The sequence below is a fragment of the Chrysoperla carnea genome, chromosome X (genome assembly GCF_905475395.1).
Source record: "Chrysoperla carnea chromosome X, inChrCarn1.1, whole genome shotgun sequence".
Taxonomy (NCBI): Eukaryota; Metazoa; Arthropoda; class Insecta; order Neuroptera; family Chrysopidae; genus Chrysoperla; species Chrysoperla carnea.
This window is the reverse complement of record NC_058342.1, coordinates 15,215,997-15,288,085: the sequence shown is the minus strand read 5'-3', so window position 1 is coordinate 15,288,085 and position 72,089 is coordinate 15,215,997. Positions and strand designations below refer to the sequence as shown.

The following is a 72,089-nucleotide window of genomic DNA, read 5'->3' as shown; positions in this document are numbered from 1 at the left end:
TTTAAGCATTCTTTTATCCCTGACATTTTTTACCTAACCTCACCGTTTTCGAGATAAACATATTTGAAAAAATTGCGGATTTTCGCCGAAATTTTATAGTTCCGATAAAAAAGTTAATTTGAATGCCATTAGATATTATATTTTGGATTATTCTAAGCATATTTTGACTCCAGCACCATTTTAATTAAACCTCATCATTTTCGGTATATCAGCATTTGAAAAAAAAAAAAAACGCGTATTACAGCCTCTTTATGGGCGCAAAATGGAAAAGCACACTCAGACAAACATTTAATTCCACCGACTCCCATAACAATCTACCAGCTTCCCGGGTCAAATGTCTTATTTCCTCGATTATACGCTTCATTCAATCAAAAAACTCGTGTCTCGAAATAATGTGAAGTTTTCGAACAATATGTGAAAATGCAAAAAAATGAAAATTGGAAAAATGTAATGTAAAGTTTAAGAACTTTCTGGATGAAATAAGTTATCGTATTTACAAAATTTAACAGGCCTTGTTGAGGTTCTTTTACTGCTCGTTTCAGAATTTAGCGAACCAAATTCTCAATGTTTTCGGACTATTTTTTAATAAGAAAACTATACTTACCTAATTTTAACAAATTTACACAACCCTGAAATACAAATTGTTTTCTCACATACGAAAATTCAATGTAAAAAAAATTATGTCATACGTCTATCGAGCTAGAGTTCGATAGACGACTATTAAATGAAAATGGACAAAATATTTTGGATAAGTAAAAATAAACAACTTTTCCGTTTTTTTACAAATATTTAAGAACATTTTTAATTAATTTTTTATTAATTATTAATTAATATATATATTATTATATACATAGTTTTCTTTTTAAATACAGTGAATTTTTAGCGCATACTACAACGTACGCATCATTTTCTCGAAAAAATAAAATTAAACACAAAAAAAAAAGAAAATTGATTTTTCTTTTGTATAATTTTTGTTGTTTTTACTTAAAATTTAGTTATTTAACATTATATTACAAAAAGATTTGCAGTAATCAACACGTTTCATAAAATATTCTACCAAAAATAAACAGTTTTTCCACAAAAAAAATCTGTACATACTCGTAAAATTATTTTCCAAATTTTTTTTTAAAAGCTAATAATTTTACCAGTCTTTTTATTAATTTTTTTATCCGTAAGATGGAGTGAGTAGTCATGTGAGGTGGGTCAGATTACAAAAAAGCGAGCGAATTATGAGAGAAAAAAAAATTATAAAGTTATTCAGCCAAATATTTTTATTCAATTTTAACATTACGGTGAAAACAAAAAACATGGCAACGTAATATTAAAATCAAAAAATTGAGTTACATGATTATTAAAAAACAATTTTGAGCATATGAAAGAAGAAAAAAAAGATCATTTTAACCGAAAGATGATGACAATATGAAAAAATAATATAATAAATAGTTCGAGGGATTTTTTTTTAAAGGGAGTAAGTTTTGATATTAATTAGGTAGCGTGTCATATAGAACTTCCCTAACAGTTTTTGATATTTTGTCTGGAAATTTGATATCGAAATTCACGATAAGATCACCTTTGATGCCGGGTTCTTTCGGTAATGGAAGACCGTAACCTTGTAAGCGCTTCACAGTTGTTGGTTTCACTATTTCATTTTGGAAATTGATTGTGACTTGATCACCACTCATTGTGGGAACGACTACGACTGTGCCACAAAGTGCCTGTTTCAGTGATATACTTGCGGTGTATCGTAAATCGCTACCTTCCCGTTTGAATAGTGGATGTGGTTTATCTCGAATTGTGAAAACTATGTCTGCTGGAATCTTATGCCGTGATTGATCTCCTTCCTTTTGGAACGTAATTCTTGTACCGGCCTTCCATCCTGGTTTCACTGTGATCGTTAATACTTTGTCTTCTTTTTTGGTTGAGCCGTCTGGTTGTAAGACACGCCTTGAGATTTTCATTTTTTTCACACAACCTTTTGCGATATCCTCTAAGCTGACGTATAAATCGTGTTCTATTGGTGGATCTTGAGCTTTATCTTTACCACGATTCGCGTTGTTATGGATGTTGAATGAATGGCTACGGAAAGCATTGCCCGGTCGCGCTGGTCCCATATTTAATGTGGCAAATGGATCTATGTCATGATCCATTTGATCCTCGTCGAAACCAAAGATTCGTGTTCCAGGTGTGTTACCAAAATCGAAGAATGTTGAAAATGGTGATGATGAACCGAAGAATTGAGCAAATGTTGCACGAGGATCGCCATGGAACGTATATGAGAAGTTTTGATTTCCTCCTGAAAAAAAAAGAAAACGAAATTTTAGGTATTTCGAAATATAACTAGAACTTATATCAAGCAAGATAGCCAAATCGAGATACTGAGAAATAACTGTGGTTCAGATTTACCCGTTTTGAATTGAGTTACGATAAAATTTCTTTAAAATAAATCGTATATTACGAAATATTTAATTGTGCAAATAAAATGAATGGCCGTACAAAACGTCAGGCAATAGTGGGGCGAATTGGCGAAGGCAGGTATGGAATTAGTCAAATTCTAAGACGTTCTAACCACGATATTTCAACGCTGATATTTTAAATAAGGTTTTCAGGAGCGGAATGGCAGAAAACGGCCCATCGGAAAATCATACACGGTTCGACCCAAATTGCACAAAAAAAAAGGAAACGGATTCATCTAACAAATAATTATATGTAAAGTGTGTCTAAATGTATCCTTCGTAGACAGCCAATATAACCTAACCTTACAAATAACTGATCGGCCACACTTCAATCTTTGGTAAACATATTTGTTAACATTTTCTTTGCCTGGATGAAGTAATGAAAATAAATATCGGGAAAGTAATGAACCCTGTTAAAAAGGAAATATCAACTTAATTGAAGAGGGGTCAATGAGTTTTTAATACATGCTACTGCAATGGACCCGTTCTTAAAAGAGGGTAAGGCGCATGTAGATTATTAATCCTTGGCTTTGAAACCTTCGTCAATTCTGTCAGAATTAAATTTTTAAAATTCAACGTGAAATTGCCACATAGACACAGATCTACAGGAAATTGAACCAAGAAATTTAATCGAATTTGACGCGATAAACAAACTTTCCGAATTTTCTTCACAACTAAAACACTTTTTATCACAGATGGGCACAAAGTTTCTCACAACCTTGAAAAAATAAAACTTGTAAAATACATACCTTGAGAAGTTCCACTTTGAGCACCACCTTTCAAGCCTTCCTCGCCATACGAATCGTAAATATCCCGTTTCTTCTTGTCACTGAGTACTTCATACGCTTCCGCAATCTCCTTAAATCGTTCTTCTGCACCAGGTGCTTTATTTTTATCTGGATGATATTTCAGTGCTAATTTACGATATGCCTTTTTGATGTCATCGTCAGAAGCACCCTTCTGTATCCCCAAAATATTGTAATAATTTTTACCCATCTATAACAAAACAAAAAAACCAAAAAAATTTTAGAATGTCACTTCCTAAATCGGTTACCAAAAGCGTAGGTTGTAATAAAATTGTGGGTTAGTGTGGGGTTAGTCCAATATCAAACACCTTTTAAGGAATATTCCAGTATTAATCAAGCAAAAAAAAAAAGGTGATTGTACCTTAATTAATTCTCCAAGATGAAAGAATTGTGTTAGCAACGAAAAAAAAAACAGTTGAAAAATTCGTGTACCAAGAAAAAATTTATCCACGAATTTTTGAAATTTCTATTTATAAATTATTACAAAATATTCACACAAGATGAAAAATTTCTATATTAGGGCATGTAATGAAATAAACAGATCTTGTCAAGGATAAAAATGATCTAAGCTACGACATAAGGCAACAATTTTCACTAAAACTACTCGATTAATTTAAAAAATTTCGATCAATTTGAATAAAATGAATTGTACTAAATAAAAAAAAATTGGAATTTATTTCAACGCCTACAAAAAATTTTCTCACATCGTGAAAACTTACCTCTCTAAAACGATATATGCAGTGACGTCCTACACACTTATCCCAAAAATAATTTCTTTCTCAATCGTTCACAAACACAAAAAATTTTTTACACTCACTTAAATAAAATCGTCTTCTATATTTTATTAAATTTTATTTCACTTCCAAAAAATATTTACACTTTATTAATATAATAAATTGTAAAATATCGCTGTTCTGTCACTCTTGTTAATAACACTTTACAATACTTATATAATTGCAAATAAGAGGCTAGATGCAGAGGTCACTACAATATATAAAGAATCATATTATTTTCTAGAAATTTCTCGAAAATTCATACGCATGCGCAATCATTGATAAATGTCATCATATTTTGAATCGATATTTACAAACTTTAACTGTATTGACTTCTATTCATAATAAAATAAAATAAATAAATAAATAGAAGATGATGTAATCATTTCAGAGTGGTTTAGTAAAAAATGTACAAAAAGATTTCTGTTCTTCGTATAGTTTACATAAAAAAGTTATCAGAGCTTTTCTAGGAAGCTGAAAATTAGTACACAGCTTCGAATGGTCCATCTATTTGCACCGTGCATGCTTTTTCAAGCGTTTTCATGTAACGAACTATTTTATTAATATAATTTTATGGATGGCCATGCAAGTCTATTTAGAAGTATATATGGGTGACATTGAAAATTTAATACTATTTTCTTACAAAAAATATGTTATTCTGTTAATTTAAAAATTAATAATTTATGCAACTTCGTCGCTTATTTTCAAAATTTCTAATGCTACAAGTTTAATTTATTGTTACTTTTCAATAATTTTAGTTGACATTTACTACACTTTACATGTAAACAATGGAAAATTAGCCATAACAGCCTCCTTTAACCATGTATACAGAGTCAATAATGGCTAATTTCAACCCCTTTTGATAATATTAAGGCAATTAAGAGTGTGGAATTCTATTTCTCAAAAAACCTTCTGCCTTTTATGGTTTCTAAGAAAACATCCGGAAACCTCAGAGTTAAATTTCGTAATTAGAGAGTAATTTTGAACCAATCGATCATAACGCCAGGGGAGTAAAAGGTGGTGATTTTTCAAATTTTTCAGTGTTTTTTTATGAAACTATAAGAGATGGAAGGTCCACTATTACACTTTCATACGAACCTCACTCACTAATAATAAGAATACGAAAAGAGGGGGGGGAGGGAATGTAATAATTTTGTTGAAAAAAAGTTGTCTGTCTTAAAATTCGCTTTAGAATTTGTCGATTAAAAAACAAATTCCCGTAGAAATTATCTAATTGTAAGAGGTACGAAGTGGAGACAACAGTCTGTGTGGAATCGTTTGCAGTGTTTGTATACAAACAATTTTATCATTTTCTATCCTTTATTTACGCACTAACAACGCGATTCAGAAAGAGATACGACGATTTCATTTGTTCCCATTTATTATACAAAATGAAGAGTGTACTGCGTGCAATTTTGTGTGAAAGAAAGTTTTTGTTAATAAATAAATTAGAAAACTCAATTGAAATTTTTCGATTATAAAATAAACTGTATGTTTTTTTTTTTTGGAGAGAGAGATGATCGATCCCCACCTTTTTGGATTATAAACTAAAAATATGTATTTTGCATGCATGTGTAGTACATACAGTTTGAACTCGATTTTAATTTGGCTCCGGGCCAAGAAATTATGAACGAAAGCGTGTATCGGATTTCGTCAAGGTCATTCCATATAGTTTACGAGAGAAAATCACGTGTAGTATGATAAATATTTTAGGTTGGAATTTTTGATAAAAATTCAACTATTACATGAATTCAATTATAATGCCTTTTAGAGATACAACCTATTTTCGATTTTGTAATACTAAATCTAAATTTAAACGAGACGAAATTATCAACGATGCTAGTTTTCTTGTTGAAACACATTCTTTGGATAGCAGCTGTGCTTTCTTTTTACAGGTCCGCATTTGCTTCTTATTCAGGATCCAATTAAGGATAAGGCCTGTCAATGGGATCATAGTCCCAAGATCTCCACCATTTAAAGGAGATGTTTGGTAATTTAGACAGCATGCAGGTAAAGAAAAATGCTACACATGAAAAGGAAAGTGTCTGAGGGATCAAAAAAAAAAGGGCGTTGACTCTCAAAATTCAAAAAATGTTATTCAATTTGATGGAGCTTTGCTTCTTATTTAGGATCCAGTTAAGGACGAGGCCTGTCAGTGGGGACAAGAGACGTTAGCTAATTTGAACAGCATATGATCTGACCAAACAGCACTACAGCCTTGGGTGGGCCTTGGCCTCCTCGAACAAATTGACGTCCATAACATTCTGATTTCGCCTTGGAACACAACCCTATGATCATAATACGGAAATCATCCGTCACATTGTCCATCCATTTCATTTTGGGCCTCCCTCTTCTCGTGGTATAAACTTTGACATTTAGTACTTTTTTAAGCATTCGGAGAGTCACCCAAGCGTTGTACGTGGCCAAACCATTCAATTCTGCGAGCTTTGATGAAACGGAAAAAGTCTTACTTTTGCAAAATGTTACTTCTGTGTTATATTGGATTCTCCATTGGTTGATTTCTTCCACTCCGCCGTATATCTTCCGGATTACCTTCCTTTTGAATTTTCTCAATCTTTACTTATCATCCTCAGTCAACGCCCATGTTTCATATGTCACTACCGGACGAATTAGTGAAGTGTAAATTTGTATCTTTGCTGTGTGATTTAATAATTTGTTTTCACAGCATGTTGGCAAAGAAAAAAGCTACGAGTCTGAGGGATCCAAAATAATATGGGATATTGAGTCTCAAAACTCTTAAACCCTTCTCTTAAACAGTATCTTATGGATACTGTTTTTTCGTTCCAGATTGTTATTTCCAAGAAAATATTAACGCGAAGCCGACATTGTATATCAAGTTCTTCAGGAATAAAAAAATTTAAAAATATTTTTATTATAGAACTTTACCCAATTGATTTTGTCAAATCTGCTTGTAATACATTTACATTTGAGATATCTTGTAATATTGATTAATTTTTGGTGCTTGTCTGTACAATTTCAAGCCATTGTACAGAAAGGCACTAAATTTAATTTAAAATTAGAAACATTATTTAAAATTTTCACATATTTTATTCAAGGTTTTCTGTTTAAAACAATTCCTTCGAGTATTATGGAAGGAGGACAAGTGAGATCAAGAGAGATGGAGACTATAAGGCGGTGGTTTTTACTTTTAAGTCCAGTGAAGCCGGAGGGTAACAAGCTAATAATTTATAAACTGCTCCGTCAACGTTATTCATTGCTACTTTTAACACTCTAATTAATTCCGACAAGCTTCATTTAACTTTGTTTCATATACTTTGACCAAGTGTGTCTTACAAGGGTTGCGTGATGACTGCAAGCAGAGGCAGATTATCCACAAGGCAAAGTAGGCACGTTCCTACAGGTCCGACAATCCGTTGTTATTGACATTTGCACAGTTATTCAAATGCATGTTAGTCTAATTCATATAGAGTATGTTCCGTAATAATGAAAATACTGGCCAGTGCGTGAATATATATTCTCAAATATATATTCTTATGGTATTCGTCAATTACGAGTAAGTCTTTTTCAAACGACATTATTCCTTCTTAATGAACACTCGGTGAACACATGTACACTATCATGGCCGTTTTACCAGTACAATATGTACCTATAATTTCTGCAGAAAGGGAAAATTGCAAGCCGTAGAATTCTCAAAAGTCGAAGAATATGAAAAGGACACAAAGAGGCCGCCTCTGGAGATAATCCTAACATGAATGTCCATTCCAAAAATATAAAAATAATAATAAACTCTAGTGTAATAATTTATACTATTTTTATCATTGAACCTTGAAGCTGTTTGTTCCTATTATCAATAAAATTGCAATGAAAAATAAAAGTTAATTTCATTGAAGTACACCCTTAACACAAACTTTTATTATCTACTAAAAACATGGTTCTACTAGTCCTACTATAAACTTGATTTGCTTTACAAGTGAGCGAGACAAACATATAGTATCATCTGTGTCTGCTTCACTCTACACAAATACAATGCAATTTAATAATAAAATATTTAATATATTAATATAAAAAAAATCCTAACAAAAGTCATGTGTGGCTTAGTACAAAAATTCCACAAAGGTTCTCTAAAAATTATACGCTTCCATAATGTTCCATTTCTTTCCAGCAATTAGCACTTCAATTTATTTTTTTAGACGTATTTGATGCGCGAAGTTTATTTAACTCATTGTACCGTTATGATAAAATCCGGTTTAAAAAAATATGTGAAACCTTGAATTAAAATTCTGAGGCTCTCAAATATAATGTTTAATTAAAAGGACATATTGGAATGCGTTTTATGCGCCCTGATTATGTGATGATAGCTGTACCAAGGGAAATGTTTGTTTTGAGATCAATGAAATGTGCATCGTTATAGTCCAGTTAATATGAAGGTCGAAAATATTTAGACACATTTAAATTAAATTGTTGAAAGGCGACGCAAAAAGTACATTATTTTATAAACTCAATCAAAAGAAGAAGTACTGCGAGTACTGCGGGGATCCAAATAGCTCGGTATTGAAAAGGTTTAGAATATAATAAAAATCCCTAGATTATTTTTCCTTGCTTAGAAAAAAAAAGTGAAATTAAACAATTGACTGAGTTTAGTGCTTGTATTACTTTTATATATAAAATTTTATGTAGGATAAAATGGAAGCCATTTTTCCTCCCGAAAACTTCCAAAATTTTTCTCAGAACTTTTAAACGAATTTTTAAACGAAACAAAATTTTCTCCTAAAATTGACTCCCTTGACCTCGTTGATATTATCGGATTGGTTTAATATGAAATTATAATCAATAGACTCATTTTTGAAGCTACCTATAAATTTTCAACTTTCTATCTTTTCTAGTTTTCTAGAAACTTTAGTTTTGTCCTAATTTGAACCTTCACGGAAAAATAAAGTAATTGACAAAAAAATGTTTCAAACTAAAGCTGTTTATTTATTTTATAAGGAAGTATTTTTATATTTAAATTTTTGTTCTTACGGTTTACAAGATGGGTCCGTAGGACCCACCTGATCTATGTTGCTCATTTACGAACTCAACCCAATTTTTACGTTCTGAGTACGCTATAAAAGTTTCAGCTTGATTAATATATTAATGTGTTTTACGATAATATGCTACTATTATTCGTATACAATATTCTGGACTAGTCTAGAACGTTCTCGATTAATATAAACATTTCTAGAATAATATGACATATCTATAAACTTCGAGAATAATCTGGAAGTCTCTAACCAAATATATTGAGATGTTTTAAATGAAGTAAAGAAATTTTAGAAAAAGAATGATAGAAAGCTCTAAAACATATTTAGATGTTTTAAATAAAGTTTAAATGATTTTAATCATTCCAGAATATTCTAGATTAATTTTAAATGAGTTACAAATGTTTTGATTGAGTCTAGAATATTCTCGAAGGTTTTATAAGTTATATTTGTTTGTTTTAAATAAGTGGAAAATAGAAACTAGAAAAATGATATGAAAAGCTCTAAAATTATAAAAATATTTTAAATAAATTGAAAACGATTTTAATCAAACTAAAATAAAATATCTAGGATTGCTTTAAAAATCAAATATGGAGAGGTTCCAACCCTAAATTATAGATTATATTTTCAAGGCCATCAAATTTATTGATTAGTTATATTAACATATTGGTGATTGAATCAAAATTAAACTGGTATTAAAAAAATTATTGAAATATGCCTTAAAATGACCAATTTAAGAAATAATACGATTTCTGGAGTTTCTTGATCAAATCTGGAATGGTGCTGGCCCTAAATGGAATCACTTTTCAATTTCATTATATACAGGGTGTTCTATAAGTGATTGCAGAACTTTCACTTCCTAAATAAGCTGAGAAAATAAAAAAAGAAAATTTTCTTTACCAACGGATCTGAGGCTTTATTTACGAGATAATTAATCTACTCTTATATTTAAAAAATTGATACAAAATATATTCATCAAAATAAAATTCATCCAATAAAACACTTAAACAGAGGATGTGTTTTATCATAGTGCGAAGGAGTGACATAAATGCGAAATTACGAAATCTTATACATCGTATCAACTTACAACTTCAACACAATATACATAGTGTGGTTTGTCCGTGAGTACACTGCCCGTTTCGAACAAACACATGCTTAGGTATTTGTGATATGCGCACGATAGTTTGCGTACAAAACAAGAATGGGAGTGCAATGAAGTTTGGTTTTTATGGGTTATTTTTTTAAAATAATGGAAGTAGCCAAATAGTTTTTTGAAGTAATTTTGCATTTAGATCACTTCTTCACACTATGATAAAACACATCCTCTAAGTGTTTTATTGGATGAATTTTATTTTGATGAATATATTTTTTATTAATTTATTAATATAAGAGTAGGTTAATTATCTCGCAAATTAGGCCTCAAATTCAAATTTGGTAAAGCACATTTTCAGTTTTTTTTCAGCTTATTCAGGAAGCGATATAGTTCTGCAGATAATTATCGAAGCTATAAAAATATATTGATGATTGAACCAAAATTAAAGCGATATTTTCCAAAAACTCTTGAAATATACCTTAAAATGACCAACTTAAATAATCAAAAAATTTGGAAGTGGGCAAAGCTTTTTGTAAATTTTAAGATCTTTATTTAACTGGTGTATATTTTGATTATGTATCAAAATTATGAAGTCAGCATGCAGTGAAATGCATATTGCATACACGTAACACCGTACGTAACACGTAACACATCACATCATCAGTCTCGTGCTGCACGTTTCACGTTCATAGATATATTTTTGACGCATGCTCAATCTTTTTATCCCGTGTATGTTGTTGCCACATATCAAATACATTCATTTTCATTCATACAAGTTGTGATTTGTTACATAATATTAGAAAACAAGATGGATTCGAAAATTGGCGATATACATAAAACGCACTCAAGGAAATGCAGATTTTAAAATTTCTATTATAATACTAGTTGCAAACACCCGTTTCGCTAAATTTTGTTCTTTTTTTGGTAATGATACAATTATTGATTTGAATTTTTACCGAAACAGCAAAAATGTGAGGCGGCAAATCCTTAAAATATCTCGATAATCGGAACTAAATAAAATCCGAAATTCCGAAAACTGGGATTACATAAAAAATTAATTATATTTTTTTAATAAAATAAAACACTGAAAAAAACACCATTGGAATGTAGGGGTATATTCCGTAATATTCACCAATATACTGGCCAGTGCTAATGACGCCATACTGGTGAATCGTTCCGAAATATACTGGCCAGTGCGTGTATATATTCTTAAATATATATTTTTATTGTATTCGTCAATTACGAGTAAGTCTTTTTCAGACGCCATTATTCCTTCTTAATGAACAATAATAAATTTCTTGCACATACTCGGTGAACACATGTTCACTATTATACCCGTTTTACCAGTACAATATGGCGTCGATTTCTGACGTCATGAGCACTGGCTAATATACTGGTGAATATTACGAAACACACCCTATGTATTTAAGCGAAACTGTACACATAATACAAATACCCTGTAACTTTTATCGATAAAAATACTTCAAGCGGAAAATGCTGGATGTGTAGGCGCACATCTTACGCAGACATTAAACGCGACCTAGGTTTTCAAGCTCTATCTACTCCATAACTGATTATCGCTAGATGAACACTTTAAATTAGGTAGTAACGAAATCTAGACACTCTTTGAAAAAAATACTCCAATAAAGTTGAACTGCAAGTATCTCCTCAAAGAGGATATCTTAAATAGGGCCAATCTTAGATGGAGGGAGGAACGTACTTGTGGTACTACAAGACAGATATGATCTGAGTACAACCGCAGGCGTTCCTAAGATCTTATATCACTTCCAAGGGCCTCTATTCGCAAAGTTGTTGCAGCTATTAGGGGGCGTCCATAAATTACGTGAGATGATTAAGGGGGGGAGGGGGTCGAGTCAAATATCATCTAATCTCACGTTGGGGAGAGGGGGGGTCTCGACAAATATCACGCAATTTTTTTTTCTGATTGAAACAAAAAAATATTATACTATTTTGTTGAATTTAATCCAAATTGTATGTACATGTTTAAAATTTAATCTTAAGCGTTAACGTAATATGATTACGATTATTCACTAATTCGACGATTCCGGACTTTAAAGAGCATGACGGAAAGTCATTTGCTCCATTTCTAATACGAAACTGCCTACCAATTCAACCGCTGAATGATTTCATCAGCACGCCTTATGATCTCTATTGCCCAAGTGTACATGATGATTTAGAGAAAAGGTGCTGTAGTACATGCGGTATTTACTTTGCATCTGTCACAAGAGCTGCAGAGCACAGGCGAGCCGCCTACATTGCACCAGCTAAACAAGCACGTATGCTCCGCAAAATGCGACCATCACGGATTGTCACAAGACGAGCTAATGAGTTACTGTGCGCAAGCGTCAATGGCTTGGAGTGGCTAAATCAGAACGAAGTTGAAGGAGCGGATGATTTTACTGAAAATCATATGGACATGTTGGTTCCAATAGTCTCTCTTGAGACCGCGCATAATTCTCCATGGACTAAATTAGAGTAATTCTTTTTTTTTAATCACAGTAGACATAATTTAAGTATTCTATTATTAACTTTTTATTACATTTATAACTCTCAGCAATATTGATTGGTAGTCTTAACTAGTCGTAAATAAAAGCACAAACCAAATTGTTTTTTTCTTTTTACAATAAACAATTTAACGCGTTTACGTAATAAACCCACATTCTGAAAAATCTCACGTGAGATTGGGGGACGGGGGAGGGGGTTGACTAAAACCTCACGACATCTCACCAAGGGGAGAGGGAGGGACAGAAAATTTAAAAAAACACCTCACGTAATTTATGGACGCCCCCTTAAAGGACACTCGTTGGGCGGCAGGCATGCTGAACGCCTGGGCCTGGCAGTGTATCACGACTACTGCAGGAGCTGTCACAGTGTGGAGGAGGAGGAGACAATGTCTTATCTTCTCTGTCACTGCCCAGCTCTTGTCATGAGGAGATGGACTTACTTGAGCCAGCCTCTCTTTTACGACCTCTCCGACCTAAAGTCCATCGGCGTCAAAGCTCTTCTGCTGTTCTTAAACAGCTCCAAATGGTTCATGGAGTAGTTTCCGGGGATGAGGAAACCCTTTTTCGGTATCACAACGGACCTTATGGTCTAAATGTATCCCACCCCAGGACAGTCACTCTAACCTAACCTAAACTAACATACAATATAAAAATAATTACGATTAGCTAATTCATACTGATTATGATTACATGGGAGCCAAAATACATATCTATATAGAAGAATTGATCTAGGAAATTGGGGTAAATTGAAACTGAATTCGAAATATCCAAGAGTTCCCATTTATTATCTTTGATATTATTTATATTCCTGTGTGTACTGTCACGCAAATTCAAATTATAAGCTTGCTAAATTATTAAAAGGTTTTTATTTTCCTACAAAATATGAAAATCACTACTATATTTGTGAGTTTTCTTTTAAATAATTTATGACAAATGCGGGAGAGAGGGGGCGCCATTATCAACAATTCTTGTCCCAGGATCCGGGGATGTCTTTTTCATAATCGTAAACCGTCCTCATTTCTCAAGAAATTAATATTATTATGTATTTTTATTACTCAAGAAATACCTATCTTGAAATAAAAGATCCAGGTGCAAAAGTTTTGTTTACTTTCAAATAAAATTTCGATTAATTTCGATAAACTTCTGCGTAAAATTTAAAGTATCACTTGAAAAATATAAGAAAGGCAAAGCCCTCGTATCGAACACAGCCACTGTTCGTAGTTATCTATTTTGTAGGGAATAAAAATTGATAGACATATATCATAATATTTTCAATGAAATTCTTTCAACAAATGATTATTAAACTAGGCAAAACTAGCGCAGACCATTTGAACACTTAAGGTCAACACTTAAAGCCAAGATTATAAAATAATGCTGCTATATACGTATAGTATTTGTGACAATAGACGTGTAACTGTACATAATACTTATACATCGTATGTATAAGTATTATGTACAGTTACACAATACATATACACTGCTCCAAAGTATTAAAGACACAAAATTTAAAACAGCTGTATCTATGCGAAAAATCATCGAATTTGGAACCTCAAACGCTCATTTGAAAACTTGTACTTTCTAGTTTTGAAAAATATTGCTCAAAAAATTTTATTACCCTTTGCTGCTTTGTACGTAGGGTTGAAAGGGTGAGAAGTGTTATCCCTAAATTTTATATAAAATTTGTTAAGACCACTCGAAAGCTTGTTCATTTTTCTTGAAAATGAGCTTTAGAAAACCCATATATTCGTTTTCTAAGCAAAATTGGCCCTTCTGCATATAAAATCCTGTATCATCTGAAATAATCATCACACTGAAATATTTTTGTATTATTCGAAATCTAAAACTGTCTTCTTTTAAGCCCTTTTTTAAAAAAATGTTTACCACTCACCCAATCAATATTTCTAAGCGATACAAACTTGGAACTAAATGTAATATTCTTTGATATATTTCACATACATAGGGTATAAAAACTATTTGAAAATATGAACTTTGAGGGCTATATATCTTATTTATTAATAATTCAAAGAGGCCAGTTTATCAAGTATTTTTATACAAAACAAGTGAAAACAAACAATTGACTGAGTTGAAATACCATTTATAGACAGTGTTGATTACTCTGTCACATTACACATACATACATGTCACACATACATAACTGAAACACCCATATAATACATACTATACAATTTGTGCATAATTAGTGCTCTCATGGGTAAACAGTGATGTTTACGAAAAAATGTTTCAAACAAAAGTTGTTTATTTTTTTATAAGAAACATTATTATACCACGTATATGAATTATACCAAGGTATACTAAGTTTAGTCCCAAGTTTGCAACGCTTAAAATTATTGATGCTATGAACAAAATTTTGGTATAGGTGTTCATAAAATCACCTAATTAGTCCATTTTCAGTTGTCTGTCTGTCGTCTGTCTGTCTGTCACCACGATTACTCAAAAACAAAAAGAGATATCAAGCTGAAATTTTTATAGCGTGCTTCGGACGTAAAAGCGAGGTCGAGTTCGTAAATGAGGAACATAGGTCATTTGAGTCTTGGGTTCGTAGGACCCAAGTAAACCGTTAGAGACAAAACAAAATTTTATATGTAAATAATGTTCCTTATAAAGAAATAAACAACTTTTGTTTGAAACATTTTTTCGTAAACATCACTGTTTACCCATGAGAGCACTAATTATGCACAAATTGTATAGTATGTATTATATGGGAATATCAGTTATATATGTGTGACATGTATGTATGTGTAATATGACAGAGTAATCAACACTTTCTATAAATGTTATTTCAATAATTAACTCAGTCAATTGTTTGTTTTCACTTGTTTTTTATATAAAAACAGGCAATAAACTAGCCTCTTTGAATTTCTAATGGAAATGACTAATTTTGACACACAATCAGCCTAATACAAGAAAACTGAATCAACTAATATTATATCATATTGAAATACTTAAAGAACTTTTCGAAAGGGTGGCGCCTTTTTTGTGTTAGTTTATGTTATCAAATTCACAGTAATCATAGCATGTTATACATATGATTTTTGGACATGTGGATTACAATATAATATCGTATAATTACACGTGACTGCATAAAACGTGTTTTTTTTTTTTGTAATTAATATTATTGTTGGACTCATTCGGCTAAAACGAGCTAAATAAAATACCCTATCCTTTGAATAAAATACGTAAATATCATTCTTGACACAAATATTATTTTCTAAGATGTCTCCCTAATAAATTATATTTATTTTGCTAATTTCATATATTGTACATGTATATGTATCATGGAAGGTAGAGCTAAGGAGAATATATCCGTGTATGAAACAGTGACAATCCGAATGTGTCAAATCGGTCGCGCCACTTTAGTAAGTGATATAATAGGCTTTTGTCCACTAAGGGGCCGTCCATAAATTACGTCACACCAATTTTACGGTTTTTAAATCCATCCTCGTCCCCTTTGTCATAGATGGTCACATTTTGCAGATCCTCGTTGGTATGACGTTACATATTTTTGAAATAATAAATAATATAAATTGACTGAGTTAACTGTTGAAATACCATGTACAGACAGTGTTGATTACTCTATCACATTACACATACATACATGTCACACATATATAACTGATATGAATATATAATACATACTATACAATTTGAACTCTCACGGATAAACAGTGATGTTTACGAAAAAATGTTTCAAACAAAAGTTATTCATTTTTTTATAAGGAACATTTTTTATATTTAAACTTTTGTTCTATCTCTAACGGTCTACAAAATGGGTCTTACTTAAGACCTAATTGACCTATGTTGGCCTTTTACGAACTCGGCCTCACTTTTTATGTCTTGAGCACGCCGTAAAAACTTCATCTTGATATCATTTTTCGTTTTTGAGTTATCGTGTTGATAGACAGACAGACAGACAACCGAAAATGGACTAATTAGATGATTTTATGAACACCTATACCAAAATTTTGATTTTAGCATCAATATTTTTAAGCGTTACAAACGTTAAGACGGCCCTGGATCAGACGATACGTCGCTTCATAGGCAGTTCATTCAACAGAAAGTAACCTAGTTTATTTTTGATGGTGAATGAGTCCACATAATAGATATAACTTTTTATATATAAAAAAATTAATTAAGCGTGCTATATTCTAGAACGTTCCATTCATACAATAAGGAAAAATACTTCTTTTCCTTGTTCTAAAAATTTTAATTTTCACATAAAATAACACGGAAATTTTTCGAATATTAACTACTCAAAATTACTAAGCGAAAAATATTAAGCGTATCACCGTTTAGTGTTATTTAATGAAATGTTTTTCAATAAAATTTCACGGTTTGTACATTTTTCTGTTTTCTGAAATCTCCTACGTGTATTTTCTATAAAAAAAGCCTACGATTACAATAATTTTGGTACAATTTATTCCTTCCATTCTAACAAACATCGATATAATAATTCAAATGACTAATTCCGGAGAGAATCGAATAGTCTAAGATATTGACTTCAGGTGATACCTACACATTTCTAAAATTGCTTTTCAAATCTTCAAATATTACTTCAGACTACAGAGAAATTTTTTCTGCATTAAATTGCAGGAGTTGTTTTTTTATGTAAATAGGTTCAGTTTCACGTACTGATCGAATGTAAATGCACAAAATCCTTACAAAAATCGGGGAAGTGCCTCCATTTTTTAAGGAAAACAGTTTTAGGCTATATCTCCATAACCGTGCACTTTAGACCATAAATGGTAATAACTTTTATTGTAGATAATTAAATTACCTACCTTTTTGTAAACTAATTTTTTTTTTTTAGATCATTAACCGTTTATGACTTATACGACTATGACGATTTACCTACGTTTTGACTATTTGACCGCCATATCTTCTAATAATTGTTTAAACAAGAAAATAATAATAACTTAATTTTTAAATCTACAAATTTCCTAAAATATTTATTTGAAACGTCGGTCGAAACTTGAAGAGATATCGGTCAAAAAGTCAATAAGTAAATCGTCATAGTCGTATAAGGCATAAACGGTTAGAGATGCAAAAAAAAAACTTAGCTTACAAAAAATGTAGGCAATTTAATTATCTACATTAAAGAGTACCATTTTTTATCTAAAGTGCGCAGTTATGGAGATAGCCTAAGTCCTGTAATTTAGTGCATTATGTACAAGAGTAACGAGTTTTTATATTACCTGTAGTATATGAATACAATTTGCAGTCAAATGAAATCGAATTTGAATGTCTAGATTTTTATCGGGTTCTTACTCTTCTTAATTAATTTTAACGGTCTCTTAACTATATTGGGGGCCGGGATGTGAATATCAGTCAAAAAAAAAAATTAAAATTTAATTTTTATGTTCAATTTTTCTTATTTAATACTTACTCCGCGGGTGTGAGACACTGTACCGGTTGCCCTATTGTAGTTTCGCCCTTGGTATACAGAATGTTTGTTAAGTTACTTCTCCAAACTAACAGATTGTGCAAAGTGTATAATGCGATGCACACCCGAGTAAGTCAGCCGAGAATTTGGACTGATAAATTCCAAATTATGTCTTTAGCACAAAGAAACTAAATATCTCAAAGGAAAAAATTCAGGGGCGCGCCTAACCGCCTTTTTTGGGGAGTAGTTGGGGATTTTAATCAAATTTTTACAAAATAAAAGATCTAGCTGATTTAATTGAGCACTTTTTTGTTTTTTCTCGACTTTCTAGCTTCAAAATTGACCGAAATATGCCAATTTTAAGATGGAATATTTTTGCTCTTTCAATCAAATGAAAAAGTATCCATCTTGTAAACCGTTAAAGATAGAACAAAAGTTCAAATGTAAAAGTTATTTCTTATAAAAAAATTAACAGCTTTTATTTAAACCATTCTTTCATAAACGTCACTGTTTGCCCGTGAGGGCGCAACTTAGGAAAAAAAGTTTGATGTCCATTTTCTCCAAAGTTATTTAAAATTTGTGTGTTAAAAATTTTCAGGTTAACTTCAACTAGTCGTTTTGTGAAACATTCTAGAAAACAAACAAAAATTCCAGAAAATTTCGAAATTTTCTCGATCAATTTTGAAGCTAGAAAGTCGAAAAAATCCAAAATGTGCACAACTAAATCAGCTAGAACTTTTAAGCGAACTTTTTTTTATTTGATACATAGTTTTTTTGTAATTTGTAAAAAACTGATTAAAACTCAAATATAATAGGGGGTTAGGCGCGTCCCTTAGAGGTCGACTTTTTTTTACGATGTTTTTATATCCTAATAAACAGTTGTGGAAATTTTCAAAGATGCATTAATTTTTTGTTGATTGCCATGATATTTAATTTAATTTTGTTGTGCTACTTTGATTTTTCTATAATTTCCATTTATTTAGCCGCAAATTACACTTTCACTTTTTCATTTTCGAAAAGATTATGCCATTCTCGTCCTTATTTTTACAAAATGTTTGCAATAGATAAAAAGCGATTATCGATCCTCCATTCATTTTATTAAAAAAAAAAAAAAAATTAAATGAGTTTTTTTGTCTTTAAAAACTTTGAAATTTTTGACTCTTCCGACTTAAAAGGTTGCCGACCCCTGTGCTAGATAGTTTAATAAAAAACGAAAATATGCAGCAAATTATATCAGCTATAGCTTTTGTATGCAAATTTTTAATTAATAACTACTTTACGCAACAAGGTTTTTACTTAGTTGGATAAATTTAATAGTGCTTATAACTCCTGAAGTATTTGGTATTGGACACAAGTCGAAAAGGCACTTTCGACTTAAAATTGTTCAGAGAATACACTCTTAAGCTATGATCTATGAGTCATAGGACACCCTGTATAAAAAAGGTTTTCTAACAGTTTTTGACAACAAAAATTTGGTTGAAAAATTATATAAAACATTAAAATAATTATTTTAATTTTAATTGGTTCACTATATCGTTTAAGTATCTTTGTATTTGTAAGCACACACAACTATAAAATTAAAAGTTCAAAATGTAAATAAAAATAAAAAATTATAAAATTTAAGGAGATATGTAAGGATTGAATAATACCACGGATTTCAATAAAATTTTATAAGTTTCAAAAAATTATTGGGTCATCGAGCTTTTTATTATTATTTTATCGTTCAAAGTTGGCTGAAAAAATGATGAATCATATAGGTTATCCTTTTCAATTGAATATTTCTATACAAAAAATCTAGAGAGTGTGATAAAAAACTATCTAAAATATTTAGACAAGCTTGTAGTTTATAATAATACCATAAAAATATAAGGTTGTCTGTCATTGATGTAAAAACAAAATTTTAATTTAATGATGTATTTGTTATTCATTAGAGATGTATAATGAATGAAGAGAGATATCTATATTATCAAATTTATAAGCAGCACTTGCACACAATATATTATATATTTTTGTAGTTGCATGGTATTCTAAAGCTAAAAATAACACATTACTTGACTACAAAGCATGTATTTGGTTTATATGTACCGTGCAATAAACGAAAACTTTTTTGATAATACTGTAGGGAAACTAACACCTTAAGGTCCCTAATGTGTAGCCGCACTATCATCTGCATTGTAACGAAAAATGAGAGTAGTTTTCCCACCACCAAAGCCCTCCAAATAGTAATAATAATAACAAAATTTTAGAAATTCAAAATTTAACTTTGGAAATTATCTTCTAAGGATTTCCGAGGTCACTGATCATGAATTCGAGGTTAAAAAGCTGAAAAACTGAAGATGGTGGCAACCCCATTAAAATCAGCCCGAGAAGTGACAGAGATAAAATATTATTACATTCAAAATTTCACCTCGGAAATCGTCTCTGTGGGGTTTTTAGGGTCGCTGATCACGAATCCGTGGTCAAAAAGTAACTGATAATGTGACAATGAGAAAAAAAATTTAGAAAGTTCTAAATTCCATATTGGAGTCGCTAATCATAAATCCCTGATCAAAAAGCAACTAAAAGTGGTTGCAACTCCATTAAAACCAGACCTAGAAGTTACAGATAAAAAACAAAATTTATAGATTTTTTTATCATTGTCACTTCTAGGGGTGGTTTTAATTGAGTTGCAACTACAATCAGTTCCTTTTTTACCTTAAATTCATGATTAGCCACTCCGAAAACTGCCAAAAGACGATTTCCGAGCTTAAATATCAAATTTTTAAAATTTTTTTTAGCATTCTCACTTCTAAGGGCGGTTTTAATGGGTTGCAATCATTCTTAGTTGCTTTTTGACTTCGGAATCGTGATCTGCAATCCCAAAAGCCTCCGAAAGACGATCTCCGATGTGAAATTTTTAATTAAAACAAATTTTTCTGTCTGTCACTTCTAGGGATAATTTTAATATGGTTACTATCTTTTTCAGTTGCTTTTTGGCGTCGTATTTATGATTAGCGGCCCAAAAAATTCTCGAGAGACCATTTTCGTGGCAATATTTTTAATTTTTTGAATTTTTTTTGCCACTGTTAATATTTAGAGTGCTTACGGGTAGAAAAAACTACCCTCATTTTTCGTAACTGTACATAGGTTAGTGCTTATAGGCTTATAGCGCTTTGATAGGCTGCGAGACAAAGAAGGGTGATGATCCCTTTTTTAACGGACAATAATTCACTTATTGCGTTTCCTATGCTTTTAAGCCTCTATGTTATATATAGCCTCTTTAGAGTTCACTCCGGATTTGGATATGGATTCGGGTAGTTTATTTAATAAATAATTACGATTGAAATAACACAGTCAGTTTGTTTTTTATTGAACACAAAAATCGTACGAAATATTTTTATAAAAAATTAATTTAGTTTAACAAATAACATAAAATGGTAATTACAAAAATGGTACAGTTTTTAAAAATTAAGTCAAAGACCCAACAGACCTAAAAAAATCTACAGTATTTTCAAAATTGATTAAAATAAACACTAATTAAGAATTTCTCGATCTTAAAAACTTAAGAATTGATTAAAATTCATTTCCCTGCTTGACGATACTAGATGCTGCCATGCGGAAATTTTCCACGTTGGAGCAACATCTAACCGAAATCAGTTTCCGATTTAGATTCGTGTCAAGTTCTTTGCATCACCATTTCGGAATAAAACGAAATAATGCGACATAATGAGGTATTAAGGCTCTTTTTACATTCAGCCAGAACCTTAGAACTTTAGTCAGTTCCTTTAATCTCTATTAAGAATTTAATGCAATTCTAAGAACAGAAATGTCTTTGTAACAGTGTTTCTAAACATTTTTGAGCTCTATTAGCACATATGTTGTAAATTCGATCAGAACAACAATTTTCCATATAATTTTCAATTCTTCGAGTCATGCTGGGGGTTTCTAACCCCTTTCCTATCAATATTGTAGGAAATATTCATGAATTAAACGAGCTGGCAAAAACCAAACCAATGTGGTTTTGTAGAATAGCCCAGAACCACACTTTTTCATAAAATTTAGACATCCGCGAGTAGTATCATGGTCTGATCTACAATATATATCAATGCCAGGTTTTTAGTAGATGCAGACAAGTGTTGCAAGCTCACGGTCTTAATATTGGTAGCATCTTCAGATTAAGAAAATATTGTATATTTTAGGTCCGGAAGTTCTTGAACTATAATGTATAATGGCCTCATAAAACAACTAATTATCAAAAAAAGGAACAAATAATTATAAATTAAATAAAATTGAATAATTTTTCCTAATATTATTTCTCATCCAAGAATTTTCTCGTAAAAATTTTGAGTTTTTTTCTAATTAAAAAAAAAAAAATTAATCAAATATGTGCGCGCACATTGGTTAATTAACAATTCTAACTCGTTTGATTCAATAACTCATTATTTTAATTCATTTCAAACTTTTTGTACTAACACTTTCTTTTTACATTTTTTCTGACTTTTCTCCGCCTGTGTATTATTAAAGGAGTTTTTTTCCAATTTTCTATCTCTTTAACATTTTAGCTTTTTCAATGGAAAATAACAAAATGTTGCTATTAATAGCTTTGAATTAAGGTGAAATAGTCTTTTGATATTAACTTTTAAAACTATACAGGGTGCTCTTTAAACTAAACACGTGCTCGACATTCAAAAAATAAATTTTATCGAGAATAAAAAGAAGAGCCTGGACATTCAGGTTCAATGAAAAGCTCACTCAGCATCGTTACTGATAAGAGATAGAAGAAAGCTTTAAATTAGAAAATTATTTCTTATTTAAAAGGTAACACTTTTTTTTATTTTATTTTTTTCCAAAAATTGCATTAAAAAAATTCACACAAGCGTAGATTTTTTTAGGCAGAAATTCAATCTATTTAGTTTCAAAATCTTCAATTCAAATGCTTCAAACAAAAAACTTTAACCTTTTATTGAAGCACAACTTTCTAATTTAAAGTATTCTTCTTCTATCTCTTATCAGTTATGAATCAGAGTGAGCTAGCTTTTCATTGATAATGAAAGTCGAGATCAAATTAATGTTTGCGTAAAATGTACCCCAATGAGCTCAACTTTTTCATTCAAAAAACATATTTTCGAGTTTCAAGCATATGTCAAGTTAAAACACCCCATATATAGTGTGTCCCCGGATAGAGGTAACTATACTTGTAAATTTATTTATTTTTCATTTTAAGCAAAAAAGTCATTCTTTATAAAAAAATTTGCTTATTCTTAAAATTATGTAGGCATATGTAAAACTTCTAAATAATGTAATAATGTACAGGGTAGCCAAAAACTTTTAAATCACTATTTTGCTCTTTTGGTAAACTATCCGTCCTTTTTATAAGTTGACAAAATATTATTCAGAAAAGTTGTTCGCAATTAACAATTATGACTCTATACAAAATATCAAGAAAATCCGTGTACTTTAATTATAGCATCATTTTTTATTTGAACAAAAGTTGTAATTACAAAAAAAAAAACGTAACAAAGAAAATAATAATAAATCAATTAACATGTTCTATTCGAGAGTGTATTTTTTTGTGGAATAACTTAAGAAAATTTATTTTCTCGGATAAACATTAACTAAAAATGGAATTGTCAAAGTTGAAAAGATCTTGAAATTCAACCATGGATTTGAATCTTGAGTCATAATTGTTAATTTTGAGCAACTTTATTTAGTATCATTTAGTCAACTTAAAAAAAGGAGAGGTAGTTTACCAAAGAAAAAAAAAATGCAAAATAAGAAAATTCTCAAGTATCCCTCTATCCGGGGACACACTGTATATCAACTTGATGAAATTACTAACTTTCGAATTCGAAGGAAAGTTACGATTATATTTTGAAACCCTGGTTAAATTTTCAACCAAATTTTCCTTTTGGGTTTTAATTTTCTTAAAATGTAAATTTTAATATCCAAGAAAAAAAAAATTTTTTTTTTGAAATTTTAATAGAAAAAAATCGTAAGAATTGAAAAAATTTTTGTACATCAATGATGTATGGCCCAAAACGTACGTAAATGAACATCAGACATGTTTTTTTGAGCTAGGTACTCTTTTAATCGGTGAAACGGTCTTTGATCGTTGATTGTAAAAATTAATTTCGGTAATTATGACCAGAAAATACGAAAATCAACCTGAAATTGGCATTCTGGTATGTAGTTGTCGAGATATATATATACTTTTTGAGACAACGATTTACGAAATTTTCGAATTCGAAGAGAAAGCAAAATCATACTTTAAAAAACGTCTAATCGATTATATTTCTAATCGAATTTTAAATTGTTTCTGTATTTTAAAATTATCTTTAAACGTTTTTCAAAAATTTATTATGGCTCTTATTAAAAAAGAACTTCCTCTACCCTGCAAAATAATAGTTCTTGTCAGATCTCCTCAAAATATCTTCTTAGATTTTGAACAGCGTTAGTACAAAAAAACAATAATTATAATTCAAATAATCGAAGCTATGATTCATTTTTGGATCTATAAAATGAATCAGACGTATTTAATCAAACACTAATTTAAATTAAATGAACCAGTCGTGTTTTAATTCCAACACTAATAATTTTTTTTTTTCGTCAAAATTTTTTAATTCGTTGTAAAATTTATTAAATTTATGATTATTGCTAAAATTAATTTTGATAAAATGAAATCGACAGTATAATAGTTACACATAACAGTGGCGTGTTTACTCAGGGGATATCAGGGAACTCTATCCCTATACTTCAGTCGAATGTACTTGTTTCCACATTTTAACTATTTTTAGAGGGGCCTACGTCAACAACTTTTAAACTGTTTATGACCTTTCAGAGAACCTAACAAAATTAGCTTATTCGCAATGTTTTTTTAAAATATTTAGCTATAACACCGGTGTAGGTCTTGGTAAGCAAAAAAAATTGGGTATTATCGTTAGTGAAAAATAAATTATGAAATTTGAAAAAAGTTAAAATTTATGTAAAAATATACTTAAATATTCTGATTTCGAGTCATAAAAGCACATTTTACTTTTATAATATTAAAATTAAGAATCGTAATTTTTAAACTATATATCACGTGATCTAAATCGCGGGTAAGCCCTGCTGTGATGTCATATCGGAATGAGCCATAGACCATCAGTTAGTTCAGTGTAGATAGCTGGGTATTACTCGAGATAAATATATATATTCCGAAAGCTCAATGTTTCTAGTTTTCAAAATCGTCAATCAATCGAAAATCTGTTAAAATTGACGGACTGACAATTTTTAAAGTGCGCGGAGTACACGAAAAACTTGAAAATTAGAGGGTGTTAGATAATTTTGAAACACAATCTCATGATATACACTGTGTTAAAGTGAAAAATCACTGTAGTACGGTGTATTCTTAATAATAATCGACTTATAAATAAGAATGCTTCATTTTGTGTAAATATTTTTACAGCTCTTACTTCCAAATTTCTTATGCATGTTAGCAAAACTTAAAAATTGTAAAAGATTTGTCTCGGTTTATAGAATTTCTCAAAGTTAGGAAATTCAATTAAATAAATATTTTCTACGAAATTGCCTGAAATCGATCAGGGAGAAATTATTCTTCCTTCAGGATTTTGGACAATAGCTTAGAAACTAAGAATCGAATTATTTTTGTAGTTTTGGATCAAACTTGTGTTAAAAGTCTGAGTAAACACAGCCAAAATAACAAATTCTTTCCTCATCTTGAATATAAACGATTTTTATAAATAATTGTGTATAAATAGAGAAAAATTTATTAGAAATCATCTTCTGATTTAATTAAAATTAAAAAAATTGAATTCTTTAAGTTACTTAAGAAATCGCAACGCTCAATTTAGCTACAAAATTATTTGAAATATTTTTCGACTAGATCAGAAAATAACGTATCGGATAAAAATAGATGAAGGTGGCGTGGCGATTTCTCAGAGGGAACTTAAATTCTTGTCAAGAAAATTAATACAAAAATACTTATAACTATAGGATATTACTTTACTGAAATTTTGAAAGGTTCACTAATCACTAGAATCATCTGAATCATCCTCTTCTTCAGAGCTACTTGCAGCTTCACCTTCCGATTTAGCTGAATCTTCATCCTGAAAATGAGAAATATATCTTAATTTAAATTACATTCTCAAGCTCAAAAATGGAAGCTTTCAACTACCTTATACACCGAGTTCTCAATTTAATACTGTCAAAAGATTCTCTAGAGAAATTCCTATCCTAATCATTATCATTATATATTATAAATGTGAAACTAAGGATGTTTGTGTGTTTGTTACGCTTTCACGCAGACACTAGCAAATGGTTTTTAATGAAATTGTACAGCAATATAGCTCATACATCAGAATAACACATGAGCTATAAATTAAACAGATACAGATACTAACAAAAAAACATTTTTGTAATAAATTTAATCTGACATTTACTATTTTAAATTTTTACAGAAATCTTTAATTTATGATTCAAAATGATGATCACAAATGGAGCAGAGTTTGATCATCATTTTGAACCATAAATTAAAGATTTCTGTAAAAATTTAAATAGTAAATGTCACAATTCATGGCTACCTTTTCTGATATACTCAATGAATTATGACTACTTTATAATCTAAAACATTGAAAACTGTACATATCTTTTAGCTGCGTAAAACAATCCCTTCAAGTGTTATTTACTAAGCCCAGGAAAACACTTGAAATTTTTGAAAGTTCTTTATTTTTTATAAGAAATAACATTTAAACTTTTCTTCTACCTCTAGCGGTTTACAAGATGAATCATTTTTCATTTGATTGAATGAGCATAAAAATTCAATTTTAAAATTGGCATATCTCGGTCAATTTTGAAGCTAGAAAGTCGAAAAAAAACGAAAATGTGCACAAATACTTCAGCAAGTTTTTTTTTATTTGATGCATACTTTGTTTGTAATTTTTTGTAATATAAAAAGGTAATTTAAATCATCTCCGGGAGCTGATCTAGAAATGACATTCGCATTGCTCAGACGGGCTTTAAAATGATTGTTTTAAAATCTTTGGAAATTTCTAAAAGGTGCAAGTCTTACAATTCTACACTTAATGATCGAACAAATTTATTTTCATCGTTTGTTTTTAACCATTTAAGGAGAAGTTTTAAATAATTTTAATATAATTAATTATCAAAAATTTTAATAATTTTATTAATCAGACAACAAAAAATTTTAATATTGATTGATTTCAGACTTAATGTTTGTTCAAAAATAATATATTTATTTCATATATATCAAGGTATAATAATTTTAGTCCCAAGTTTGTAACGCTTAAAAATATTGATACTACAAACAAAATTTTGGTATACGGGATCATAAAATCATTAAGTAGTCCGTTTCCGTTTGTAAATCTGTCCGCCCGTAAACATGATGATTTAAAAACGAAAAGACATATCAAGCGGAAATTTTTAAGGCGTGCTCAAGACGTAAAAAGTGAATTTGAGTTCGAAAATAAGCAACATAGGCCAATTAGATTTAGGGATCTTGTCAAATGTTAAAATGTAAAAATAATCACGGCAAAATCCGTCATTGAGCATGATTAATTTTCGCATGAAAAATTTTTCCCGGTTAAAACATGCTCCTGAAACTAAAAGTGCAGGTTGCCGGTGGGCTTTCTTTTAACAAGTATTATTGACCGGATCGCTTTGAAAATTGAAGTCAAAATTAACAAAAAATGTTCTTAAACATTTTTCTCTAAATTCTCCAGTTTTCGAGGAAAAAACTTGTAAACATTGAAAACACACGATTTTTACGATTTTCATCCCTCAAAAAGTCTATGAAATAATCACATATTTAATATGTATAAATTTGTATTTGCAGTGTAAAGCTTACTCAACAACATTCCGCAAAAATTTTTGGCTTAACTGCATTTTAAGTGCTACCCAACAGAAACGCTTTTCTGATCTATACATGCTAGAAAGATGGAATTTTCACCAATCGACTCGAAATAAAATCAAATTAACAGAAAATTTAGAAAAATTTCATTTTCCACAAAGCACTCCCCCGGAAAATTGGAAAAACTGTTTTTGCGATGTTCGGAGAGGAGGTTTGCGCGCGTTCTCTTAACAATTAACAATCAAGCACTTAATATGTAATTATTATTCAAGTATTGGTCATGTGAAAGATTCTTGAAAAACTCGCAAAAAATTTGTTATACCATGTATATATGAAATATATCAAGGTATATGTAGTATAAGTTTAGTCCGAAGTTTGTAACGCTTAAAAATATTGATGCTACGAAGAAAATTTTTCTCGTCTTGGTTGCTCGTCTGTCTGTCAACACGATAACTCAAAAACGAAAAATGGTATCAATCTGAAATTTTACAGCATGCTCAGGACGTAAAAAGTGAGATCGAGTTCGTAAATGAGCAACATAGATTAATTGGTCTTGGGTCCGTAGGATTCATTTAGTAAACCGTTATAAATAGAACAAAAGTTTAAATGTAAAAAATGTTCTTTGTAAAAAATTAAACAACTTTTGGTTGAAGCAAATTAGGACAAAACTTTGATATCCATTTTCTCCAAAACTATAAATGATAGAGAGTTGAAAATTTGCAGGTAGCTGCAACTAGAGGTCATGTGAAACATTGTCACAAAACGAAACAAAATTCTAGAAAGTACAGGGTATATCAACAATTAACTCAGTCAATTGTTTGTATTCACTTGTTATACCATGTATATGAAATATACATGGTATACTAAGTTTAGTCCCAAGTTTGTAACGCTTAAAAATATTGATGCTATGAACCAAATTTTGGTACAGGTGTTCATAAAATCATCTAATTAGTCCATTTCCGATTGTCTGTCTGTCGTCTGTCATCACGATAACTCAAAAACGAAGAGATATCAAGCTGAAATAGCCTGCTTAGGACGTAAAAAGTGAGTTCGAGTTCGTAAATGAGCAACATAGGTCAATTGGGCCTTGAGTTTGTAGGATCCACCTTGTAAACCGTTAGAGATAGAATAGCAGTTTAAATGTAAAAAATGTTCCTCATAAAAAAATAAATAACTTTTGTTTCAAACATTTTTTTGTAAACATCACTGCTTACCCACGAGGGCGCAAATTAGGTGCAAATTTTTTAGTATGTGTTAATATGAGAATATCAGTTAAGTACATGTTTGTGGCTATCTAAGAGGGGTTTTCTGTCTTTACTTACATGATGTAAAAAAACCAAAGATTGGATCATCAACACTGTCTATACTTGGTATTTCAACAATTGACTCAGTCAATTGTTTGTATCCACTTGTTAATCAATAATTTTAGTATAAATAAAGGTGTAATTTTGAAATAATTTACATTGTTTTGATAATGGTCATACAGACTACAACGACCGTCACAGACAACAAATTGTAAGAATATTATTTGTTATATTTTTAATAAAAAAGTGGTTTTACAAAGCTGAAAAATGAGTTTTAATAGTGAAAAATATATCGCTGCAAGATATAAAAATGCAGTGAAAACAGTCAAAATGAGCCCAAAATTATGGTATCTCCGATAATCGTTACAAAAGGTATGTACATTTTATTAGTACCATCATTCTAGATTTTTAAATCGCATTTTGGGGGAGGGGGGAAGCCCGACTTTTTGGTTAAGGTTAGGGTGGTCAAAGATAAGTATACATTTGAGAAGGCGGGATGCTACCCCTTATAAAAGGGGCCGCCATTTTGGTTTAAAGTTGTTTTTTTGCAATAACAGCTACACTATTGTTTTTTACGAAAAAGTGTCGGGAGAATTTTTGTAGAGAATAAAATTCTCTACAAACAAGTGACAACAAACAATTGACTGAGTTAATTGTTGAAATAGCATGTATAGAAGACAGTGTTGATTACTCTATCACATACATATATTCGTTGTGTGCGTAGTCATGGTAGGGACAATCAAATTGATGCCAGCGCTTCTAGTGAAAAATTTTAGCGATAAAGGACGCTGTTATGACTAATTTGCAGTTCTTTACATGTTAATGTTATAGAAAACGTTAAATTAAAATTATTGAGAAAAAATCCTAATTACTTAAACTTAATGCATTAAAAATTGTGAAAATAAGAAATCAAATTGCACAAATATTATTTTTCAAATGTAAATTAGCATAATTATTTATTTAAATTTGTGAGACAATAATATTAAATTTTCAATGTATGACATAAATGCAATCCATATAATTATATATGCATCCATACAATTCTATAATTAAAGTAGTGTATCGTTACCATGGGAACGCCTTCAAAAAAACTCACGCACGGTGCGAATATGTATACATGTCACCATACACAACTGAAAATCCCATATTAATATACATACTATAAAATTTACATCTATTGTGTGTCCTCGTGAGTAAACAGTAATGTTTACAAAAAAAAGTTTCAAACAAAAGTTGAACTTTTGAATTTTTTTTATAAAGAACATATTTTACATTTAAACTTTTGTTCTATCTCTAACGGTTTACAAGATGGGTCCAACGAACCCAAGATCCAATTGATCTGTTGCTCATTTACGAACATATATACATGGTATAAAAAGAAGGTTCATATTTTCTACAGAAGGGATTTTCTTGTTGGAATATGTTCAGGGGTATCCCCCGAATATAAACCCAAAATGAGGGGGGCGAGCTAGCTTTAGTCGCTGTCTTGGAAAACACGTTTTATCAAATATCTCGTGAACCGTGCATCATACGACAAAAATAGTAGAAATTATTTTCAAGAAAACTTTTGTTTGAAACTTTTTGTATAATGCATATATTTTTATTTATAGCGCTCCAAACATTTTTCGATATGGTTATCACTAGTTAACGGTTCATGATACATTAAAGTAACATAAGTTTGGAGCTTTCTAAATAAAAACTTTAGCATTATAAAAAAAAAAAAATTCAAATAAAAGTAGAAAATTTTATTATCTACGAAAATGATATCTACTACATATTTGTAGTACGATGCACGGTTCACGAGATATTTGATATAACAAGTTTTCTAAGATGGCGGGTAAAGCTCGCACCTCGCAGTTCAATTCAGGAAATACTGAACATATTCCAAAAAGGAAATCCCTTCTGTAGAAAATTGTAGAAAAGAAGTATCCGAGTATTGGGTATATAGGCCAATAGAATAACGGAAAAAGATATGGCTTACGTGTTGTTGTCGGTTACAGATCAGATGTGGTTTTAATCTATGGAGGGGGGTGGTTTTCACATAATAGACCTGCCGAGCCCGGAACCTGGGGACTGGAATTATTAAGCAAATATATAAAAATTTTTTTGCTTTCTTGTAAGCGATGTAACTCGTAAATGGTGCACTCAAGGATGATGATGCTGTGGAACTTTTTGTTCCTTAGATGTTTTTTTAGGACTTCGCAAGAAAAAAAAAAAACCAAAAACAAATTTATAAAATAAATTTATTTCTTTGCAAATAATTGTTTTAAAAAAAATTTACCCCTATATCTTGTAAACGTCTTGAAATGTTAAGCATCTCGTTAAATTGAAAATTCGATGAGAAAATTACTTTTGCAACTAAGGAATTTTCGCCATTTTTAAACCGCTGTAACTGTAGTTAATATTGAATATGAGTATGGGCAACAAAATTGCTTAATAAAATTGACATTTTCTTCTTTCGATTCCCATCATTGAAATTGCGATCGGATAAAAACTCAGACCTTGCGGCCTGCTCAAAGTCAATTACTTTTTTTCAGACACCTAGTGCAAAATGGAATTGTGCAAAAACTATTAAATCAAATGAAACGTTTCAAAGCTAATTTTGTTCTTTGAGGTATCAGCTACAAGATATAGGGGTAAATTTTTTTAAAAACAATTATTTGCAAACAAATAAATTCATTTGAAAAATAGCGTTTTCTCGGCATTTTTTCAAAGGAACAAAAAGTTCTACAGCATCAGTATCCTCAAGTGCACAAATTACATCGCTTACAAGAAAGCAAAAAATTTTTAGTCCCCAGATTCCGGGCGAGCGGACTCGGCAGGTCCAATATGTGAGTACCCCCCTCCATAGATTAAAACTTCTGACTTGTAACCACCAACAACACGTACAATCCGTAATTCTACTGACCTAATATTGTATAAAAATTAAATAGATTATGATATTCGGGAAAAAAATTTTTGTAGTTTGAAACATACCTCACTCTTAACTTCTTTTTTCACACGCTCTTCCACATTTTCTTCATCTTCATCGTCAGAATCTTCTTCGGACTCGTCTTCATCAGCGGATTCTGATTCACTTTCATTTTCAGCGGCCTTTGATCGTGATGTTTTCATTCTTGAATATAATTTTAACTCATCGGGCGTCAAACCCTTCAAGAATTTCTCATACTTGATAATATACGTATTTTTTAATTTGTCCAATCTCTTTCGATATTTCTCCTGCTCTTGATTTGATAATTCATTCCATAAATCTTGAACAGATTTTTTTGATTTCGTTTTATTTTTCAATTCTTTTGCATATAATTCAATTGGTTTTGCTGGTGGGGATTCAGGTTCATCCGGAAGGAGTGTAGCCAATGGTGTAGCTGGTTCTTCAAGTACATTATTTTCGAGAGTCTCGATAACGTCCGAATTAGTTGATTGCTTTCGTTTTTTTTTATGGTTAGTTACATTTGGTAGTATCTCTGGCATTTTACTAGTAGATGCATAGACAGGGGATGGTGGATCATTGGTACCTTCAGGTGAAGCTCCAGCATCTTCATCTTCCTTTTCTTTGGTGCTTTTCTTTCGTGATTTTGGTTGATTGTTTAGAAGTTCCAATAATCGTTCCTCCTCTGTTAACGATTCGATATATGCCGAATAATCTTTTTTATATTGATCGATTAACTCCATCAGTTTTTGTTTCCACGATTCTTTTTCCTGTTCAGTACATTTTTTCCATTCTTGGGCAATCGCTGCAATACGATCTTTTGGATTAATCCCTTGAATTCGTTCTGTTCCTATAAGATTCTTTGAAAATAAAGCATATGCTGATAATGGTGGTTTATCGGGTTTTCCAGCAATCTTTTCTTTTAGATGTCGTTCTTCCTTGGTTAATAAATTCTGCATTTTCTTTTTATATTCGTCGTTCGCATCTGTATCCGTATCTGCGTTTTTGCCAGTTTGTGATAACGCTAAATCTATCCAGTAGAACTTTTTTTCGTCGCTTAAATTCTTCCATTTTCTCTTGCATTTTTTTAAAAACAGATTTCGATCAATTTTATCGTCGGCATCCTTTAATTTCGAATCGTAATATAATTTAAACGGTTTTTTTGGAACGTTTAACGCAATCATTTTTTGTTTTTGTGATTTAGGCTCCAATTCAGGATGTTTTTTATAAAATTCACGCAATTTTACCAAATATTCGTCTCGTTGTACTTCCGCTAATTTCATATATTTCTCACGTTTGGCAGGTGATAATTTTTTGTACATTTCAGAGATATGCTTTGATAATGTTGGCATATCCATTTTTGGATTCTTTTTTAGCACCTTAGTTTTATTTCGCATGTAATAAATCATGTAACATGATAATGGACGCCGTGGCATATCTGGATGACGCTTTATTTTATTATTTCTGTACGATGTCCATGGATGAGATACCCATGCTTTGGCATCAGTAATTATCTCACCAAGTAGTCGGTAACATCGTACATGTTTTTGTACAAACTCCCACATTTGACGACACTGATCACTTGAATAATCCCCAAATCGTAAACTCTCCCAATCGAGTTTTGCTAAACGTGACTTAAAACGTAAATTATCCTTTTCAGGTAAAATTTCATCAATTTTTCCTAATAATATTTCTAAATCATTTGTGGGCCATGTGGGTAAATCTTGTTCAATTTTAGGTTCTAGCATAACTACATCGTCGCTTGCAACAGTTGTGTCATTATTTTCATACGAGAAATTTTCCTCAATATGATTTTCCTCATCATTCGTGTTATCTGACGTAATCAAACCTGGTTTAATGCCTACATCTGCTTCATCTTTAACAAATATTCCCGCCGATGAATCCTCTTCCTTTACAATTGAATCATTTTTATTTTTTCGGGGACGTTTTTTCTTCGATCCACTTTTCGAAGACTTTGCTTTTGGTATTTCGGTATCAGATTCTTGTTGTACTTGTTGATGTTTGCGTTTAGGCCCCATTATTCTATGATAAAAAAATTACGCGCGTAAATTCATAGGTGACTTGATAAGATAATTTATAAAGATTTTTCAATGAATTTATAAATGAAATTAGGTTTTTTATAGATTGTTCTTGAAATATTTTATAAAATTATGAAAAATTAAGGGTGGTAAACAGGGAAAACATCGAAATAAACTCACCCGAATTTTCATAAAACTGTACTACACAAAAAAAAACACTGGAATAGCTTTTCACTAAAATAATTTTACGATTAACTGAATAATTTGATTTTCACATAGGTTAATTTTAATTTTTAACCTTTTTATTTAAGAAAAAACCTTTTTTAAAAGTTTTTTCTAGACATAAATTTCTGTTATCCGTCAATACAATTCTTTACACTAATCTACTTTTACCATAAGCAAAGCACACTTTATCATAGTAACTTCATTCCTTTATTTATCACCAGTTGTCGCCACATTTGGTTACCTTTTTTGAATTTCTGAATATTACATTCAAAATGAAAGAAACACAAATTATTAGGAATTAAATTCCAATCACACTGTTTTTTGTTTAAATTTAAATATATAAATGGAAATTTGATAATTTTATTTAAAAATAATCTTATAAAAATTAATAGCATGAAGTTATTAGAGACGCGAAATCATTTCAGCAAGTGTAGAAATAGGATTGGAAAAAATAATAAAATTTAAGAAGTAATAAAAAATTGTATTCTCGAAATACAAATGTATAAGAGAGACAAAAGCATTGACATTATAATATATAATGGTTTAAGGATACAAGATATTGAAATTCAAACATTATTTATTCGTTAAAAGTGTGATTTTCGTAAATAAGACTCTCTAGCATTCATCCATATGAACTTTTTCTCATATTGCGATTAATACATACTACCGATGATTATAAGTTTAATGCATTTTTATAACTGCCATGTATATATGTAATATATACCAAGTTTGTAAAGCTTAAAAATATTGTTGCTACGAACAAAAGGTGTTCATAAAATCAGCTAACTAGTCCATTTTCGGTCCGTCTGTGATATCAAGCTGAAATTATAGCCTGCTTAGGGCGTAAAAAGTGAGGCCGAGTTCGTAAATGAGCAACATAAGTTTTCTTATAAAGAAATAACTTTTGTTTGAAACATTTTTTCGTAAACATCACTGTTTACCCGTAGGGAGCGCAAATTATGCGAAAATTGTACATTATGTATTATATGGGAATATCAGTTATATATGTGTGACATGTATGTATGTGTAACGTGATAGAGTAATTACCACTGCCTATAAATGGTATTTCAACAATTAACTCAGTGAATTGTTTATTTTCATTTGTTATTAATGAAATATCAATGTTTACCATTAGATTTTGGGCCTACGTCTCGTAAATAAAGTATTTCATAAGTGTTTAATGTTTTTTTTTACCTTTTTACTCTTGTAAAATCTTATTGGAAAATATTCGTCTATGCTAAACCGCCAAGTCGATCTTCAGACATTGTCGATCTCAAGGCGCAATTCCACTGAGAAAATTTTTAGGCAATATGTATAGCATGCGGCATTGACGCAGCTACACGCAGTCTTTTAATAGAAGGAACACAAAGCGACAAAAATATGTCTCCTTGACGCATGCTACAAGTTGACTCTGAACGGAACAGTGAACGGATCGGTGTGCTAGCGTGGTTCTAGAATTTTTTTTCCGGAGGGGGTCACGACATAAAAAAAAATCAAAAATAACAAAATTAACCAAATAAACAAAGCAAACCGAATTTTTTGAATGAATTAAAAACAAAGCCAGAATAATCTTATGCAAAAACCTCCAGAATAACCTTGTGCAAAAGTCCATTGTTGATTTCAGTGTCGTCAAAATCAGGATAGAACCAGAAAATAACAACAAAAGTAAAAAGATAAAACATTTGGGGGGGGGAGGTCATGACCCTTGTGACCTCGTGCTTACTTTGCAATAGTTTAATAATCAGGGAAGAAAAATACTTTCTGCTTTATATAAGGCCGCCAGCGAAGCGAGTACATAATCTCTATCTCTATACATTATAAATGCGAAAGTAAGCATGTTTATTTGTTTGTTTGTATGCTTGTTTGTTTTTTTTGTTTGTTACGCTTTCAAGCTAAAACTAGCGAATGGATTTTAATGAAACTACACAGCAATTTAGCTCATACTTCAGAATAACACATGAGATATAATTTATAAAGAAATATTAATAAAAAAAAAAAAAATTTAAAAATTAATTTAATTTGACAATACCATAAATTACAGATTTCTGTAAAAATAGTCATTTGACAGTACCATAAATTACAGATTTCTGTAAATAAAGTCAATATAAAATATTTCACGGCCATCTTTTCTGATATACTCAATGAATAATTACGACTATTATACATTTAAAAAAATAGAAAATCATACATATATTTTACCTGTGTAAAACAATCGTTACCATTATTTCGAGTGTTATAGAAAGGGGATAAGCGAGAGCAATCTTTATCAATCTTTACTTTTAAACCCAGCGAAGCGGGTGGGTATCACTCTAGTAGTAATATATTTGCTTGAAACTTTTTTACATAAACTGAAGAGATTTCAATAAATCTAATAGCTCTTATATAATTATAAGTATAAATCGATAATTTGAAATGATTATATAAAACATATGTATAATATAGGAATCAATGTAAATGACAGGTGTAATCTTTTTATAGTATTTTATGTTGATAGCAATGATAGTTATTACAAATTTTAATTATCTTTTCAATTAATTGATTACATTTCATAAACAAAACATTTGTTATGAAACTAGATATACGTTTTTACTATAAAAAGAAATCTTTTTTTTTTTTTTACAATAAAATTTTATTTTAAAAATCCCCCCACGAAGTTGAAGATTATCGTAATTTTATTATTAGTGATGGGTATATGCAATTTGCCTGTTGAAAAATTCATTGTGTTAACATTTAAAATAAACAAAAAATTGTCTATTAAATAGACAAAAAATAAACATAAAATGTTAATTTGACGATTATTCTCCAATTTGAGCATTATTGCTCATGAATACTTCAAATCTAAAAATTCGTTGAGAAAATCGGCTTTTTGATTTTTCTTTAAAATTAATTATTAAAACATCGCTTGTTAGAGCTTATAAGACGTTTAAGCACCCAGGAAGAACACAATTAAAGTGTGAACGTAGCTTAAAATCAAATATTAATTTCAATTGTTAACCAAATAAAATTTATGAATATTTAAATTTGAACAAACATATTAAAGACTAATGAACTTTAAATTTCCCATGTGTTGAATTAATTTCCTGAAATGTGTATGAACTTTATAATTATTAATAATGAATCGTTCATTTAGGAATTTTTTTTAATTAGCGTAAAAATAAAACATTTACAAGTACAGAAGTAGGATAAATGCTTCCTTGGACAGATTAAACCATGGTATTTAAACCATATATATGTAATTAGCCTATTTAGCGTTATGGTTAACCCATTTCTGAGCAAATACATAGGTAGGTAGATTAATTAATACGTGAATTGGACCATTCAACAATATCTGAATCAATATTATAAACAGTTTGATATCGTGAGTGAATCGTGAGAATCGTGAGAAATCTGGCATCTAAGGTAGCTGTGGAAATAATAAAAATGGAACATGTTTCCATGGAAATGCCATATATGGAGAATTGCAATGAGTGTGCTGTGGAAATCACAGTTACTAAATATGGAAATTTGAGTATGGATAGCTCATATACAGTTGTTATTGAATTATTATAAATATAATAGTTATATATACGATTGTAAAAAAATATATCAAAGTTTTTATTGTATTGAACCTACTAGGAAAAACGTTGCAATATTTTATTTCTAAGCGTTACAAAATTTAAACCAACTTTAGAATACCCTTACATATTATATACAGAGAATGTCGTAGTAATAATAATGGTGGTAGTGGAGAGAAAGTCAAAGTCTGATTAGTAGGCCTTTTTAGGATCTATCTTCTAAGCTCATCACTCCTTTCTCCTTCACCCTGTACCATAACTCATTTCCTATAGCCCTATGATAATTGTTTTCTGGCTTTGTGAAAAAATTCTACCTTAAGGCGAAAGAGTCTGTCATCTCGACTTTTAAACTATGGATCCTCCACTGTCCTCCACTCACATTAGAACAGCCCAAACAGAGAACATTCCAATCGAAAGGTTTATATCTTTTTGGTTTGGCTTGTCTTTAAGCAGCTGGGACTTTCTATTTCGTATTTATAAAAGCAGAGATAGTATTTTAGTAATATAGAATTAAAATTTTGATCCCTTTCACGGGAGTACTATACCTTCATTGACAATGATTTAAAGTGCTTAATAAATAACTGAAAAAATCACATCACAATATTTTTTTCTCAATAAAAATGGAAATACACGCTGTAAAACTAAAAATAAACTGAATTAAAAGCTTTAAAATTAAAAATGCGCTGCTCCAATTCACTCTAAGATGCAAATTTGTAAAAGGAAAAAAAATGTAATCTTTTTCTTGACGCACGGCACCTGTTATGGAATTTTGACGTCCATTTATTTGTGATTTTGTAATAGGCTCTGAAATTCAAATATCTCGAAATATTTTGGAAAATATGCAAAATACGAAAAAAATATAGATAATTAGCTTATAGAGTAAAATTTTCTAAAAAAATTACCCTGATAGAATGTGTCGTATTTATGAAAGGAATCGATTAAAATATAATTTAAAAGTTGTATCTTGTATATGTTTCAGAATGTATAAGGTTTGTAAAAATGGTTTAACTAAAACTATGAAGTTTTTGCTTATAAATATGCTCTCATCTCAAGAATGAAGAATCAGGCGGCTATGAAACACATATCAAATTATAGGATATAAATAGGACTCGATTATAACAGTTTTCATAAAAAGAGCGTTACACGTACCGTGGATCAGGACAAACATTGAACATTTTTTTCTTTTATAAATAGCAGTGGCAGATTTGAGAAAGGGTCCAGTGGGCATAATCTATATTAATAGAGATTTTTTTTAGTCTTCATTGATGAACATTTTGCCTCCCTTGTGGTGCCATTTCAAAAAAAATTTGTCTTCTTTCCCCTTTTTTAGTCTTAGTAAATGCAGTTCGAGCTCCCTTGTGGTTCCTTATTTCGAATGCTCAGTGTGCAACTGCTCTTTTGCCCCCTTTTAAGTTCGCTACTGAAAAATAGTCTTAAATTTATGATTTCCATGTTAACACTTCAAGTCCTTGAGTATTTTGTCATTTTTAAGATCACTTATTTACACTTAAAATGAGCCCATGTAAAGCCCAAAAAGATCATGTATAACAAAGTTGTATGCCTACAAATATTGCGTATTATTAAGGAAATTAAAATTGTCATGTTTTAATTTTGCGGAGTATATTTAAGCATGCAAAATTTTTCCTGAAAAGATGTACGTAGATCAGATAATCGATCTTAATTACCCATCTTGAATTAAGATAACTATTTTTTATACAACACACACAATCTCACTTTGGTATATAGAGTACATATGTTCAGTCAAAGTACCATAGATAATAACACATTTCTATTTGGTTAGTACATGAACAACATTGAAAAATATCATAATTTCACATCCAAAATGGATTCTAAAAATCTTTTACCAAATTTCTATTGTGCGTAGTAAATCAACAAATTCTAAAATAAAAATTTAAATATTGTGAACTTTGTGAAACAAAGAATGGTGTTTATAAATCAAAATTAAATTAAATTAAATTAGAGTTTGTTTACTAGTTTTGTTTTGGTCTTTTTTTTCCTTTTCTGTAACTTCCCAACAAAAAGTCAGCAATGGACGGTATGTCATTTGACTCTGATATGGAATATTCGGATAATGATTGTTACGATGATGACGATTATTATAATATGGGAGATGACTGTGATATTGAACAAATTGATCCGAGTAAAACTGATCCCGAATATTTTGCATATGATTGTTTAACTGTCGAAGAAGTTGAACGATTGTTAAATGAGTCTGTTGAAATTCTCAGCAATAATTTACAAATAACACCATCGTTAGCAAAAGTAAGTTGTTAAATATTGATGAATTTTTAAGGAAAATTATAGCTTCGAAAAAATTTAGGACGTAGTAATTTCTAGATAAGTGTAATCGCCTTGACAGATAATTACAAATGTCAAATTTTTCATTATTTTAACATAAATTTTGATTTTTCCCTCAATATTAAATTTTAAAAGTTGATCATGGAAGTAAATTTTTTGCAATTCCCAAAAAGAGAAAAATTGAAAAATTTTCCTCCGCGGCCTCGTTCTCTTGAACTTATTTGTAATTGTCAATTTGTCAGTTACCTTGACCCATTTATATAAATCGGCCATGTGTTATGATTTCCTAGCCAGAAAAATTTGAGACGTATAAGAACAAAAAATTTGCATATGAAAATTTCGCCAGTTTATTTATATTTTAATTTTTGAGATTCTTTGGAAGTTGACATGTCAATTTTGACAGTTAAAATAAACTTTCGTAAATTAACCGCAAAATAGAGGAAAATTATCGAGGAAAAGGAAGCTCTAAAAAGCGATTCAACTGCTTGTTGACATATTGAACAAAATATAGAGTGGCTACAAACCGTGAAAATGGCTACAAACTGGGAATTCTTAAGGAATATGATCGAGGATTATTTTTTAAATTAGGAAAATCGATTAAGTATCAAAAAATCTTAGAAACTATCCAACAATAAGATGATTTTTTATGTTTTTAGGGTTCCGTCATCTAAGATGAAAAAAGAAACCCTTATAATTTCGCCATGCCCGCTTGTGTACAAAAATCAAATTTAAACAAGTGAAAACAAATAACTTTCTGAGTTAATTGTTGAAACACTCTGTGTAGAAAGGTAGAAAGAATATCAGTGCTTGTATAAATTTTTATAAATTAGAAGAGTTTAAAAAACCAATACAATTTGGTTTTTTTAAATTTCGAAAATATTTTCTAGTTTTTTTTTTTTCAAGAATGTTCTACAAGACCTCTAGTTGAAGCTTCCTGTAAATTCTTTCAACAAACTTTTAACTCCGTATCGTTCATAGTACTGGAGAAAATGGACACTAAAATTTTGTCTTAATTTACTCCCTCCGGGTAAACAGTGATGTTTACGAAAAAATTTTTCAATCAAAAGTTGTAAATTTTTTTATAAGGAACATTTTTTTGTTCTATCTCCAACGGTTTACAAGATGGGTCCTATGGACCCAAAATCCAATTGATCTATGTTGTAATTTAGGAACTCAAACTCACGTTTTACGTCTTGAGCATACTATAAAAACGAAAAGAGATCTCAATCTAAAATTTGTATAGCGTGCTCAAGATGTAAACAATGAGTTTGAGTTCGTAAATGAGCAACATAGGTTAATTAGATCTTGGGCCCGTAGGAGGGAAAAGTTTTCTTATAAAGAAATAAACAACTTTTGTTTGAAACATTTTTTCGTAAACATCACTGTTTATTCGTGAGGACATGAATTAGGACAAAATTTTGTGTCATGCAAATCTTCAACCAATGCTCTTGTGAAAGATTCTTGAAAAATGGGAAAAAAATTCTAGAAAACACTCTCGAAATAAATTAAAAATTTTCTAATTTCTATACAGGGTATTTCAATAAATATATATATTAAATTGTTTTTTCTATTTTCATGATTTTTCATCACGATTGGTAATTTAGAACTTTCTGACCAAACTGACTTTTTTCTACATCCTCACATAAACGTTTTTGAGCTTGACCCCGTAATTCTGACGTTTTGGTTATTTTTCGGTTTTATTTTCGATTATTAGGTTTTTAAAGATCGAGTTGGTAGATTACGAGAAAAATTTCGTTCCAGTTTGAAAAATGTAGTTTCGAGAAAACGCGCAGGTATTTCGGATTTAGGAAAAAATAGACTGAAAAAAATTTCTGTACGTGTCCTATTTTTGAACGCAAGGGCGAAAAACTTCAGTGTCTAATCAACTCCTCTATAATCGATAAACTCAACCCAACCAACTAGTAATTGCAACAAAACTCCGGGTCTATAAAATTTTCGATCTATTTTTTTTACAATTACCAGCTATAACTTGGGTTCTACTTCGAATTTCTTCATAAAATTTTAGGAGAGTGTATAATAAAATAAAGTCGCCCTATTAGCTCAGTTGGTTAAGGCGTAACCAATTCCGTCCGTGGTATGCTTCGGGGAGCGGGTTCGATTCCCGCCGTCGCAACAAAATTAATTTAATTAATAATTGTGATAGGCTGGTGTAGTGCATGGTATATGCATGAAGGAGGTGCACTCAGCCTCTGAAATTGAGGAGCTGAGCGAAATTATCAGCGGAAAGGTGGTAAAACACATATATGGTAACACAATGGGCTCTATAGCCTAAGTGTGCCCTTCGTGGACAGCCAATATAGCCTAACCTAACTTAACCTAATTATAAAATAAAACATTTAAAAAATAAAACAAACTTTGAAGAAAACCCAACGAAAAAATTTTGTTCAGAAGTTTTATTTTTGTGGACCGTTATGCCTGGACTATTATAACTAAATGGGAAGTTTCTAGATGGCTCTGATTCAATTTTAAGCCGGAATTCAACGGTGTAGAAATGCTGATAAACAAAAACTTCTATTCATGTTTTTAAAATATTTAATTCTAAGGTTGCAGCGCTGACCTTAAAAATAAAATTTGGCAATTCAGCAAAAAAAAAAAAAAAAATTCAGCGTTATAACGATCTACTGGTGCCTCATGACCTGATTCCCGTGAACTTTGTGTGATATTTGTAATTGTTATGTATTTACCTTGACCGATTTATTTTCAAATCGATCATTTCTTTTGTAACAGATGTTTGAACTTAAATTGTACAAAAGACCCCGCACACAATACATTGATTTTTGGTTTCGGTGAAATTTTTTTTTTAAACATTGGACTAAGGTAGTTTTGATCATGGTAGTTCTGATCGAAAGTTTTTATGGGTTCAACTCTCAAAAACCCCTCCCTTCCGAGCTACGGCCTTTCAAAAGTTATGCCTTCATGAGATATTGTTTTATGATGCGATTTTTTTTTTTTTTAAACTTTAACATCCCTCAAAAACCTTTTCCTTCCGAGCTACGGCCCTTTAAAAGTATATCTACATGTGGCCGTAGTTCGGAAGGGAAGGGTTTTTGAAGGTTGAGTCCATAAGAACTTTTGATCAGCATGATCAAAACTAAATTAATACATAATTTTCAAAAAAATTTAACCGAAATCAAAAATCAATGTATTGTGCGCGGGATCCTTTATAATACACGTGCGTTCATAAGTTTTTATTTTTATGAATCAAAAATTTTTACGGAACTTGGCACAAATGACTAATGTTTTTACATGCCCTTGAAGCTATCAGTCGAAGTAGCTTAGTTGTTCGGAATATTTTTATTTTGGTTTTCTTGGTATGTACTTGTTCCTCGAAGTGTACAAAAGAGACAAGATACCCAGGTGATTGGACAGACACACTCGATTTTTAAAAATGGTCTGGAGTCTCTTGACTTTGAATCAGTCGGTGAAATTCGACTTTTTTGCCTTTCCAGTTAATGGGAATTTTTTCTTCTGGTTTTTTTGGCATGTGTTTGTTTCTTGAAGTGTACGGAAGAGGCCCAGGTGATTGGACAAACGGACTCGACTTTTAAGAAAGGTTAGAGACTCTTGACCTTGAATAAACCGATGCAATTCGACTTTTCTCCTTTACAAGTTAATGGGAATTTTTCTCTTCTGGTTTTCTTGGTATATATTTGTTTCCCGAAGTGTACAAAAGAGAACCAGGTGATTGGCCAGACAGGCTGGATCTTTTAAAAAGGCCTGAAGTCGCTTGGCCTTGAAGAAACTGGTACAAGTCGACTTTTCAGCTTGTGAAGTTGATAGAAATTTTTTTCTGCTTTTCTTGGTATGTTCTTGTTTTTCGAAGTGTACAGAGGAGACCCGGGAGATTAGACAGACGAATTCGGCCTTTACAAAGGTTTGGAATTTTTTATCATTGAATGAACCGGGACAAGTCGATTTTTCTGCCTGTCAAGTTAATGGGAATTTTTCTCTCGATGTTTCAATAGTTAGGACTCTTTCTATAAAGTGTACAAAAATCTCCGAAAATTGGGAATTAAAAAATTTAGAATAATCTAGATTATCAAATTTTTTCTAGTTTACACGAATAAATGAACCGTTTTAAGGATGTACGAGAAAAAAGGCAATTTTAAATAAAAAGCTAGATTTTTAAAAAAATATGAAGTAGGACTAAGTCTAAATCAATTCTGAAAATTTTATTTTAAGGGGGCTACTTGATTACTTAAATAAATAGTTTTCGGGTAGCTTCTTTGAACGCTCAGCGTAAACCGATAAGAGCTGATAACGTTTAAGCTACATTTTCAAAAGTTGAAAGTGCATGCTGTCGAATGAGCTTTATATGGTCAAGATCATTTTCCGCGGAGATACCTACAAGTATTTCTGAATTTACGACAAATTCCGAAATAAAAAAGTGATCGTAAAGCTCTTGATTAAAGAAATTAGGAAAATCACCTCCAGAAACCTAAATCCGCATGGACAATTTCGATATCTAATATTAAGAAATCGTTAATGATACAAAATTTTTAAAATTTATTTATAAATAGTAACCAAACCCGACGTTGCCTGGGTTATAATACACCGCATGTTTAATGGTATAAATAATATTTAAGGACCCATTTTTTAACGTAAATATTATAGATTTCTATCTTAGATATTGAGAGACTTATTCGACCATTCTCAAGAAAGACTGACTCAAGTCGCCGAGAGAGCCTCCTTTTATACCCTGAGGTTGTTCTAGAGGCTTCTGGTTAAAGGAAACTTCGAGAGAAGGGTTTTAATCTATTCTATTATCTTCTATTGTCCTTTTTCTTGTTAGAAAATCGTTTAATTTATTAAAATTTATATCCAGATACAATATTTTCATATAATTAACTTATTTTTAACAATAAAACCCTTGAAAAAACACTAAACTTGGTTGAAATCAAAAGATTTTAATTTCGGAAGAAGGCCCAGAAAGTTCGTCTCCGCTTCTGGTTTGATAGTTCTACTGACCGTCGAGAGATGGCGCTAACAGCTCTCGGCGGTCAGTTTAAAGTTGATCATGATTATAGTTATCGGTTTAAACAAATTTTCTAGATCATTTCTAGAATTTTCTAGAAAATTTCGAATTGATTTTGACCGTTACACACATTTTGGAAATTTCTAGATCATTCCAGAAATTTGTTCTGAAAATTTCCGAAAATTCATATGAATAAGAAAAGTACAGATATATTTTTTTTCATATTTAAGCCAACCACAATCACACACCCCAACCAAATGCCCTTACTTTCACAAGGAGACCAAGGGGTATTTACCGCCTCAACGGAAAGGTGATTGGAGTCATAGAGAAAACCCTGTCTTCACGTAACATTAGCATTTTATATTTATACATTAGATTTAAGTTCTGAAATTCCTGGTACAGAAAAATCCATTTTCCTTAACATAGAAAAAACATTTACTAATATAAATATGAAAGTTTCTTTTTCAATTAGCTTCGTTGTAAAAATAGAAGATTTTTCTTAGAAATTTGTTGTTAATTAAGTGTTTGAAAACAAATAAATGAAGAAGTTTTCTCAGAAAATAAATAAATCAATTTTCGAGGAAATCTATATAACATATAAGCAGATAAAGTTCATTATGACTACATCGTAATCTACAATATAGTCATAGACGAGTCGGCGAGAAGTCGAAATTATCGATTTACGTCAGAAAATTGAAGAGAAAATTGTATTGTGTACTAGCCTGATACCCGCCCACTTCACTGGACTTATAAGTAAAAACCACCCCTTCATAGCCTCCGCCTCTTTTAATCTCACTTATCAGTTTTCAATTTTTTAAATTTTAAAGTAGTCATAATTCATTGAGTATATCAGAAAAGGAAGCCATGACTTGTGACATTTACTATTTTAAATTTTTACAGAAATCTTTAATTTATGGTTCAAAATGATGATCACAGATAGAGCAGAGTTATGATCATCATTTTGAACCATAAATTAAAGATTTCTGTAAAAATTTAAAATACTAAACGTCAGATTAAATATATTAATTTTTTTTTTTTTTAAATCTCTGTATATTTTTAATTTATAGCTCATGTGTTATTCTGATGTATGAGCTATATTGCTGTAAATTTTCATTAAAAACCATTCGCTAGTTTTTGCGTGAAAGCGTAACAAACAAACAACCTTCCTTACTTTCACATTTATAACATATAGGAATTTTTATAGAATACGCTTAATACGATGGTAACAAAAAAATACGACTATCATTTAAAAAAAAATATTTTTCGATTTTTTAAGAAAAGCACTGTGTCGGATAAAATAAGTCATAGGACAAAAATGAAGAATTTAATCAAATACGCCGTTCAAGACCAGTCGCGATTGTTCAATCGTTATAAGCAAATTAAGGGTCAAAGACCGCAAATTTCTTTTTTGCTCAACAAAAGGTCGTATGGATGTTTTATTTCGATCAACATGTTGTGTTTTGCTCAAAGAATTCACGATTTCTTTCTAGATATCTTTGGTATTTTGCTATTGGGATTTTGAACCAAATTTTTTTTTGACAAAAATGGAAAGATCATATATAAATTTTATGATAAAACTGTTTTTATTTTTTCATGATAATTTTAAAGAACAGTTTTAAAAGAACTTTTCATAAGAGAAACGAAAACGCCCGACTAAAAAAATGTTCTTAAAAAATCGTTGTGACGTAATAATGTTAATTGGATAGTATACACTGTATACAGCATACACATTTAAAAATAGACTGAAGAAGTGGGCGTGATCTGCCCAGACTCGATAAAAGAGAACGATGCTCTGACGTACGTTTTGTTTCGTTTTAGTTGGGCATTAACAGTCTTAGACAAGTGCTTACTGTAAGTAAAGAGAAAAAACATACGGTCGAGCATCGTTCTCTTTTTACCGAGTCTGGAATCCCACTTACAAATCGTCCTTTACTTTAGCGTGGTCTATTCTTATATGTTTATGGTATACAATTATTAATTTGTTTATAACTATTTAAAAGTCAAAGATAAAAGGTCGCTAGTCTTGAACGATGCATTTTGTTAAAATCTCAAGTTTTTATCGTTTTTTTTTTTACCGGTTTTCATTACAAAGTCGTAAAACATCAAAAAAATTATAATTGTCGCTTATAAAACATCATTTTAAAAATTCTCAAAGAAATTGCATCCATCAATTTTTTGACGGGAAATGTTAACCCGACTGGCCTATTAACATAATTGAATTAGTTAGCATTTATTTTATTATTAAGGGTTCTTTGGGGAAGGGAGGGTAGGATCTCTTACTAAAATTATCCATCGATGAAAAATAAAAGCCTAGGACGTCAATGATTCCAGTTTAGGCGCTTTAACAAGACCCTTTTCAGTTTATAACGAAGCAATTCTAATAATTGTTTTTGTTTACAGGTTTTGTTACATGCTCATGGCTGGCAAACTCAGGAAGTCTTATTAAAATATCGAGATAATTCAAAACTCCTAAATGGTATACGTCGTGGTTTGGGCGCACAAATGAAACCATCGACAACTGTGCCTAACAGTGCTTCCCCAAGTTGTAGTCTCTCAACTACATCAGCGGCTGTGAAAAATAATGCATCGTCATCATCACAACAAGTTCAGTGTCCCGTTTGTATGGTGGCACATTTGCCTGAAAAATTTTGTGGCCTACCATGTGGTCATGCATTCTGTACGGAGTGTTGGGCAATGCATTTTGAAGTACAAATTATGCAAGTAAGTATACTTTTATTTTCTTCCCCACATATATACGAGTTACTCCATATACGGGTTGTTCCAAAAAGTGTATACACGGATGAAGTTTTAACGAAATTTACTAATATGACTGATATCACCGTGCTATAATGATGCACTTTTCAAAGGACCTAGTGTACGTTGTAGGCCTTGATGTGTACATCACGAAAATATGCTTCAAAATTGTCTAACACCCCCAAATTTTCAAGTTATTGTGGAAAAAGCGTTTTTCGTGCACACTTAAACAATTGCAAATCAATTTTTAACCAATTTTCTGGCATGTTTTTTTTGAGATAGCTACTCTTTTAAATCCTCAATCAAAATCATGCTCCTGATCAAATTTTTAACTAAATTTTCGTTCTTTTTGGGTTCTGATTACTCTAAAATATTCTTTGATTATTGATTGTAAAAATCAATTTCGGTAATTATGACCAGAAAATACGCAAATCAATTTCTTCAAATGGCTACTTTTTTTAAATAGGTTACTTTTGTTGTAAAAAAATAGAAAAAAGGAGTTTTTCAGTTCTGGAACGCTCCGCGCGAAGTTCTGCACGCGGTTTTATTTCAACATTTGTTTTTTTTGATGGCGTTTTCTTGAATATCGCTGCTTCTATTGATTGAATTGAGACGAATATAAAAATGAATTGTTTATTAAGAATTTCTGCATCGACCTTACCTGCTATCGAACCTTGAACATAGTAAAATAACCTCAAAATCTCAAGAAAACGCTGTAACCTCATATTTTCAACTTTCTCTGATAACTTTTCGAAAAATGAAGGAATTCAGTTGAAATTTGAAATTCTGGAAAAAGATGTAACTTATGATCATAAAAAAGTGTGATAAATTTTAGCTCCGTAAATAACCTTAACTTTGAGAAAAACGAATTTTTCTGAAAAATTTCAACAGCTCGTACAGTTCAGGAAAATCATCGTTATGATAAACCATCATTCAAAACTTGATTATGAGCCGAAACGATGCAAAACAAAAATGCAGAAAACTCTTTTAAAACATGAAAAAATTGGAAATTTTCATTTGTAACGATGCAAATGTGGATTTTTTCGAGTTTTTTACATTTTTGTTTTGCAATGTTTCGGCTCATATTCAGGTTTTGTAAAAAATTCGTTCGCACTAATCGAAAAAGCATAAAAAACCTACAATTAAAAAAAAAATTAAGGCTTCACTCTCAATTCAACTCAAAGTTGAGGTTATGTATGGGGCTAAAATTTATCACCTTTTTATGATCATAAGCTACATCTTTTTCCAGAATTTCAACTCAATTCGTTTATTGTTCGAAAAGTTATCATAGAAAGTTGAAAATATGAGGTGACAGCGGTTTTCTTGAGATTTTGAGATTATTTTACTCTGTTTACGGTTCGATGCAGAAAATTTTAATAAACAATTCTTTTTATAAGATAAAAAGTATTAATATTAAAAGATAAAAGGATCGTTCAGGAACCGGAAAATTCCTTTTTTGTATTTTTTACAACAAACGAAATTTATTAAAGAAATATTAGTCATTTGCAAAAATTTATCGAATTCTTTATCAAAATCCGGTAAATTTATTCAACTACTAATTTGATACCCGCCCGCTTCACTGAGCTTAAAAGCAAAAACCACCGCTTTATAGCCCCACCTCTCTTGATCTCTCCTTCCATAACACTTGAAGAGATTGTTTTACGTAGCTAAAAGTAATACACAGTTTTCAATTTTTTAAATTGTAAATTGGTCATAATTCATCGAGTATATCAGAAAAGATATCCATGAATTGTTTGACATTTACTATTTTAAATTTTTACAGAATTCTATAATTTATGGTTTAAAATAATGATCATACATCTGTTCCATCTATAATCATCATTTTAAACCATACATAAAAGATTTCTGTAAAAATTTAAAATAGTAAATGTCAGATTAAATTAAATTTTTTAATTTTTTTAAAAATATATCTTTATAAATTATAGCTTATGTGTTATTCTGATGTATGGGCTATATTACTGTAAAGTTTCATTAAAAACCATTCGCTAGTTTTAGCGTAAAAGCGTAACAAACAAACAAACATCCTTACTTTCACTTTTATAATATACTAGAGTGATACCCACCCGCTTCGCTGGGTTTAAAAGTAAAGATTGATAAAGGTTGCTCCCTCTTATCCCTTTTCTATAACACTCGAAATAATGGTGGGGATTGTTACACAGGTAAAATATATTATTTTTTTAAATGTATAATAGTAATTATTCATTGAGTATATCAGAGAAGATGGCCTTGAAATATTTTTTATTGACTATTTTTACAAAAATCTGTAATTTATGGTAATTTCAAATGTCAAATTAATTTTTTTTTTAAATATATCTTTATAAATTATAGTTCATGTGTTATTCTGATATATCAGCTATATTGCTATACAGTTTCATTAAAAACCATTCGCTAGTTTAAGCGTGAAAGCGTAACAAACAAACAAACAAACATGCTTACTTTGGCATTTATAATATATAGAGTTAGGGATGTGTACTTTGTTAATGAGCTACTATTCTATTTGAACTCATGATTACCAAATAAAAGTATTTTAAATTAAGTAAATAAACAATTTCTGATGTGAGATATTTCATCGTTTTTTATCGAATGGCCCACCTATTTTGTATGAATGGCCTAAGCATCAGCCATTCAGTTCATTCAATGTTGTATTAGACGATACGGCTGAATATCATTTAGAGCGCTAGCTAAACGGCCCCTTTTAGTAGAAAGGCTAGGCTGTTAACTGAATGGCTAATTATTATAAAATGCGACATATACAAAAAATTTGAGTATATGTCGCAGCTCATCAAATGTGACTGGATAACATAACAGGTTTATTTTATTTTTTGCAGGGTATTTCAACTGACATTTGTTGTATGGCCACTGATTGTGATGTATTGGTTCCAGAAGATTTAGTCTTAAGTTTTTTAATGCCTCGACCAGCACTTAGAAATCGTTATCAACAATTTGCATTTCAAGATTATGTAAGGTCTCATCCACAATTACGTTTTTGTCCCGGCCCAAATTGTCCACTGGTATTGCGTGCCAAAGAGCCACGTGCGAAACGTGCCACATGTAGCCAATGTAAAACAACACTTTGTTTCAAGTAAGTGAATTTTCTGGAATTTTTTCTTTCCTCTTCATTCGTCATATTTCCCCTTCATTATACGCTTTTTATTATTAGATGGATTCTTATTTTTATTGAAATGGGATTTTTGTCTTTTCATAATTTTGAAAACGAAAATTCTACATAAAAGGGTGTGAGAGGTGCCTGGGAAGATTTTTCTAACAAAACGCACTTATTATTGAATTAATTAACATAAAATTTTTTAACATCCTATCTCAATTTAGAGAGATTGTAGAGGTGTGCAAAGCCTTAAAATTTTGGAAATAACGTGATAACTTGATATAAAAAAGGACAGAAATGAAGGTTGGGAAGTTAACATCCCCAAAAGACACTTCCTTAACATTAACTCAAATTACACACAAATTTTCAACCCTCTAGGTCAATTTGAAAGGACTGTAAATGCATAAAGCCTTAAAAAACGGAACAAAAAACGTCTGATATTTCGACATACCTAAACAAGAGATAGTGGCTGGAAAGTTAACACCCCCGAAACATACTTCTTTAATACTAACTTAACTTAAACATTTTCAATACTTTAGCTTAATTTGGATGCGCTTTTAAGGTGCGCAAAGCCTTAATAAGCGAAAAAAAATATACATGATATACATCGAAAAGTTGACGCCCCTAAAAGGCACTTCTTTTTTACTAATTCTAGCTACATATAAATTTTCAACTATAGCTCAATTAAGAGGGGCTTTTTAAGTTGAGAAAAGCAATTTTATCCAAATCAGTAAACAACTTGAAATTTAGAATTTCGCAACATTTGGAATTTAGGGAAAAAAATTTCAACTCTAGCTCAATTTAGAGGGTCTGTGTAGGTGTGCAAGCCTTAAATACGTTGATAAAAACAAATTTTCTCCTGGAAAATTCTCTCCAAATCGTTGGATCTACCTCCACATACTTAGTACTGTTTTATCTACTAAACAATCTTAAATCCAAAATTTCACGTCATTTGGAGTTAACGGATCAAATTTTAAACTCTAGAAAAATAAAGTGGGGCTGTATAGATGCGCAAAGCCTTAAAAATGTTTCGGAAAGCAATTTTCTCCAATTGATAAATAAAAAACTAATTCAAACAAATTAAACATTGGATCTTGCGTCAAGTCAGGTATTTTTGTTTTTTTGATATGTTGTTTGAAATGTAAAGCCAATGTTAAACTCAAGTTTTCTACCTCGGGAAACGACCGAATCATGCCGAAAAATAAGAAAATCCTCGAAAACTTTGACATTATTTTAGTTTTTGCCGATTTTGACCTGAAAGGACTAGCTATTCATCAAAAACTTATTTTTAAAGTAGGTTAAATTTGTAACAATTTGACATCAAGTCGGTTTTTATAGGATCGATAGTTTCGGGGATACAGGTGAAAGCGCAAATTAGGGAAAAAATTTTGGTGTCCATTTTCTCCAAAACTATAAAAGATATTAAGTTGACAATTTGCACGTAGCTCTATCTAGTGGTTTTGAGAAAAATTTTGGACAAACGTTAAAAAATTCTAAAAAATAATTTTTCAAAAATTTTCGAAGCTAGTGATGTTTACGAAAAAATGTTCCGAACCAAAGTTGTTTATTTTTTTATAAGAAACATTTTTACGTTTAAACTTTTGTTCTATCTCTAACGGTTTACAAGATGAAATTTTGCGTAAAATCGTGTAACTTGACAAAATACATAAACTTTGAAAAGCCGTATCTCCAAAACTATCGATCCTATAAAAATCGACTTGATCTCAAATTGTTGCAAATTTAACTTTCTCTAAAAACAAATCTGGAAGGACTGGTTTTTGATGAAAAACCAGTCCTTCCGAGTCAAAATCGGCAAAAACTGAAATAAGGACAAAATTTTCGAAGTTTTTCTTATTTTTCACCATGATCCGGTCGTTAATTTAACATTGTCTTTACATTGCAAACAAAAGATTAAAATTACAAAAACATCTGATTTGATGCAAGGTTGAGCCTCTTTTCATGTATAATTTGACTGAATCAAACCTAAAATCTTCACATCATTTGGACTAAAGAGAGCAGCTGAATATTCCCAAATAATGTAGGAAAAAATGTATTATACATCACCAAAACTATAAATCATGTCCTAGTGGGTTATAAAACACAATCACTACCGTTTGACTTTCGATACAGTGTATAAATTCGATACAGCGCTCATCGATCTGCTAATATGTGAATCAAATAATGGCTTAACAGACTAAAGGTCTGTCAAGACCAAATATCTGAAATCTTGCCACCGTAGCATGGCAGGTTAAAAGCGCACTGTTAATAATAATAACAAAACAAAAGAGAGGTATCGCAAGTGGGTCCCTAGCACCTGAGCCAAGAGTCCTCTGTGCCCTTCTTGAGAACGACCTGTCACCGATAATATAAGGCGCTATTATAATCAGATGAAACTAGAGGATTCTGCCGAGGCCAGGCGCCACGTAGAAAGCCCACAGCTTCTCCGTCGGGATTTCTCTCAGGATTGATAGATCTAAGGTTTCGGATCCGAACATTCTGAATCTAACACCTTTGTAGATTGCTGTAGGGGCAAATAACATGTATAAAGGTTTCGTCATCCTTCATACAGGCTCTACAAGTGGGATCATTAGAGATCCCCATGTTATGAAGGTGGTAGTTCAACCGACATTGTCCTGTCAAGAGTCTCACCACCCTTTCAACTGTGCTTTAGTAAGTTTCAGATTTATATTTTCGGGAGAAATATAACTAACAATATCATAATGACGAAGAAAAATAAATTTCTTTGTTACATTGTTATATCTGTGGCGGAAGATATAGTCAAAGAGATACTTTGAACATTCTGTAGAATTTCCGGAACTAACTTGTAATCTATTTGTTTTGCAGATGTGGTACAGATTATCATGCGCCAACCGATTGTGGTATAATTAAAAAGTGGCTTACCAAATGTGCCGACGATAGTGAAACTGCAAATTATATAAGTGCTCATACTAAGGATTGCCCAAAATGTCATATATGTATTGAGAAAAATGGCGGTTGTAATCATATGCAATGTTATAATTGTAAATATGACTTTTGTTGGATGTGTCTTGGTGATTGGAAAGCACATGGTTCTGAATATTACGAGTGTTCACGTTATAAAGAAAATCCAAATATTGCTCATGAATCCGTTCATGCACAGGTATATAAATTTTTACTCAAAATGAATTTTTAAAAATTGCATAGTAGTAGTACAGGAAAAATAGCATTATTTTGGCGGCAAAATATGTACCACAATGAAACTTTAATAAATAAGTTTATCTTGGCACTAGAAATAAACATCTGCCAAGTTCTACCAAAATTTAGGTGTCCTTCCACCTCCCAAGGGGTATGAGTAGTGTGGAAATTTAAGAAAATGCAAATTACAAAAAACTGTACCAAATAAAAAAAAAGGTTCAAATAAAAGTTTGAGTTCATTTAATTGTGCACATTTTCGTTTCTTTTTGGACTTTCTATTTTCAAAGTTGGCCGAGATATGCCAATTTTAAAATGGAATTTTCATGCTCATTCAATCAAATGTAAAACGAGCCATAAAAAAAAGTTATTCCTTATAAAAAAATTAACAACTTTTGTTTGAATCATTTTTTCGTAAACACCACTGAAAATATTCAGATAACTTGTGAACTTGTGAATAACTAGTGGTCTTTTGAAACAATCTCGAAAAACGAAAAAAAAATTCTATTGAATAAATATTTTTGAGACTCCCTTGCGGGTAAACAGTGATGTTTACGAAAAAATATTTCAAACAAAAGTTGTTTATTTTTTTTATAATAAATAACTTTTGTTTGCTCTATTTTTTATTTTTTGGAAAGTTTTTTGGAAATATGAGAATTTTGGTCTTGTATAAAGAATAACGCACGGGATCCTATTGAGTCAATGTAAAAACTACGATTTTTAATTTTCAATATTTCATTAAAAAAGTCGATAAGGCATCCTCAAACTTGAATATAACATTATTTTGATGCTTATCTTTAATATAATAAAAGGCTAACTGTGCTAAGTTAATTTTTATATTTAACCCCAAAAACGGTAGATGGATGATATGTTTTCATAGATTTCTCCAAAACTAGTCAATGGAAATTAAAAAAAACCATTTAAATTAAAGTTTAAACCTTAATAAATTAGTTAAAACAAAAAAAATCCGTTGTGCCCGGCTAATTAAGGATGTATGAAAACGGTAGCGAGGACACAAATTTAAAAAAATATATATTTTCAAATTTGATGGTGAGTTGTTTTATAACTTGACAATATAAGACGAAAAGTACAGAAAAGTACAAATAAAATTGTTCTATTTCTGAAGTAATTTTCAAAATATCGAAAATTTTGTTTAAGGTAGTTCCTCCGCGACCGTCCAGTCAAAAAGTTTTGGACTAATACTATCATTCAGTGCATTATCTGTGCTATGACTATTATACATATACCATATATTATTTTCAAAAGACTGTAGTTACTCACAATTATATATTCTATACGTATACACACACATACTTTGATATCTATCTTTACCATTAGTTTTTATATGCTTTCCACAAAAATCATCGCTAAAACGAGTTATTTATTTAAGTTTTTTATCGAAACTATATGGTAAATAATTTTTATTTTTATTTATATATTTTCTAAATATAGTATTCTACATTATATTAGTTTTTCATAGAGATGGTGGACGTCATTCATTGGTAAATAAATATAATATTTGTAAATTTGTGTATTTTTATACACTTCTCCCATGTACACGTACAAATTGCGTCACTTTTAATTGCTAATATCTCATGTATGGCATGGTAAATCATCTTCTAATTTTAACAGCAAGTGTATTATGAATTAAATATTTTATATTCTGAGTTTTGAGAAATTCTTGGAATATCACTTTCGTGTAGGTACTACCTTAATAACTTAGCTTTCTATCTACCATGGTTATTCATGGAGTTATAACAAAATTTATCATCAAAAACGAAAATAAGGTACAAATAATTTCAAACCTTAATCTAAAATTGCCTTGGTGCTCGTACTACCTGAATTAGCCCGCAACGCTAAATATATCCGTTTTGTCATAACTGATTTCATAATGGCTGAAAATGTGACACCTAAGTCTGAAAATCACAAAAATCATATCGTCCGCAATACTGGTTAAACCACAATATTTTTATGAATCTCTAGAGGGCGGCAACTGCCCCTCCCCTTGGCGACGCTCTTGATATTTCTAAGCGTTACAAACTTGGGACTTAAATTAGTATACCTTGATATATATTTCATTTATACAGGCAATAAAAATTGATTTTTTGAAAGTCCCCTAAAAGTTCGTTGGCAAAATGAACTAATTTTAAAAGTTTTGTTCGCAGGCACGCGAAGCATTAAAAAAATATTTACATTATTACGAACGTTGGGAAAATCATTCAAAATCACTACGCTTAGAAAAACAAACGTTAGATCGTTTAAAAGCACGCATCAATCAAGAAGTAATGGGTAATCGTGGTACATGGATCGATTGGCAATATTTATTCGTCGCTGCATCCCTCTTAGCAAAATGCCGTTACACGTTACAGTATACATATCCATATGCATACTTTATGGAAGCTGGACCTAGAAAAGAGCTATTCGAATATCAACAAGCACAATTAGAGGCTGAAATCGAGAATTTATCATGGAAAATTGAACGGGCTGAATCAACGGATCGTGGTGATTTAGAAAATCAAATGGATATTGCTGAAAAAAGGCGTACAACTTTATTAAAAGACTTTTTAGATGTCTGATAATATTTGAATATTATGTAAGAATTTTTATTTTTTGGGCGTAATTCGTTGTTTTTTTTTAATAATTTTTTTTGGAATCCTGATTTATAAAATAGTGATTTATCAACAAATTTTCTGTTTAATTCACAAAATGGGTTAATCTTTTACAGATCGAAAAATTATGGTGCTTAGCAAAATTTATTTATTATTTTTAGACAGTTTTAAAGTTAGCTTCCATTTATTTTTTTTGTGGATAGTTTTTGGATTTTACAGAAAGTCTTTAGCTTCTTAAATAATTAACATATTGATTTTTGAAACGCAAAAATTTTAAAGTTTAAAACTACTTCTTTCAAGTTACTGTAGAAATAATGCTGAACCAAACAGCTCGGATGCGCGTGTGAGTCTTCAAAATTTGAATTTTGTTACAAATCAGCCATATTATGTTTGAAACAAGCTTTAAGAAGCTGAAATTTGCCCACCACAAAATCCCTACATTGAAATGGCTTTATAAAATGACTTAACCAGTAGGAGTGTTTCGGATCCTAACATTCTGAATCTAACGCCCTGCAGATTTCTGTAGGAGTAAATAACATGTATGAAAGTTTCTTTATCCTCCATACAGGATTTATGCTTTATTAGTGGGATCATTAGAGATCCCCATGTTATGAAGTAATTTAGTAAGTTTCAGATGAACACAGTCGAATGATCTAGCTGTAGTTACATAAAAGCGCACTGTTATTACCTCACTTCAATCGCGAAGAACTTTAAATATTGATTTTGAAAGAAAATAAAGAAATTTCTAAGAGTTTTGCTAGAAATTAGTAATTTTTGTGATAACACTTCCTAAAGCTTGAGTTATTTCAGGCTGAATATAGCTGATTCGGTTAAATTTGGATTTTACGAGGTCTCACGAAGAAAAACGCATGATTTTAAACTGAAATCTACATGAAAGGAATTTATTTATTTATTTGAAATTTTACAGTTCTAAAAAAACCGAAGCCTTAAATTTTCACAACTCGAAAAATAGATTTCCTATTTAGGAGATGTCTTAAAAATGGTTTTAGCTTGAAAAAAAACTACAGAGTTTGTTAAAATGAAAAATAACCACCCAAAAATTGAATTAAATCACGTTTAAAGTTATCTAAAAATTAATTTAAATTTTCTCAGCGGCCCTTTAGAAATTTATCGATTTGAAATGGATTAACCCTGGATCGATCCTTCCAACGGCGAATTTAAAACAAACAAAACACTTGCAACTTTCCACAGTTGCAAATACACCATTATAATACTAGAAAATAATATTTAGAAACTATTTTATAAAGAGCGTAAATTATTAAGTGCGTTACAATTTGAGCGAATTGAGCTTAAATTATCCGTTTTTTGATGTAATTTGAAATTAAGCATACAAATGTTATTATCGAATATTTTTAGTACCCGACAATTTTTTTTTTGTTATTTTAAGTGAAGACTGAAAAAATTATGTTTTGTTTTGATTTTAGAAAAATTATTGTACTTATTTATTTTTGGGACAGCTATGAGTTTTTATTTGTTGATACCATATAAAGGAGCAATCCTTTTGGGGATGAGTTTTTTTGGATCATGTAATTTAAAGGCAGGAGTTTAATTCAGTCTACACGGGTAGACGACAATCACAGATTGGGGCTCTCAAATAGAATACAAGGTAAAGCCCTGTTTATTCTTTCCTGAGGGCTTCTCACCTTAGGCGGCCAATCATTAATCAGCTGAGAATCCTTGACTGCACTTGTTTAAGCTAACCAGTAGTCATTTACTTTCTGAAAAGAGTTTTATCTCCTACAGGTACATCTCTTTTGCCTCAACGATCACGACTGGCTGTCATTTGACTCTGAGGTTCTTAAGCTAGCGTTTTCAATTTTTTAAATTAGAAAATAGGGGGCAGATGTGGTAGAGACCGGAAAAAGAATATTTTCGAAAAATTAATTATAAAACATATAAAATTGTCTGATAATTGGTTGCTTCTAATCATCCTTGCTTCTACTAAGAAGGAGATATTAAGCTTGAGTAATGCATCTTATTTCCACGTATACGGAAGAAAGATAAAAACTACTTGCGAACTAAAAGGATTCCGCATGATTAGATACGAAAATGGTGAAATTTTTTCAAACCGTTTTGATCAAAAGCTCTCACGGCCACAAAATTTTGGAACGGGTAGTTTTCAAGCTGCGATATAACTATTATAGTTATGTTATATGACTATTGTCCATAGAGATAATACTATAGAGCTGTATAGACATAAGAAGCGCAGTAAGTGATTTCTTGGCCACAGTGAGAGTGACAATAAAGACAGAAATTATAGGCGTAAAGGAGAGACGAATATACCTATACGTGTCTACTTTATCTGCCTTCAACACATGCTACACACGGTAGTCATTATATATGTGTAGCTTTGATCTTCTGTACCTCCAAAAATACCCGTTAAAAATTTTATGACCGTAAGAGTTTTTGATCAGAACGATCCGAAGAATATTTTTGGGAGTGGTTTGAAATAGTTTCACAAAAAGCCATTTTCCTTTCTAATTGTGCGGGGTCCTTTCTTGGAAGAGGATTCTCCACTTGAACTATGAATCGACGTTTTGTATATACGAAATCATGTCCTCCTCTAGATATGTCGTGGTCTTACGTTCTAAAAGTGTATAAAATGATCCAAAAAATCTCCCTAATCTCCTTAAAAAAAATTAATGAACGCCAGCCAATATGACGAAATATATTTTAAGTACTTATTTTAATTTAATAAGTAATCAATGTTGACGCGATTGGAACGATTTTTCTGTTTAGCTAAGTGTGTGCATACACAGATTTTATGATAAATGATGACTTTTTATTTTTTTTGTAAAGCGTAATCATCAGAGTGAAATCTAGTGTTACTAGTTTGCACTTAATATTTACATTAATTGCACATGCGTGAAAGAGATATTTATATTTAAACTTGACGAAATTACACTGGTGGATATCGAAAATATACACTCTGTATATTTTTTAAGATGAAATCAATTTTTTAATCTATTTCAATCGTACATTCTGTAATTTTTTATTTTTTAAACGTGGAATGAAAATCTTATACAAAATTAGTTTCCATACTATATACATTTTTGTCTGAAGTGTACGCGGCAACTAATTGTTTTTGGGGTCCGAGAGACGGGTACAAAAGAGGAAGACATCCATTTTTCGCTAAATGTAACTCAGACAAAAATATTATTGAATATTGCGCCTAGTCTTTTTTAATTATTAAGTTAATAACTAAAAATCGATATTTAATGAACAAAATTAGGGAGTTACGCTTGTATAAACCAAAATTTTCTTTCAATTCAATTAACTTTGATGAATTGGTGAGAGATGCACGGGATAAATGGGACAAGATAACGGCATGCACATTTTAATAACAGTGTAAGATGTCGTCCGTTCCAGTGAAATCTGTCATTTTGTACACAAATTCGTAGGTCCCAAGAATTGAAATTTCGAGAAGGCTTTGTCTACATGCCTGCATTACAAACTTAGATTGTTAGTTAGAGATGGACCTATCTACCACTTTGCATCAAATTTGATGAAGGTAGTTAGAGGCTTAGCCTAAAGTGACTGATTGGTCCATCGCTACTTATCTGTCCGTGTTTTAAGATGCAACCATGTCGAAAAAGTGTCCCCGCCGTTATTTCAATTTGAGGGTTTATATCTTTACCCTAATTAGGGCAGTATACAGACAGTATGTGTTTTTGATATAAGATCCAAAATTCTTCAATTTAAGTGGGCATGAGTCATAGACAAAATGGAAATGAATAACTTCCCTCGAAAGCCTCGAAAAAGTATTTTAGCCGTTCTTAACAATTTAAGCCGTTAAACTTGTAGATTAACGGCGATTTAACTCTTTATGTAGAATATGAATGATCAAATTTGCAATATAGTTTAATCGATTCCGAAATAGAAGAAACACGTGGAACTCGAAATTGTTAAGAAATTTTAGCTTAATAAAAAACCGTTGCATAATATTTTTTGCCAAAACCAAAATGAAGCTTTGAAAATGTATTAAACCTTACTTAACACTTTTAACTTCTTCTATGTCCATTCTGGGATAGTAAGGAGGTACTACCAGAAACGCGGTAAATCCAGAATAGCTGTTAACTTACGAAAAATACGTGGAACTCGTGTTAAGGAATTTTAGCTTAATAAGAACCGTTGCATAATATTTTTTGCCAAAAACCGAAATGAAGCTTTGAAAATGTATTAAACCTTGCTTAACACTTTAAAATTCTTCTACGTCTATTCTGGGATAATATGAATGTACTACCAGAAACGCCGTAAATTCAGAATAGCTGTTAACTAACGAAAAATACGTAGAACTCGTGTTAAGAAATTTTAGCATAATGGAAACCTTTGCATAATATTTTTTGCCAAAAACCAAAATGATGCTTTGAAAATGCATTAAACCTTAGTTAAAATTTTAAACCTCGTGTAAGTCCATTATATTCTGTGGTGGTATGGAAATACTACCAGAAGCGTCCTGAATCCAGAATAGTTGTTAACTTACGATAAATACGTGGAACTCGTGTTAAGAAATTTTAGCTTAATAAGAACCGTTGCATAATATTTTTCACCAAAAACCAAAAAGAAGCTTTGAAAATATATTAAACCTTGCTTAACACTTTAAACCTTGACCATTATGTTCTGGGATGGTATGGATGTACTACCAGAAACGTCGTAAATCCAGAATAGTTGTTAACTTACGAAAATTACGTGGAACTCATGTTCACAAATTTTAGCTTAATAAAACCTGTTGCATAATATTTTTTGCCAAAAACCAAAATGAAGCTTTCAAAATGCATTAAACCTTGCTTAAGACTTTAAACCTCGTGTAAGTCCATTATATTCTGTGGTGGTATGGAAGTACTACCAGACGCGTCGTGAATACAGAATAGTTGTTTACTTACGAAAAATACGTGAAATTCGTGTTAAGAAATTTTAGCTTAATAAGAACCGTTGCATAATATTTTTTGCCAAAAACCGTAATGAAGCTTTGAAAATGTATTAAACCTTGCTTAACACTTTAAAATTCTTCTACGTCCATTCTGGGATGATATGAATGTACTACCAGAACCGTCGTAAACCCAGAATAACTGTTAATTTACGAAAAATACGTGGACCTCGTGTTAAGAAATTTTAGCTTAATAAAAACCGTTGCATAATATTTTTTCGCATAATTTTTTTAATAAAGATATAAACATTATTTATTTCTAGAAGCTTTCTAGAATTTATGTATAATTTCTAGATTAGTTTTTATAGAAATTACGATAAAATATGAATTGTTCTTTGAATAATCTGCAAACTTCCCTTTCCTTCTAGAATATCCACTAAAACATTCCTTGAGGGTGTAATGCCATATGGTAATCCTGTTTGGAATTCCTAAATAGGCGCTTCTAATTATGAATGGAACTCGTAATTATGCTCCTCAGTCAGAGCCAGATTAACCATGTTGTGACCCCTACGCAATAAAATTTACGGGACCCCTGTGAATAAAAAAAGACGCTGCTATTATATGAAAAACAGTGGACCTCAAAAATCCAGCCCATGGCTAACCGGCACCCCTTGTAATCCGAAATTTTTTTATTTTTATTAAAAGATGCAAAACGGGGGTCGAATTATCGAGGGTGTACTGTACTTCATACTTACAGAACGTAAAGTAACGCATCTATATTATTAGTACTATTACTCGATACTAGATGGGTCTGTTTGTAAATATGAAGTATTTCATCAACTGACATGTATGCGTCGAAAAAAAGCAATAATATGTGTTCTCATTGAGAATTTCCAAATAAATTTTCTTTGTATGAAACATTTTCATTTCCTTTGGGCGCGCGCGGGAACCCTAGGTTAATGGCAAATCTGGCCCTGGCCTCAGTATATGTATTAATTTTGTTTTCCTTGTATACAGTGAAAAATAAATAAAAATATCAGTGATTTCTTATTTAAGAAAATATAATCGTGATTCGGGATGTGATAACTCACCCCTTAGTCCTCAATGCGAATAATATGTTATTAATATCGATTTTTTACATAGATACCACAGCAATTTATTATGAGGTAGTTACCACAAAAAGTTGCTATCAAGTTTAATTTCATTCAAATATGGAAGAATAGTATATTAAAGGTCTCCGCACACAATACATTAATTTTTGGTTTCGGTTAAAATTTTTAAAAAACTATGGATTAAGGTAGCTTCGATCATGTTGATCACAAATTCTTGTAGACTTTACCCTCAAAAACCCTTCCCTTCTGATCTACGGCTCTTCAAAGGTTAAGCCTTCATGAAGGGCTCAGAACGGAAGGGTTTTTGAGAGTTGAGTTCATAAAAACTCAGCATGATCAAAACTACCTTCATCAATAATTTTCACAAAATTTTAACCGAAACCAAAAATCAACGTATTAGGTCCGGGGTCCTTTACTTGCTTAATGTTCTGGAAGATAATATAAAACTTTATTATCATTGAAAAAAAAGTTTATCTACGAAGTATGACGAATTCACCCGAATTGTGTTTTTTTTAACTTATTTTACTGAAGTTATAGACTAATCATTTTAGATCAAAAAAGGGTAAAATGAAGAATTTTTATGTATGATCACTATTCTGAAGTCAGAATTGCGATATACTCACTCACTCCTGCGGTAATTCACCCCGTTGGTCCAAATTGAATATTTACAGAATATTGCAGTGTTAGGCCAACGAAGGGAGGAAAACCTGAAGAAGGGGGCAGTATATCCCCATTCTAACTTCGGAATCGTGATCAGTGACCCCAAAAACTAACCAGTATACTTTTTTGGCCCATTTTGTCGAACATTTACAGAATCCTGCTGTTTTGTACCAACAGAGGCGAATAACTCCAGAAGAGGGGAGTACATCTTCATTCTAACTTCATATTATATCTAAATTCTGATTTCGGAATAGTCATCGGAGACCCAGAAAACCCCCGATTATACGTTTCTGGCCATATTTTCAAGGTTTTAAAATTTTCAAAAATCACCTTATAAATGGATTCTAATGATTAGCCTATTGGGCCCAAAACAAAAACCAAAACTTTCTAGCGGCAAAAAGTTAGATGTAGATTTCGATATATGGACCTTCCTGATCATTTAAAAAAAAAACTGGTTCGATAGGTTGAGGTACAAAAAAATTATCTATGAAATGCTAAAATGACACGACTATTAAGAGAAAACTCACATCTGTTAATAAAATTTTTTTTGCTTTATATTTTGGGTTCTTTAAAAAAATTTTATCTACTTTTCTGTAAAGCATGAAATTTTGTGACGGTAAAAAAATTTTCAAGTGGCCATTCTATTTGAAATTTTGATAACATCGAAAATGGCACATTTTTTATAATAAAAATGCATAATTCTGTAGATAAGCTTCGTAAAACTCGAATACTCGAAACAAAGATAATATATGTTGTGATCAAACGATCTCAGTTGAAAATTTTTAATAAAAAATTAACCTTGAATGTTTGAGCTTTTTGTGTCCCCTACTTCCAACCTTGATTTTAGACATTTTATTAAAATGGGACTAAACAAATTTTAGTTCATTAATATTTATGCATAATAAGAGAAATAATTGTAGCATTTTAGTGAAAACAAATAATTTTTTAGAAATTGTTTACACAAATTTATTAATAAATTATCTTAATAAGTTTAAACACCAAAAAAAAACTTTATGTCGTTTATAATAACGAAAATAAGAGTTTTTTTTTCTAGTCACACATGTAAGAATAAGTCTTAAGGTCGAATATAATGTGTATTAAATTTATGTTCCATTTGTAACTCTAGAATTGGTTCATGCAAATTGAAGCAAAAAAAAAAAAAAAAGGAAACAAACAAAAGAAAACAAACAATTGACTGAGTTAATTGTTGAAATACAATGTATAGACAGTTGATTACGCAATCGTTTGTTTTTTCACGTAATACAAGTAACGAAATATAGCCGAACAAACATGTCACACACATTTAAATGATATTCCCATATAATACATACTTTATAATTTGTGCCTAATTTGCGCTCTCACGGGTAAATAGTGATGCTTACGAAAAAATGTTATAAACAAAAGTTGTTTATTTTTTTTTAAGGAACATTTTTTACATTTAAACTTTTATTCTACCTCTAACGGTTTACAAGATGGGTGCTTCGGACCTAAGACCCAATTGACCTATGTTGCTTATTTACGAACTTGGCCTCACTTTTTATGTCCAGAGCACGCTATAAAAATTGCAGCTTGATATTTTTTTTCGTTTTTAAACTATCGTGTTTGTCTGTAAACGGACAGACAACCGGAAATGGACTAATAAGGTGATTTGACTAAACTTAATATACTATGATATATTTCCGTTATTTCCGTAGACCGTTGTCTATTTTAAGTCATTGCACGAAAAGCTTTAAAAGGAGGGGTAAATCATAGTAAAATCTCGCGCGAAAAAGGAAAAAACAAGCTAGATAAATAATATATAAGATCGGGGAAAAATTTATATGTCCGATTTGGATAAAACTTATTTTCTGAAGTTATTTTAGATCAAAAAAATTCAAAAATTGGGTTCTTGACGATTGGAAGTGTAGTTTTTTAGATGTCGCTTAAAATCATATACAAAGAGGGGATATATTAGAACAATTTCATTCATCAAAAATTTCTAAAAATTTTGTAAATCCATGCTTGTTAAAATTAAACAAAATTTAGGTGAGTCCAATTGGGCTGTAGAATAAAAAATAATAATCAATTTTATATTATTTATTTTAAATTAATTAAGTATAAGTTAATTAAGATGAATAAAATAAAAAAAAAGAATTCACAGATTACAAACGTTATTTAGGCATAGTGTGCTTTGTTCGTGACGACAGTAATGTTAAAATAAAAAAGTTTATGTATAAATGTATGAACTCATAATTAAAATTATTACGTCGCACAATATTTTCATCAGGCATTTTCGTTTCTTTTTTTAAAAAGGCTTTTTATATGTAGCTTTCAAAGTATGAAAAGATAAAAAATAAAAACAGTTTTGTTATAAAACTTAAATGTGAACTCAATTCTAGAATTACAAATGAAATGTATCCAATTGAATAATTTTTTTTAATAAAATTTTTTTGTTAAAATTATGTTTAATTTTTGAGATTTGATCCATCTGGAGCAAAAAAAGAAGTACAATTTATTATAAAACGTTTTTGTAAAACTCATGAATTATGTATTTGGGAAAACTTTTTTTCTTTTAGGTTAAATGATTTTCAAGTTAATACTCAATTAATGGAGCAATTTTTATGAATAAGAATTACTCATTATCAAATTTCTCAAATTTCTTTTGAGAGATTTTATCAAATTTCTAAACAAAGAAATTGTTTGTGAAATTGTAATAAATCGAGATAAATTTTATCTACATAAAGATATCGACGAAGAGCGTCTTTTCATATCGGTAAATATTTGTCAAAATATTTGTCTAATAGTTAATTGAGTAATCTCTTGAAAAATAGCAGAAAAAAAATGTGACAAAATTTTATTTGTAAAAAAAAAAAAACAAATTTTTGTTTTAAACCATTTATTTTAGTTCCGAAATCCACCAATAGAGTGCATTTAACATAAAACACCAAACAAAATCCACCATTGAATATAATGAATGAGTCCGCTTTTTTAGATGCGCTAACAGAACAATTTGAGTTGAATTTATATACGCTAAGATTACATGAACGTCAATTTTAACGTACGTTTATTAAAATTATATGATGTTAAATGAACGTACGTTTGATGGATCGTGTGACCTTAGCCATAGCAATGTAAAAACATAAAAAAATCGATGGATTTTATTATAAAAAATAAATACAAAGTGTTCCAAAAAAATGAATACACTCTTTTATATAGATATTTATATAGGTAGAATTTCAAAATCCAAAATAATGTAATATATGTTAAAACCAGTAATTTATCGGAAGGGTTCAGATTGTTAGCTATTGTGATCTGGCTTTACAGCGCTGGCCAATGAAATCCAAAACTTTCAAAATCGTTACTGGTTAAACTGGTCTTGTATTGTAAAAATTGTGAATTTGACTTGGTAAACCCTTTCGATGATTTCTTGTTCTCTTTGAAGGGTCGTTAGGTGATCATTGTCATCCAAATACACTCCACAAAAATAAAAACACGAAACATTTAGTTTCAATAAAAACACAACATGTTTGCAGACATGTTACTTTATTCTTTTTGGGCTCTACTTGGGCTCATTTTAAGGACAAAGTAGTGAACTTGAAAATGTAGTACTCGAAATTTTCTATTAATTTAACCCCGGACTCCGGACACAATACATTGATTTTTGGTTTCGGTTAAAATTTTTTGAAAACTGTGACTTAAGGTAGTTTTTATCATGCTGATAAAAGTTTTTATGGACTCAACCCTCAAAAACCGTTCCCTTCCGAGCTACGACCCTTCAAAGGCTATGCCAACATGAGATATTGGTTTTTGGTTTCGGTTAAAATTTTTGACCATGGATTAAGGTAGTTACGCTGATTATGCTGATCAAAAGTTTTTATGGACTCAACCATCAAAAACCCTGCGCTTTCTAGCTACGGCCCATTATAGGTATAATTTTTGAAGGGTAGTAGCGTGGAAGGGAAGGAGTTTGTGAGGGTTGAATCCATAAGAACTTTTTATCATCATGATCAAAACTACCTTAATCCATAGTTTGAAAATTATGAATATATGAAAATTATTCGGTTGAATTAATTCAACCGAAATAAAAAATTAATATCTCATGTAGGCATAACCTTTGAAGGATCGTGACTGGGAAGGGTTTCTGAGGGTTGAGTCCGTAAGAACTGTGGATCAGCATGATCAAGACTACCTTAATCCATAGTTTAAAAAAAATTTTAACCGAAACCAAAAATCAGTCTATTGTGTCCGGGGTCCTATACATACTAAATTAACATAGAACAAGTGAAAACAAACAATTGACTGAATTGTTGAAATACCATGTATAGACAGTATTGATTACTCTATAACATAACACATACATGTCACACATACATAACTAATATTCCCATATAATACATACTATAAAATGTATGCCTAATTTATGCCCTCACGGGTAAACAGTGATAAAAAAATATATAAAAAAAAAGTTTTTTTTTTTTTTTATAAGGAATATTTTTTACATTTAAACTTTTGTTCTATCTCTAACGGTTTACAAGATGGGTCCTACGGATGCAGGACCCAATTGACCTATGTCCCTTATATCTCTTTTCGTTTTTGAGTTATCGTGTTGGCAGACAGACGTACAGACGGCCAGACAACCGGAAATGGACTAATTAGGTGATTCTATGAATTATTAAATTTTTTTCGTAGCATCAATATTTTTAAACGTTACAAACTTGGGACTAAACTTAGTATACCTTGCATATTACATATATGCAGGGTATAAAAATAGGGTGGTAAATGATCGTCCTTTCGTTTGCAATTTTATGCTCGCAAGATAACATCTTGTTGAAACTTCACCAATGCATACATTTTTTTGGAACACTCTGAATTATTCCATACTTAGAAATAATAAGAAAATAATTCTAAATTTTTACATAATTCTAAAATAATATACTTCCTAATCAAAAAACATAATATTTAAAATAATTGTATTTATAAAAAAGAAGCATAATATTAATGCATAATATTTAAGGTTGAATGCACACTCTGATAGCAATCTAGTATCTTAGTGTGTAGTAAGCCAAACATTACATACAAACTGAAACCAGGCTGGCGAACGATTATGAAAATGCTAGAGAATTTTGAAATTGAAAATTCCTGGATGAATTCTACACAAATTAAATGCAAAAGACTCTTCGGTCAAATTGTCTGGAGATTTGGTAAAAGGTCCTTTTTAATATGATGATTGAAGTTTTTAATTAAACAGTTTTTAAGATATTAGGGGTCAAAGCTGAAATATAGGCAACAATTCACGCCTAGAGGATCGGATATCTAGCGTAAGAATGAAAATTGCCTATGTTTTGACTTCAGTCCCGAAAATTTCTAGCTAGGTTATTATTGACCCATTCTGGTCACTACTCCATGAATCATTTTAAGAAGTTTAAACACAACAGGAATGCTTTGACGTCAACGGACTTAAGGTCGGAGATGTCGTCAAAGAATTGTTCTAGCAGTGAAAATTCAAACACCATTTCGATCGCTATCCTGAGTCAACAGTTGTATAAAGAAAATCGACATAATTGATTCAAATTAAGCGAGTATAATTTTTTACGGACGTTAAATTTGGGATAATGAATAATTTAGTTTGTTTAACATATACAATCGGGACCCGATTTTCATGGGGAGGTAATAAACATTTTAAAAGAGTTAAAAATATAACGCTTGGAGCTTCGCTTGAGGATGCGTATTTTTTAATAATTCGAAATTTTCAAAATCAATTGAGATTACGTGCGAATGAAAACTAAGTTACGATATGAGTAAATCGACTTTTTAAGGTTAATCGATCACCCAATATTGAAACTTTTTAGAAATTCCTGGGGCGCATCAGCTTAAAGTAAGATTTTCATTCAATTTTCATAATTATATGTTAGAATGTACCAATTTACTTGATAAATTATTTTGGGAGAAAAATTAAAAGGCCTAGAAAATTATTATTGATTTTATTATTTTTGATAAACTTAATTTGAATCACGAATAAATCAAATGAAAATTTCACTCTTAGATAAAATCGAAAAGGTCGTTGTATATGAACTCGAAGTTTGCGCCTCTTTGGTGATTTTCTGTCAGAGCCAAAAAAATCAAATTTCATTTGACAAGGACATAAGTGGTCGAATATTTTCACAAAATATAGGACTTTGTATGATTTTGAGCGATATTATAAAAAATAGTAGATAGACAAAGCCGATTCATGAAAAGGATAAAAAAAAGCGGGCAATACGAAGGACCTTCTCTGATTTTCAGTTACAGATTTTCTTTTAAGGCTATTCGTCCATCGATTGCAGCAGTTTTACAGACTAGAGTTTTGTATAACCTACGTTGCAGTCGCACCTGACAAAAGGCCTTAGTTACAAGAAGCTAAGAGTGATAATCTGAAATTTTGATGTATAAAGTGAAATAAAAATAAACGACCATAGATTATAATATGTAATTACAATTACAATATTTATGATTCAACCAAATTAAAGTAATAAAAAATATATATTTTATAATTTTAATATGCTGTTAATAGATTGCGCATTTGAATGTATTAAGTATATTAAAAACGAAATTTAAACAAATAAAATAAAAATAAAAACCATATTTTGATTAATCAAAATTTATTTAAAAAAAATGTCAATGTGAAACAAAAAATATTGTTGTTTAATATTTAAAATAATGAAAAAAATTAATTAATGCTGCATATTTTAAGTATATTTATAAAAACAAATAAAAAAATGAATACTTAGAGATAGAAAAAACAAGAAACAACCAATGGTAAGAATTCTTTCATTTTTATTAAAATTAAATTTTAAATAAAAAAAAAGAAAAACAATTTCAATTGAACTGTGTAAATAATTACTAATTAATATAAATTAATTAATTTGATAAGTAATGTAATTATTATAATAAAATACCAATATTTTCAATAAAAGAACAATTTTTAGTTAGTTCTGTATAAAAAAAAATTTATCGTTCTGTATTTGTTATTTATAAACACCTTTCTCATTGGGAGTTCCGCTTTTAAGTTGATGGGGGCTCTGAGGCCAATTGATGGCAGGGACTGAAAAGCCGGGTAAATGATATTTATTACATCTTACGTTATGCCATTGGAAAGGCAATGTTAAATTTTTTGCAGCGAAGTTCCTTACGGTAGGTTTGGGGGAGATTCAAGATTCTACTGTGCGACTGAACTGAAAAAAATGTGAGACTAAAACCGTAAAAAAAATATATAACGGAAGTACTGTAGTCGTATACACAAGCGAATAATGTATAACGGATATGGGCGAGTTATTTTAAGTCGAAGTCACCATTGTTATAACTTTATTTTTTGTCGAGAAATGAAGCGAGACAGGTATACGACTCTTCTATCTATCTCAGTTTCTCTAATAGTAATGAGATAGGTAGAAAAAAAAATGTTGTCTCTCTGTCTTACTCGTATTTTAGGTTGTCGCTGGTTAGGTTTCACTGTGTTACTCGAGGCTTCTCTGAGTCACATGTGCCCATGCCTGCTGTATAATATCTTCAAAAATAACTTCTGTGCCATACATGCATGTTAGAAGGATGGATTTTTCACCAATCGACTCAATGTAAAGTCAAATTAACAGTATTCATCAAAAAATTTCATTACCAAGATCGCGACCCTATGGAAAATCGAAGAAACATTCCTCAAAATTACGTTTTTCTGTTATATATTGATCTGCCAGAAAGGTGGATTTTTCACCAATCGACTCGAAATAAAGTCAAATTAACAGAAAACATCGAAAAATTTTGTTACCAATATCGTAACCCTCCGGAAAATCGAAAAATCACTCCCCAAAATTAAATTTTTTTAGTTCTACACATGCTAGAAATATTCGGTTTTGCATTTGACGCGGAATTGCTTAAAACCTACGGGGAAAATCGAAATACTTTTGGGAAAAATTTTTTTCGCAAAAAAAAATTAAAAAACCCTTCAGCAAATTAAAAAAAAAAAATCAAGAAAAAATATATAAAATTAAGCAAAATTTTGTTTTGCAAATTGTGTTGCTTCTATATTATCCGAAGGAACTTCGTTCATACATGGTGTCTCATGACACCACATAATTTTTTTTTCCAGTGTTCCGATACTAGAAGAAATAAAGGCGCAAGAAAAATTGTTTAAAAATAAAGGATTACATATTGATGAAGTAACGGAATTATTAACACGACAGCACTCGTGTTATGGGAATTTTGTTCACGCTCGATTTAAAACATAAATAACTTTTATTTTTCAAATAATTTATGTGGTTGAAACTTTTTATCTTCATACAATTTTATCTATTTTCGAATTATAAATTTTTCACATTTTTGAAGTTATACTTCTTTTGGCGCGTTTGGATGAGAGTGAATTTGTGAGCTGCGCGCGCACGAACGACATGATGAAGTTAGCCACAGAATTGAAATAATAAAAAAATATATCAACACTGAATATAGTTACAGTACAGTGTATAGTTACAGTGTTTTCAAATATTAGAGGTTAATTTTGTAAGTAT

At 30.7% G+C, this 72,089-nt stretch overlaps 3 protein-coding genes across 5 annotated transcripts; 1 reads left to right on the top strand and 2 right to left on the bottom strand.

Annotated features, from left to right (window-relative positions):
• Positions 1-1,325: 1,325 nt before the first annotated feature.
• On the bottom strand, positions 1,326-4,216 carry LOC123302370 (dnaJ protein homolog 1-like). 2 transcript variants are annotated; one of them, XM_044885281.1, is made up of 3 exons: positions 3,621-3,645; positions 3,203-3,449; positions 1,326-2,293 (listed from the first exon to the last, which is right to left on the bottom strand). In XM_044885281.1, exons 2-3 carry the CDS (start codon positions 3,447-3,449, stop codon positions 1,482-1,484), a joined length of 1,059 nt encoding a protein of 352 aa, XP_044741216.1. In that variant the 5' UTR covers positions 3,621-3,645; the 3' UTR covers positions 1,326-1,481. The 2 variants fall into 2 exon arrangements, with proteins under 2 accessions (XP_044741216.1, XP_044741215.1); XM_044885280.1 differs by lacking the exon at positions 3,621-3,645 and adding an exon at positions 3,979-4,216 and having other exon boundaries at positions 1,327-2,293.
• A 21,596-nt stretch (positions 4,217-25,812) lies between these two features.
• On the bottom strand, positions 25,813-34,535 carry LOC123302337 (nucleolar transcription factor 1-A-like). The gene is made up of 3 exons (XM_044885226.1): positions 34,348-34,535; positions 32,176-34,171; positions 25,813-26,135 (listed from the first exon to the last, which is right to left on the bottom strand). The coding sequence occupies exons 2-3, from the start codon at positions 34,165-34,167 to the stop codon at positions 26,055-26,057; spliced, it is 2,073 nt and encodes a 690-aa protein (XP_044741161.1). The 5' UTR covers positions 34,168-34,171; positions 34,348-34,535; the 3' UTR covers positions 25,813-26,054.
• A 5,294-nt stretch (positions 34,536-39,829) lies between these two features.
• On the top strand, positions 39,830-67,882 carry LOC123302354 (potential E3 ubiquitin-protein ligase ariadne-2-like). Of its 2 annotated transcripts, none has more exons than XM_044885254.1 (6): positions 39,830-40,229; positions 47,662-47,982; positions 50,865-51,118; positions 53,984-54,278; positions 56,476-56,903; positions 66,464-67,882. In XM_044885254.1, the coding sequence occupies exons 1-5, from the start codon at positions 39,996-39,998 to the stop codon at positions 56,884-56,886; spliced, it is 1,515 nt and encodes a 504-aa protein (XP_044741189.1). In that variant the 5' UTR covers positions 39,830-39,995; the 3' UTR covers positions 56,887-56,903; positions 66,464-67,882. The 2 variants fall into 2 exon arrangements, with proteins under 2 accessions (XP_044741189.1, XP_044741188.1); XM_044885253.1 differs by having other exon boundaries at positions 56,464-56,903.
• Positions 67,883-72,089: the final 4,207 nt, after the last annotated feature.

Bases quoted from the DNA above. Each gene is read 5' to 3' on its own strand.
- LOC123302337 (XM_044885226.1), bottom strand. From the start codon at position 34,167: ATGGGGCCTAAACGCAAACATCAACAAGTACAACAAGAATCTGATACC. The intron at 26,136-32,175 runs GTATGTTTCAAA...TCTCATTTTCAG, and splicing joins AAAAAGAAGTTAAGAGTGAG to GATGAAGATTCAGCTAAATC.
- LOC123302354 (XM_044885253.1), top strand. From the start codon at position 39,996: ATGGACGGTATGTCATTTGACTCTGATATGGAATATTCGGATAATGAT. The intron at 40,230-47,661 runs GTAAGTTGTTAA...TTTTGTTTACAG, and splicing joins TAACACCATCGTTAGCAAAA to GTTTTGTTACATGCTCATGG. The intron at 47,983-50,864 runs GTAAGTATACTT...TATTTTTTGCAG, and splicing joins TTGAAGTACAAATTATGCAA to GGTATTTCAACTGACATTTG.
- LOC123302370 (XM_044885280.1), bottom strand. From the start codon at position 3,449: ATGGGTAAAAATTATTACAATATTTTGGGGATACAGAAGGGTGCTTCT. The intron at 2,294-3,202 runs GTATGTATTTTA...TTTTTTTTTCAG, and splicing joins TCAAAGTGGAACTTCTCAAG to GAGGAAATCAAAACTTCTCA.